At 40.8% G+C, this 72,089-nt stretch overlaps 2 protein-coding genes across 2 annotated transcripts; one reads left to right on the top strand and one right to left on the bottom strand.

Annotated features, from left to right (window-relative positions):
• Positions 1 to 27,328: 27,328 nt before the first annotated feature.
• Positions 27,329 to 29,429, top strand: LOC104087905 (7-deoxyloganetin glucosyltransferase-like). Its single transcript, XM_009592483.3, has 2 exons — positions 27,329 to 27,923; positions 28,332 to 29,429. Exons 1-2 carry the CDS (start codon positions 27,404 to 27,406, stop codon positions 29,267 to 29,269), a joined length of 1,458 nt encoding a protein of 485 aa, XP_009590778.1. The 5' UTR covers positions 27,329 to 27,403; the 3' UTR covers positions 29,270 to 29,429.
• A 23,027-nt stretch (positions 29,430 to 52,456) lies between these two features.
• LOC138904517 (uncharacterized) lies at positions 52,457 to 55,446 on the bottom strand. The gene is made up of 2 exons (XM_070193022.1): positions 55,441 to 55,446; positions 52,457 to 53,116 (listed from the first exon to the last, which is right to left on the bottom strand). The coding sequence occupies exons 1-2, from the start codon at positions 55,444 to 55,446 to the stop codon at positions 52,457 to 52,459; spliced, it is 666 nt and encodes a 221-aa protein (XP_070049123.1).
• Between the last annotated feature and the right edge of the window lie 16,643 nt (positions 55,447 to 72,089).

The raw sequence follows: 72,089 nt of genomic DNA, 5'->3' as shown, positions 1-72,089 counted from the left end.
ACAAAACGGAAATAAAATAAATACATAGTCTGTCTGAATAGTACATAAACAGAGCTTTTATAAAATTTAAGGCTACCCTGAACAAGGGGCAGCTACAGCAGGAACGCAGGTACATCTTCAACTCCCGCAACCATCGAGCACATCAACAACAACGGCCAACATTTGCACGCAATGTGCAGAAGTGTAATATCAGTACAACCGACCCCATGTACTGAGTAAGTAACAAACCTAACCATAGGTTGAAAGTAGTGACGGGCTTCTACCAAGGTCGGGTCCAAAACCAATAGTCCACAACAATCCATAACAACATAAAGCAAATAATACCAGAAGTAACTCAGGGATAAAATACTCAGCCAAATAATGATTTAAAAAAAATAGTAGTTCTTTCTTTCAAATACATCAGTGAAAACCCAAATCGTTTGCCGAAGTTGCCAATAATATGAATAGTTTGAAAACAATAAATTTCTCAAAACAAATCTTCTAAATAATAAATAATATGTTTCATTTTCCTTCTGGATAACCCGTATAAAACAAATGCATCACTATGCCCATCTGTCAAAATGTGTGAGAAATCATGAATGGTGTGATGTTGTACAGCATGAGGAAAAATACATCTCTATGCATGTATGTCATGTGTGCATGCCAATACGATGCAATTAAGTGATAAAATCATAAACAGCCTCTCGGGCAGAACATCACTCATATACAGCCCCTCGGGCAAACCTCACAGTCACTCGTGCCACTCGGGCATACCTCACAATCACTCTTGCCACTCGGGCATACCTCACCATCACTCTTGCCACTCGGGCATACCTCACAATCACTCTTGCCACTCGAGCATATCTCACAATCACTCATGCCTCCCAGTCACTCAGCACTCGCACTCAGTAGGTACCTGCGCTCACTAGGGGTGTGTACAGACTCCGGAGGGGCTCCTTCAGCCCAAGTGCTATAATCTGCACGGACAACTCACGTGCTGTACGGACAACTCACGTGCTATAATAATAAAGTATGCTGCAGGCGGGCAGCGCCGATCCACGCTCATCCTCACAATCAGGCCCTCGGCCGAAATCAAACATGCTGCGGCGTGCAGCCCGATCCCATAAATATGTAACATAAATCAGGCCCTCGGCCTCACTCAGTCATAAACCTCTCAAACCACTCGGGCATTTAAGTAAAACAGGGCATTTGACCCAAAATATTTATATGCATCAAAATAGAGTCATAAAACTGAGTTATGATATGCAATGAAATGAATATGACTGAGTATGAATTTTTAATTTAACACAATAATTCACAGCAATATGACCTCTGAGGGTCCCAATAATATTGGCACATAGCTTCAACATAATTTTTAATATGCTTTTCAGCTCAATTTCTTTAACACATAAAACCGCATGGAAAATGCCAAGATTATTTAACTATAAAATTCCACAGAAATAATTCTGTCACAATTTCTATAGTGCACGCCCACACGCCCGTCACCTAGCATGTGCGTCACCTCCCAAAATTCACAAAATACATATATTCAAGGTTCATACCCTCAACTCCAAGATTAGAAGAGTTACTTACCTCGAACAAGCTAAATCCAATGCGAGCAAGCTAAACAATGCTCCAGAAATCCCATTATGCGCGTATCAATTTCCAAACGGCTCGAATCTAGTCAAAATAATTTGATTCAGCCCACAAAAATTATAGAAATTAATTCCATATCAAAATACTAATATTTTCCAAAAATCCGAAATTGAGCCCCAAAAATCACCCGTGGGGCCCACCTCTCGGAATCCGATAAAAATCACAAAATTCGAACCCCCATTCAATAACGAGTCCAACCATACCAAAATTACTCAAATCTAACCACAACTCGGCCTTCAAATCCTCAATTTAAACTAAGAGGGTTTTCAAACATTTCCAACTTAATTTACCAATTAAATTATAAAAATAACCATGTATTCGGGTAATTTTATCAATATTGAGTTAAGAACACTTACCCCGTTGTTTTCTCTAAAAATCGCCCAAACATCGCCTCAATCCGAGCTCCAAATCGTTAAAAACGGAAAATGGGTCCCATTTTCTGAACTTAAACTTTCTGTCCAGGCCTCTCTTCTTCGCGAACGCGACAGGTCCCTCGCGTTCGCGAAGCACAAAATGTGCTTCCCAACATTTGTTCTTCGCGAACGCGAGACACTGCTCACGAACGCGATGCTTTACGGAGCCCTTCTTCGCAAACGTGAGCTCCCATTCGCGAACGCGATGCACAACCCAGCTCCTCTTCGCGAACGCGAGACCACCTCGCGAACACGAAGAGTAAATCCTTCCTGCCTGAAATTCCTCTTCGCAAACGCAAGGCTCCACTCGCGAACGCGATGAAGGAAACCATACGGTGCATCAAAAAAATTCCAACAGAGTTCCAAGTCCAAAATCCAACCCGTTAACCATCCGAAACTCACCCGAGCCCCTCAGGACCTCAACCAAATATACCAACAAGTCCTAAAACATCATACGAACCCTCAAATCACCTAAAACAACGCTAAAACCATGAATTACACCCCAATTCAAGCCTAATGAACTTTAAAAATTTTAATTTCTACAAACGACTCAGGAACCTATCAAATCACGTCCGATTGACCTCAAAATTTGCACACAAGTCACATTTCACATTACGGACCTATTCCAATTTCTAGAATTGAATTCCGACCTCGATATCAAAAAGTCACCCCCCCGGTCAAACTTCCCAAAAAATCAACTTTCGGCAATTCAAACTAAGTGTTCTAATTCCTTCAAAAACCTCACTGGACCCGAACCAATTACCCCGGCAATTCACACAATAACTGTAAAGTACAGTTTGAGAAGTAAATGGGGAAACGAGGTTGTAATACTCAAAACGACCGGTCGGGTCGTTACAATACTATGTCTCAAATTTTTTCTATAATTGCTATATGCTTATTTGACTTATGTGTCTTAATTGCTACTTGACATTTAGAATATTAAATATTAAATTGCCTATTTTCTCCCTAATTTCTATAATTAATTGCTACTTGTCATTACTTGTTTCCTAAATAAATTATAATTATTGTATGCTTTGTTGCCTAATAATTTCTTATTAAATGTGATATTTATTGGAGTATTTTTATATTTAAGAGTTGTTAAATTATATTGTTGGATTGGGTTGCACGCCGCAACGGATTTTATTTTAAGTTTATTTGATTGGAGCTGGTTGCACGCCGCAACGAAATTTAATTCAAAGATTATATTGTTGGATCGGGTTGCACGCCACAACGGATTTTATTCTAAGTTATATTGTTGGAGCGGGTTGCACGCCGCAACGGAAATCAATTGAAGGATTATATTGTGGGAACGGGTTGCACGCCGCAACAGAATAATAAAAGAGATAATTGGTTATGACTGCTGGATTAACTTCAATTATCGATATGATTTACCTGTCTTACCTCTATTCCTGTTATTATTATTGCGTACAGGTTAATGTAAGCGACCTGCCTTAGCCTCGTCACTACTTTATCGAGGTTAGACTCGGCACTTACAAAGTACATGGGGTCGGTTGTACTCATACTACACTCTGCACTTCTTGTGCAGATATCGGAGTTGGTCCTAGCGGCGTAGTGTAGATTTGCTAGGATCCAAGTATCATAGGAGACTTCAGGTATAGCTGCACGACGTTCGCAGCTCTGAAGTCACCTTCTACTTTATTTTAGTTGTGTGCTTTCTTTCATACAACTTTATTTTTATTCAGACCCTTGTTTGTATTATTCTAGAAGCTCGTGCACTTGTGACTCCAGTTCTGGGATGGTATTTAGACATCATTATTATTTTGGTTTGTTCATATAAATTCAGATATTATTCCAGTTATTGATTTCTTTACTATTTAATTAAGATGAATTGTTAAAAATGGTTAAAATTATTCTAATGTTGGCTTGCCTAGCAAGTGTAATGTTAGGCGCCATCACGATCCTGAACGTGAGAATTTCAGGTCGTGACACATGCAAACCTGGAGACATCTAATACACTTCGGATTTTAGTTTGTATATGATTTATATTTCTTTCATGAGTTCATGTAGAATAAGGATAAGACGAATTTTTCTATAAAAGAAGCAATTATTTCATCATAGATATTTAGGGAATATTACACAAAAATTATTCTTGGGCAAAGTTTTCGAAAGGTACGATTATTAACGGTAACAATTTTATTATTATATGACATTAGACTAATCACATCAATGTTTTAGGAATTAATGAGTTCTTATGTCTCTTGGGGTGATATGAATTATTAGAAATTCCTTCTTTATATCTTTTTTTTTTTGCTGTTAACTAGATAAATAATGATGATGTTATAGGTTTATCTTATCGTTATTGTATGACATTAACACACTGTATTATCTATGACTAGCTAGATCCAGATATTTGCTTATGTTATATATATTTATGGTGCAAATATATCCCAATATATATATTTATGTTACTGGAATATGAAGAGGATAGACTAGACAAAGGTATGCTAAAAATGCATTCTCGAAATTCTCTTACAAGTGAATCCTCTTCTATTACATGTTCTGACTTCTTTGAATCTTTCATTTGTCTTGAGTATAATTTTTATTTTTCACCTTTTCTAGTGCTTAGAACTTTACTTTAGAGTATAAGTTTTTCTGAAAATTAAGAAAAATAATCTTTTCACCCCGTTTAAATTATTTGCTTCATGAATATCAATAGGTGTTCAAACTTTTTGTTAACCCTCATCTCATGTTCTTCTTATTTCTTAGACTTTTTTGCTTGGTTTTTTATTACTAATTTTTTAACCCTTGAATCCCAATGATATAGGTCTAATTTTTCGATTTACCTTGTTCAAGCCTACGGTGACAAAAATTAACTTCAAATTTTATCATCTTCTTCTAAGAAAATAACACGAGGGTTAGACTCTAAATTCGTATGAAAACTAAAGTTCAGAACCATTACTAAAGTAAATCAACTTTATTGGGTACATTCATCTCATAAAGTTTAAAAGTTTTGTAGAGTAAATTTGTATGTGTAAGCTCGTTTACTTATTAGATGAAAGTAAAATGAGGATTCAACTACGTAGAGATATAGGCATTAACCAACCAGGGAATCTTGGAAATTGAGAGGACATTGGCTTAGTAGAATGATAAGTATTGATTTTAGGATTCTAATTTCAGTTAAAGTTCTATCAAGTATTATCCCTTTTCAAGATGATTTATTGTCACAACTCACTTTGGCCTAGGGGAAAGTTTAGTGTATTTAGCTTTAAAATTCCAATTACACAATTGTGGTCAAATAATAAATTTTAGCTGAAGTCGACGTCCTAAATATTGAACAAAATGTTAAATATCACATACAATTTTATCCAGCTTTGAATTATTATCTTTTTTTGTTGAAATATCGTAGCTTTCAAACCTTCCAATTTCTTCTTTGCTTGTGATAATAGTTTAACCAACTAAAGATGGATGATTCTCTAATATTGTTCAAACTTGAAAGAAGTAAGAAAAAATATTTCGGCAAAGGATGTTCAATATATATATATATATATGTTATATACCTCTAAAATCTAATATTTTACTTATATATACAATATAATTGTTTGATGAAGAGTAGTCAATTGACCATCCTTAGGACGGTGTAGCTTCACCCCTGCGAGCTACACTACCTTAGTGATATCAATAAAAGTGCAACAAAAATATACACACAAAAAAAGGACCAATAACATGTTTGTATCTTTTAATAAATAAAGGTAATGTAGCTAAAAGTTACATGACTTCAAATATTACTCCCTCCGTTCAATTAAATGAGTACGAAATGTCAATATATGAATAGTTTAGTTGTCCACAATGGACCTCACACACCCCTTAAAAAATAATAAATGAAGTATATGTTTTACCATAATAACCTTAATAATAACAGAATTTTAAAAAGTCTTGGGAAATGATTTGGGAAGGAGTAGTTAATGATAAAGATAAACGGATTTGTTTTGTTGATTTTATCTTGATTTGCTAAAATGGACAAGTAAAAGTGAAAAAATATTTTTTGTATAGTACACAAGTAAAAGTGAATGGAGGGAGTAGTTCACTAATTATGGTAATTTATTATATACATTTTTAAAAGAATCCATTTTATTACTCTCACAAATGTTATTACTTAAAAACATATGCGATTACAGGTTTGATTTAAATTTTCGTGCAACGCACGAGTATAGAGACTAGTTATTATAAAAGCACGAAAATCAAAACACTAAGTGTTAGATAACAAAAATATCCTAAAAATATTGATCGACTTTTATGCCCTTTAAAATAAATATAATTTCTTGATAATACAATTTCATATTGGATAAAGTAGTAATTAAACTTGACCTAATATTAATTTGTGTAATTCTAAGCACAATAAGTTTCCTACTTTTTAGATATTAAAATCTGACATATATCCTTTAACATTTCGAACATTGAAGTAAAACTTTAAATGATTACGACTTGAAGTCGGAGAAAGCTTACAATTATAGGAGAAGATTAATCCTACTTATGTTGGCTTAAAGACTAATTTAATTGTTTATTATATTCCTATAACCAATATGGTCATGGCTACTGGTAGAGGGTCGAAGGTTTTACATTTTGTAAATATTATTTCCTAAAAGAGATGTACACGGTCGAAATCGAGCTCGTGGTGCACCCTAACCTTCGACATGATAAGCCAGGTTTAAGACATGACAATAAAGGACTGAAGATCGAGCCCAAGTCCCACCGGGCTAGAACCCGGAGACACGATACCTGCCTTCGAGATTATCGAGGCCATGATCCCGGAATCGGTCCTAGCCCCAAACGATTTTGAAGAAACATTGTCAGCATAACCAACGAATGACCGAAATAATCCATAACGGACGTGGTAACACGCATTCCAAGATAAATATACCTTTATTTTTTCTGTTATTAGTTCTTCTGCTTTCGGTCGTCAGTGTTTGTTGTTATGAGCCCAGATCGAGGGCAAATACCTCACTAAGGCTTAAATAGTCTTCCACGTGTGGTTTGATCTTACTTCATCCTTACTTATTTAATTTGTCTTTATTTATGCGGATTGCGTATCCTTAAAACCACATACAAATTTAATTGTTATCCGATTTTGAGGGTAAACTGTAACGACCCGACCGGTCGTTTTGAGCATTTATGCTCCTTTCAACTATTTAAAATCTTTAATAACTTCCTACGAGGTATTATGACCTGTGTGAATTGTTGGTTTTGGTTTTAAGGTATTTCGGAGTTAGCTTGGAAGAATGAATTTCATGTTGGAAGCTTAAGTTGAAATAGTTGATCGGATATTGACATATGTGTAAACAACCCCGGAATAGAGTTTTGATGATTCCAATAGCTCCGTATGGTAATTTTGGACTTAGGAGCGTGCTCGAAAAATTATTTGGAGGTCGGTAGATGAATTAGGCTTGAAATGGCAAAAGTTGAATTTTTGAAAAGTTTGATCGGGGAGTTGACTTTTTGATATCGAAGTCAGAATTCAGTTCTGAAATTTTTTATAGATTCGTTATGTCATTTATGACTTGTGTGTAAACTTTGAGGTCAATCGGACTTGATTTGATATGTTTCAGCACAAGATATAGAATTTGAAAGTTCAAAATTCATAGATTTTGATTTGAGGTGCGATTCGACATTTTGATATTGTTTGATGTGATTTGAGGCCTCGAGTAGGTCCGTGTTATGTTATGGAACTTGTTGGTATATTTGAACGGGATCCCGAGTGTCTCGGTGAGTTTCGGGATGAGTTTTGACCGATATCCGGGCATTTCGGCACTCAAATGTTATTCTCGAACTGTTGGAAAAGTGCGAACCGCACAATTTTGAGTGCAGCCGCACTTTAGAGGAAAAGTGCGGATCGCACAATTTTGTGTGCAGCCGCACTTCTGGTGATTTTCGCAGGTTCACTAGTTCGACTTCAGAAGCTTATATCTTTTGATCTACAAGAAATATGGAGATGATTCAACAATAAAATTTATAGCTCTTCGTGTCTAGTTTTTAGAAAGTTAAAAAAATCATCATTCGGACATTTGTAGAGAAAGTTATGGCTAATGTACTGAAGACTGGTAGTGGAGAGGCTGCGAAGTGCGGACCGCACAATTTTTGTGCGACCGCAGAAGCTAGGATGTGCGACCGCACTTGGAAATATGCAGGCCGCACCTTGGGAGGTAAGAGGGTGTACTATATAACCGAGGCCTAGGGTATTATGTCATTTTTGGGACCTAGAGAGCTCGGTTTGTGACGATTTCTCGTGGATTTTTCAAGAAATTCATCGGGGTAAGTGATTCTAACTCATATTTTGTTAACATACATGAATATATCATTATTTTCATCATGTAATCAGTATTTTGAGATGGAAATTTGGGAAAAATATTAGAAATTTCATAAAACGAATTTTTGAGAATTGAACATCGATTCGGAGTCGGATTTGAGTGAAATTAGTATGGTTGAACTCGTAATTGAATGGGTTGTCGGATTTTATAACTTTTGTCGGGTTCCAGGACATGGACCCCACGAGCGATTTTTGAGTTAAATTTCGGATTTTTATGGAAAATTTGTATTTTTCTTATGGAATTAATTCCAATAAATATTATCGACTGAATCGAATTATTTGTGGCTAGATTCGAGACGTTTGGAGGCCAATTCACGAGGCAAAGGCTTAGCGGAATAAGAATTTCACGGTTTGAGGTAAGTAACAGTTTTAAATCTGGTCCTGAGGGTATGAAACCCCAGATTATTGTATTATGTGAGTATTTTGGAGGTGACGCACATGCTAGTGACGGGCGTGTGGGCGTGCACCGTGGGAATTGGGACTTGGTCCATTTCGTAAAACTGAAAAGTTGAATAAGCTTGTCGTTAGCTATGTGCCCTTTCTGTGCTATAAATATTTGACAATGAAGACCACAAAGGTCTTGTACATGTTGAATTATCTACTAAATTATTATTTTGTACTCAATCACAGTTTACTTGTTTATTTTATCTCAGTCTCTATTGTTCATTATTGATGCATCATATTATTGTTATTTGGGATGAGTATCATAACTATTGAGATACCGAGATACTGGAGAGATTTATGGCTGAGTGAGGCCGAGGGCCTGATTGTGAGATATTATACTATAGCACGTGAGTTATCCGTGCAGCACGTGAGTTGTTCGTGCAGATCCTTATATTATACTATAGCACGTGAGTTGTTTGTGCAATACGTGAGTTGTCCGTGTGGATCCTTATATTATACTGTAGCACGTGAGTTGTCCGTGCAGCACGTGAGTTGTCCGTACGGATCCAAATATTTACACTATGGCAGGTGAGTTGTCTGTGCAACACGTGAGTTGTCCGTGTAGATTATAGCGCTTGGGCTGTAGGAGCCCCTCCGGAGTCTGTACACCCCTAGTGAGCGCGGATACCCACTGAGTGTGAGTGCTGAGGGCTGAGAGCCGAGTGGTTGAGCTGTTGTGACGAGTTGAGTAACTGTTGCCCTGAGAGGCTGTACTTGCTTTTCATTTGTTGTTGCATTTAGTTGCTATTTGTCATTGTTGTGAAATTCTCTAAAAGATTTTACATCCGGATTACATGAACTTGAACTGTATAAAACTGATTTGACTTAAACTGCTGGAATTGATAACATGTCTACTCTCTGCTGGAAGTATTGAAAATGAACTGTAACTGTGTAGCTCGTCATTATTTTCAGTTCCTTATTTATTATTGTTACTTGCTGAGTTGGTTGTACTCATACTACACCCCGCACTTCATGTGCAGATCCAGGTGTTTCCGGACATAGCGGGTATTGATTCTTTCGCACAGTTGATTTTCCGTAGATTCTGAGGTAGCTGCCGTGTTTCACAGACCTTGCCTCTCCTTCCCTATCTCCTTATTTACTGTATTTGGTCTCAGACTGTTATGGACCGTATTTTCCAAACTTGTATTCATATTAAATACTCATGTACTCAGTGACACCAAGTTTTGGGAGTGTTTATATCGGTATTTGCGAGATTGTGGATTGTGTTTAAATATTATATTTTCAAACTTAAAAGAAATTGTGGTTTATTGAGATTGTCGGCTTGCCTAGTATCGAGATAGACGCCATCATGACAGGTTAGAATTTTGGATCGTGACAAGTTGGTATCAGAGCCTAGGTTACATAGGTCTCACGAGTCATGAGCAAGTCTAGTAGAGTCTTGCGGATCGGTACAGAGACGTCTGTACTTATTTTCGAGAGGCTACAGGGCTGTTAGGAGCATTTCCCTTCTTGATTTCCTCATCATGCGATTTGATTCTATTGAGGCTTGTGCCTTTATTTCCTTCCTACTCAATCTTATGCGACGCGGAGAGCTTGTTATCAATTGGGCGTCGAGGAGTTGTAGTGGTATTGCAAACGTGGTGCAGGATGTTTTTTCCCTACGTATTCGGGCAGGCTATTATCGTCGCCTTGTAGAAGAATATTCTTTTATTCCAGGCAAGTATCTGTATTTTCTATGATTTTGAGACTGTGCACGGGTTGCTACGATGGCTATGCATTGTTATCGCACAATATTGGTGTAATGGTAAGGTGCTCGTTATGTGTTGAGGCAGTGAATGGCTCGAAGAGAGGATTTCTCAGTGCATGATTAAGGGGTTCAACAATTAATTCCAGCGGAGGAAAGGCAATCAGACTATAGATGTCCAAGTTTGGTTGTTAAAGTAACAAGACTTGGTATTTGCGAGCATGGTCGAATTTTCATTGTGATGCGGCGACGTTGTCCTTGTTTGAATGCATTATGGTCCGCCGGTGTTACGGTCTTCTTGGATTTAACCTTCGGGGCAGGGTGTTATGAAATGGTGCATGAGGGGTGGTTTCCAGAGATAGCTGTGTGCAGCGGTTCAAAATCGAATAGGTATTTTTAATGTTGATGGCTCGAGAAAGATGATCTTCGAAGAGGCTTAGAGTCGGTAACAATTTATTAGTTCAGGTGCTACAGAGATGCATTTTGATTTGATGCAATAGTTGGGCAGCAAAGTATGAGGGAAGACATGACGGGAAGTGTTTCGTGGTGGTTGAAGTACTAGCAGGTCAAGTAGGAGAAGTAGAGGTTGAGAGGTTTCTTAAAGGAGATGGTTTAACCGAAGTAAGAGTGACAGATTAGCATATGGATTCTGTGGTAGGGTGGTCGCGCTCCTTGAGAAAGTGTAGAACGGTTTGGAATCGCGATAGAATGTGATTTGGCCTACAGACTTTATTTGGAGTGATGGTTACTGTACGAAGAAAGATTGAATATGGCAGAAAGGAGTTTGTTTGAAATGAATAGGGATATGAAGATCTGATTATCGTTTAAGGCGCAATATGACTTGAATTCGGAAGGTATTGTTGAACTTTCAGTTGATGTCAATAGGGAAAGTGCAGACTTATACAAAATGGTGGGCGAGCATCAGCTCAGGAGAATTTACTGATTATGTGGTCGTTGCACCCAGTGCAGCGTCGTTGGAATATGTCGGTAAGGAATTCCACAAGTGGGTTATCTCTTGTGAGCAGTTAGCAGTGGCGTGATGTTGATGAAACTTCTGCGAGGAATATTACTTGCTACCCGGTAAGAGGTCGAGTGTGTGACTGTAGCTGGTGATTCAGAATGTTCATGAAAAGCTTAACAAAAGACTTCGAGAAGTCTGGCGGGTTAACGGTGCGAGATCATGGTAATTGAGAAGGAGAAATCCTTGCACGTTCTAAGTTTATATAATTGCAACTTAAAGCTAAGTGGGGGAGCCTGCTATTGACAATTTGATTTCATGGTTATGTGTTAAATTTTAGTTTTGCTTGGAAACATACTTGTTGATCAGTTATGACTTGCAGAGATGGAGATCGAGGATGAATCGAGTAAGGAAATTCCTGAATATGGGTTATATGGCACTTTATAGAAAAACGGAAATCATGGAATGATTAAATTGTTATTTTGAAGAACGTAGTACGCATGAAGTATTAATTTGATTAGTGGTGTTAAGGCATGGTTACTTCTTTGGGGATTGTTGTGCTAATGGGGCTTGTGCCTTTCGGCCCGTTTGGGCGGTGCAATTTAGATTTGAACAAAGTGGGTGACTCCCGAGAAAATTCTAATGGGTTTGAGAATTATATATAGCAATTGAGAATATTTTCGGACTTGTGTAAGGATAAAATCTGAAATTTGCATTTGAAGGTATCGGGACTTGCGGTAATTTTGTACGACTATGGATTCTACATTTCAGTATAAGAAAGGAATGAGGAACAATTTTAAATTCGTATAAGGTATTTTCAGAGTGAGTGTTACGGTTGTGGTATTTATAGGGTAATTATGATGTTGTGAGACTTTATAGAAATTGTGGTGGCAATATTCTTGGGTGTGGTGACCTGCGTGGCTTGGTCGAGTTAGAGGGATTCAGTTCTGATAGCTTAGTTATGTGCAAATGGATTTCAAAGTGTTCGTAATGGTTTCTACCATGGGTTGAACCGGATATATTCTACCGTTGTGGGGAACGTGTTGTGTATTATGAATTCCTCCTGGAAGGAAGCAAGATGAAGGTTACTGAATGACCGGGTATGTAATTTGCTGGTTACCCAAAGTTGATAATGAGATTCTCGTGCTTGTCACATGATGGCATGATAGATGTGGTGTGTGACGCGAGATTAAGATTTACATGTACAAGGTGGCAGTTCATTCTTGAAAGGAAGATCACGAATTTTGGACAAAATGGTCAATTTTAGATAATTAGATAAATGCTATAACTGCTTGGTAATCCCTGAGAAGGGTGCGCATTTCAAAAGGCGCATTGTGTTTTGACTTACGGATGTTCATTGGTATTGAAGTACTCAGCTGGTTGATAGACTGCTATATTCAAATTATTGCTATGTGGAACAAAAGAATTATGAAAGTATTCCTTATGGGAAGATCGTGAATGGAAGATGTATTAGTCATTCTAGTGCTGGAGTTGGCATCAGTTACGATGATTCATGTGTTTGATGAATTTGGAGACTGGAGTTCTCAGAAGTATATTGTTTCAGGTTGCGGCCTATTTGAGGTGAGTATTTTATTTTAACTCAGTGGAGGCACTAGTTGCGTTAATTATTTGTGATAGCTACGCGCTATAAGTGTGCATATATGTGAGGTTTGAGCCAATGTGCGGGCATCGAGGCAAGTATTCATACTCGAAAGAATGCTTAGGCTATGATATGCCTAGATTTGACTGTTAAGCGTAAAGTTATAATGTTTCTCATGTTTGTACCTTTGTTGAGAACTATCTGGGCTACATTTGAGGTTACAAAGAGGCTAATTCCCCTGAATAAATGGGGTAGTTACTATTTATGCGTTAACTTGCCGATTTGAACTTTGATAGCAGACTTTGCACATGCTTATGCTATGGTGTGTTATTTATACCAATCCAAGAGCATGAGAGTCTTATTTTATTATCATATACATGTGTACTTATTTAATTTCTCCTGTATGATATGCTGGGACTGGAGGCCTATGACCATGCCGGGCGATTTATATTATTGGCACATGAGTTGTCCGTGTCGTGTGTGGGAATTCTATTTCTATGATAGTTTATCTAATTTATTAATTTCCTTCCTCTACAATTGTGCATATGCGCCTACGGTTATCCTCTTCATGAAATTTGAGGAGTTGATTGTAACATTGCGGATGTGGTGGTGCTTGTTGAACTTGCAATACGGTTCTCTTCCTTGAGACATCTCCCATATTTGGGTACACAGATTGCGCAGTTGTGGCTTGAGTTATATTGATGTGGTGTGTCTGTGGGATAGTTGTGTTTAATAATATAAGGTCATTGGACCTAGAATGGATACTATCAGGTTTGATTACGGTATATTCAGGAAGATAATATTGAAAGTCGGCTTAGAAAGTGATTATGATTCTGATTGGGGCAAGAGAGCTCCATGACTTGTTGCTCTGATAAGGGGTCATGAGATTTTTTCATGTTTCTTTTATTATCAGTAATGTACGAAGGTTTTGGAATGAGGTTTGGCTTGATATGAGATTTAATACTTGTACTTGGTTGGTTTGGAGTAATTACTGTAATCGGGAATGGTGCTGCGAGCATGTGAGTTGTGTAGTATGCAATGTGATTATATCTGGGGTTATGGCTATGGCTTGATACAGCTTGTTCAGACTTATACGGTGTGTTAGATTTAGATCTTGGAAAGAATTCTAGGTGTTAGAAATTAGGCTCCAAGTTTTGGGCTAAGTTTAAATTAATAATTTTCAGTTGTGTTATATTGTCAGGCCTATATAGAATTGGGTGACGTGAGATCACCCCCAAGTATGTGCATGGTAAGGAGGAACAGTGATTTAAAGGCTTAGGTATAACTCTTGACACGTTCGAGGACAGACGTATGTTTAAGTGGGAGAGATTGTAACAACCCGACCAGTTGTTTTGAGCATTTACACTCCTTTCAACTATTTGAAGTCTTGAATAACTTCCTACGAGGTATTATGACTTGTGTGAATTGTCGGTTTTGGTTTTAAGGTATTTCGGAGTTAGCTTGGAAGAATGAATTTCATGTTGGAAGCTTAAGTTGAAATAGTTGATCGGATATTGACATATGTGTAAACGACCCCGGGATAGAGTTTTGATGATTCCAATAGCTCCGTATGGTGATTTTGGACATAGGAGAGTGTCCGGAAAATTATTTGGAGGTCGGTAGAGGAATTAGGCTTGAAATGACGAAAGTTGCATTTTTGGAAAGTTTGACCGGGGAGTTGACTTTTTGATATCAGAGTCGGAATTCAGTTCTGAAAATTTTCATAGATCCTTTATATCATTTATGACTTGTGTGCAAAATTTGAGGTCAATCAGACTTGATTTGATGTGTTTCGGCACAAGATATAGCATTTGAATGTTCAAAGTTCATAGATTTTGATTTGAGGTGCGATTCAACGTTTTGATGTTGTTTGATGTGATTTGAGGCCTCGAGTAGGTCCGTATTATGTTATGAAACTTGTTGGTATATTTGAACGGGATCCCGAGTGGCTCAGTGAGTTTCAGGGTGAGTTTTGAGCGATGTCTGGGCATTTCGGCACTCAAATATTGTTCTCGAACCGTTGGAAAAGTAAGGACCGCACAATTTTGAGTGCGGCTGCACTTCAGAGGAAAAGTGCATACTGCAGAGGACAAGTGCGGACCGCACAATTTTGTGTGCGGACCGCACTCCACCTAGTGCGGACCACACAATTTTGTGTGCGGCCGCACTTCTAGAGATTTTCGCAAGTTCACTAGTCCGATTTCGGAAGCTTATATCTTTTGATCTACAAGGAATGTGGATATGATTCAAAAATTAAAGTTGTAGTTCTTCGTGTCTAGTTTCCAGAAAGCTAAAGAAATCATCATTCAGACATCTGTAGAGAAGGTTATAGCTAATTTACTGAAGCCTAGTAGTAGAGAGGCTACGAAGTGCGGACCGCATAATATTTGTGCAACCGCAGAAGCTAGGATGTGCGACCGCACTTGGAAATGTGCGAGCCGCACATTGGGAGGTCAGAAGGTATACTATATAACTGAGGCCTAGGGTATTATGTCATTTTCGGGACCTAGAGAGCTCGATTTGTGACGATTTCTAGTTGGTTTTCAAGAAATTCATCGGGGTAAGTGATTCTAACTCAGATTTGGTTAACATACATGAATATATCATTGTTTTCATCATGTAATCAGTATTTTGAGATGGAAATTTGGGGAAAATTGTAAAAATTTCATAAAATAAATTTTTGGGATTTGAACACCGATTTAGAGTCGGATTTTAGTGAAATTAATATGGTTGAACTCGTAATTGAATGAGTTGTCGGATTTTGTAACTTTTGTCGAGTTCCGGGACGTGGGTCCCACGGGCAATTTTTGAGTTAAATTTTGGATTTTTATGGAAAATTTTCCTTCTTCTTATGGAATTAATTCCAATAAATTTTATCGACTGAATCGAATTATTTGTGGCTAGATTCGAGGCATTTGGAGGCCAATTCACGAGGCAAAGGCTTAGCGGAATAAGAATTTCATGGTTTGAGGTAAGTAACAGTTTTACATATGGTCCTGAGGGTATGAAGCCCAGATTATTGTATTATGTGAGTATTTTGGAGGTGACACACATGCTAGGTGACGGGCGTGTAGGCGTGCACCGTGGGAATTGGGACTTGGTCCATTCCGTGAAACTAGAAAGTTGAATAAGATTGTCGTTAGCTATGTGCCCTTTCTGTGCTATAAAAATTTGACAGTGAAGCATGCTTCGGCTATGTGATGGTGCTATAAAGACCACAGAGGTCTTGTACATGTTGAATTATCTGCTAAATTGTTGTTTTGTACTCAGTCACAATTTACTTGTTTATTTTATCTCAATCTCTATTGTTCATTATTGATGCGTTGTATTATTTTTATTTGGGCTGTGTATCATGACTATTGAGAGCCCGAGAGACTGGAGAGATTTACGATTGAGTGAGGTCGAGGGCCTGATTGTGAGATATTATATAGCACGTGAGTTGTCCGTACAACACGTGAGTTGTCCGTTCGAATCCTTATATTATACTATAGCACGTGAGTTGTCCATGTAGCACGTGAGTTATCCGTGCGGATACTTATATTATACTATAGCACGTGAGTTGTCCGTGCAACACGTGAGTTATCCGTGCAAATTTAGATATTTACACCATGGCACATGAGTTGTCCGTGTAGCACGTGAGTTGTCCGTGAAGATTATAGCGCTTGGGCTGTAGGAGCCCCTCCGGAGTCTATACACCCCCAGTGAGTGCGGGTACTCATTGAGTGTGAGTGCTAAGGGCTGAGAGCCGAGTGGTTGAGCTGTTGTGACAAGTTGAGTAACTGTTGCCCTGAGAGGCTGTACTTGCTTTTCATTTGTTGTTGCACTTAGTTGCTATATGTCATTATTGTAAAATTCTCTGAAAGATTTTACATCCGGATTATATGAACTTGAACTGTATAAAACTGATTTGTCTTAACCTGCTGGAATTGATAGCATGTCTACTCTCTCCTGGAATTATTGAAAATGAACTGTAACTGTGTAGCTCGTCATTATCTTCAGTTACTTATTTATTATTGTTACTTACTGAGTTGGTTGTAGTCATACTATACCCTGCACTTCGTGTGCAGATCCAGGTGTTTTCGGACATAAAAGGTGTTGATTCTTTCGCACAGTTGATTTTTCGGAGATTCTGAGGTAGCTGTCATATTTCGCAGACCTTGCCTCTCCTTTTCCTATCTCCTTATTTACTGTATTTGGTCTCAAACTATTATGGACCGTATTTTCCAAACTTGTATTCATATTAGATGCTCATGCACTCGGTGACACCAGGTTTTGGGAGTGTTTGTATCAGTATTTGTGAGATTGTGGATTGTGTTTAAATATTATGTTTTCAAACTTAAAAGAAATTATGGTTTATTGAGATTGTCGGCTTGCCTAGTATCGAGATAGGCGCCATCACGATAGGTTAGAATTTTGGGTCGTGACATAAACAGTTTGGCACCCACCATGGGGCTAAGGATAATAATGGCTATTTGATACTAATCTCTATATCACACACTACTTTACGCTTGTTCTTTGAAGTGTCTCTAATTTCAGGTAAAAGCTCAAAATGTCAAACTCCCAGTCAGCACTTCTACATGTTGGCGATGAGTTTAGTCATCACGGCGAAAATAACAACATAGTGCCCAGTGGCGAGGTACCACCTGTTGATCCTATCAGAATTCCGGTCGCTGATCCGATTGACGCCCACTCGCATGTGGTCATCGACGTAAATCTGCCTACTAAATCCGAGAATAGCATCTGTGGTGAAGCCCGATCAGCATCTCGAAATACACAAGACATTGGAGGGGACGAGATCAATTTGCAGGTGATCTTCGAAATGTTGCAGGCTCAACAAGCGGCGATAGCACAGTTACAGAACCAAAGCCACACGTCGAGCAGAATTGAACTCAATCCATCATGGGAAATCATCCGCATAAATGAACCGGTCGCAGAGAGGCCAACTGAAAATGAATCGGGGACCAACCCCGAGATAATAAAGATGCTTTAGGAAGTGACAAAACGGGTAGAATCGGGAGAGAGGAAAATCGAAGCTAATGATAAAAAGGTAAAAACCTACAATTCCAGGGTCGACCAAATCCCAGGAGCACCGCCGATATTAAAAGTCCTGGATTCAAAGAAGTTCATTCATAAACCTTTTCCTCCGAGCGCGGCTCCAAAGACGATCCCTAAGAAGTTCCGCATGCCCGAGATTCCTAAGTACAACGGAACGACCGACCCAAATGAACATGTGACCTCCTATACATATGCCATTAAAGGGAATGACTTGGAGTATGATGAGATCGAGTCTGTCTTGTTGAAAACGTTCGGGGAGACCCTGTCAAAAGGATCTATGATATGGTATCATAACTTACCTCCTAATTTCATTGACTCGTTTGCTATGCTTGCAGATTCCTTTGTAAAAGCACATGCCAGGTCTATCAAGTTTGAGACCAGGGAGTCAGACCTTTTAAAAGTAAAACAGAAGGATAATGAGATGCTGAGAGAGTTTGTGTCCCGGTTTCAAATGGAACGAATGGACCTACCTCCGGTTGCTGATGATTGGGCCGTTCAGGCTTTCACCCAAGGACTCAACATTCGAAGCTCGTTGGCTTCACAACAGTTGAAACAAAACTTGGTAGAATATCCGGCTGCCACTTGGGCTGATGTCCATAACCGGTATCAATCAAAAATTAGGGTAAAAAATGATCAGCTTGGGGCCCCTTCCGGGTCCGTGTATCTCGTCAGAACCATCGATAGAGTCAAGAGAGACATAGATCGTGAACCGAGATCAAACAGGGATCGGTATCAGCAGTACAATGGAGACCGAAAAAGCAATGGGTCTGGGCGGAACCCTATGAGAAATGATAGGAGAAATGACCGAGGTCAAAACAATAGGGGACTCATGAGAAAAAATAGCTTCAACAGGCCCGTCAGGCCTAAAGAGGCACTAAGATTATCAGAGTACAACTTAAACGTCGATGCCGCCGCTATCGTATCTGCCATCGGACGCATCAAAGATACTAGATGGCCTCGACCTCTACAGTCTGATCCAGCCCAAAGGGATCCTAACCTAATGTGCAAATATCACAGCACTCATGGCCATAACAGAAGAGTGCCGACAATTAAGAGAGGAGGTGGCCCGGCTGTTCAACGACGGACATCTCCGAGAGTTCCTAAGTGATTGGGCCAAGAACCACTTCAGGAATAGGGATTCTAATAAACAGACCAAGTAAGAGGAACCTTAGCACGTCATTAACATGATCATCGGTAGGGTCGACATTCCCTAGAGGCCGATGCTGAAGATCACCAAAGTATCCATCACAAGGGAAAAATAGACTCGGGATTACGTACCAGAAGGAACCTTGTCTTTCAATGACAAAGAAGCTGAGGGGATCGTGCAGCCCCACAAAGATGCACTGGTAATATCGGTACTCATAAATAAATCTTGGGTTAAGCGTGTGTTAATTGATCCAGGTAGCTCAGCCAACATCATCAGATCGAGGGTCGTCGAACAACTCGGCCTACAAGATCATATCGTACCTGCGGTCCGATTCCTGAACGGGTTCAACATGGCATGTGAGACCACTAAAAGGGAGATAACATTACTAGTGAACGTCGCCGGAATCATTCAAAAGGCCAAGTTCTATGTAATCAAAGGATATATGAGATACAATGCTTTGTTCGGAGGCCATGGATTCATAATATGAGAGCAATACCCTCAACACTGCAACATGTGCTGAAATTCCTGACACCCGGAGAAATCAAAATAGTTTACGGAGAATAACCAGCTGCCAAGGAAATATTCGCGATCGATGAGGTGATCCCCGCATCCACACTCTCTACATCGAAGGGTCCGAATCCGGTGGCCAAAGACGAGGCCAAATAGCAATTATCGGTACCAACCTCGATAGAACCAGAGATATAAGCGGTAGAAGAGGACGACGACTGTGGATTTCCCAGATCTTTCATAGCCCCCGACGATTCCGATGCTACTAAATCAACGGTCGAGGAACTGGAGCAAGTCGTACTAATTAAACACTTGCCCGATCGAAAGGTATACCTGGGCACGGGGTTAAGCCTCGAGCTGAGGAAAAACCATCAATTTCTTATAGGTAACAAAGATTGTTTCGCTTGGTCTCACCTTGATATGACAGGGATCCCGCCGGAAATAACCACTCACAAGCTAAGCCAGGACCCGAAATTCCACCCAGTCAATCAGAAGAGGGGACCCCAGTCTGAGGCCAAACATGTTTTCATCAAGGATGAGGTATCTAAACTCCTTAAAATAGGGTCCATTCAGGAGGTTAAATACCCGGATTGGTTAGCAAACGTAGTGGTAGTCCCTAAAAAAAGGAATAAATTAAGAATGTGTGTAGACTATAAAGACTTGAATAACGCATATCCCAAGGACTCCTTCCCTCTGCCCAACATCGATCGCATGATAGATGCAATGTTCGGCCACGAGATTTACAGTTTTCTCGACGCCTATTTCGGGTACAACCAAATATGGATGAACCTGGGCGACCAGGAATAAACCTCTTTCATCACTAAGTACGGTACCTACTGCTATAACGTGAGGCCATTCAGACTAAAAAATGCCGATGTCTCTTACCAACGCCTAGTAAACCGTATGTTCGGGGAACAAATAGAAAAATCAATGGAGGTTTACATTGATGATATGTTAGTTAGGTCCCTGCGAGCAGAGGACCATTTGAAACATTTGTAGGAAACCGTCAGCATATTGAAGAAATACAATATGAAGCTGAATCCGGAGAAGTGTGCATTTGGATTCGGATCCGGTAAATTCCTCGAATTCATGGTATCCAATCGGGGAATTGAGATCAACCCCGATAAGATCAAAGCCATCGAGGATATCACTGTTGTGGACAATGTGAAGGACGTACAAAGATTAATCGGACGCATATCCACTATATGGTGATTCATCTCGAGGTCTTCCGTCAAGAGTCACCGGTTCTTCTCATTATTGAAAAATAAGAATAATTTATCGTGGACTCCGGAGTGCCAATGGGCCTTGGAGGAGCTCAAGCGGTATTTATCGAGCCCACCACTGATCCACACGCCAAAGACAGACGAGCAGTTATACCTGTACCTGGCAGTATCAGAGATAGTGGTAAGTGGAGTCCTAGTCCGGGAAGATAAAGGTATGCAATTTCCAATTTACTATGTTAGCAAGACTTTAGACGAGGCCGAAACTAAATACCCTTACCTAGAGAAATTGGCACTCGCTTTGCTTAGCGCTTCTAGGAAGCTGAAACCATATTTTCAATATCACCCCATATGTGTTGCGATTACTTACCTATTGAGGAATGTAATGCATAAACCCGAGCTCTCGGGACAGTTGGCCAAATGGCCGTGGAGATCAGCAGGTACGATATTGAATATCGGCCTTGGACCGCCATTAAATCTCAAATTTTGGCAGACTTTGTGGCCGACTTTAAGCCGACCCTAATATCCGAGGTCTAAAGAGAGTTATTGTTGAAATCGGGGACTTCTTTGGGGATCTGGATCCTCTTTACGGATGGTGCCTCGAACGCAAAAGGGTCCGGACTTGGAATCGTATTGAAGCCACTAACATGCAATGTAGTTAGACAATCTATTAGGACTGTAAAATTGACTAACATCGAGGCCGATTTGAGGCCATGGTTGCTGGTCTCGAACTAGCCAAAAGCTTGGGGGTGGAGGTGATCGAAGCTAAGTGCGACTCCCTCCTTGTGGTAAACCAAGTTAATGGGATGTTCGAGGTTAGAGAGGAACGAATGCAAAGGTACCTAGATAAGTTGCAGGTAACATTACACCGGTTCAAGGAGTGGACTCTACAACACATACCTCGGGATCAAAACAGTGAGGTCGATGCCCATGCTAACTTGGGGTCATCGGTCGAAGACGATGAGTTCAACTCTGGGGCAGTCGTACAACTCATGAGATCGGTGGCGGAAGAAGGCCACACCGAGATAAACTCAACGAGCCTAACTTGGGACTGTAGAAACAAATATATAGAATATCTGAAGACCGAAAAACTTCCCTCGGATCCAAAGGAATTGAGAGCCCTACGTACTAAGGCAGCCCGGTTTAGTCTGTCCGAAGATGGAATCCTGTTCAGAAGAATATTCGATGGCCCGCTCGAGATATGTCTAGGACCGGGAGATATCGAGTACGTTATGAGGGAAATTCATGAAGGCACCTGCGGAAATCATTCAGGCGCAAAATCATTGGTTCAAAAAATAATTAGAGCCGGCTACTACTAGATAGACATGGAAAAGGATGCGAAAGAGTTCGTATGAAAATGTGATGAATGTCAAAGACATGCTCCAATGATTCATCGAGCCGAGGAGATACTGCACTCGATCTTGTCGCCTTGGCCGTTCATGAAATGGGGGATGGACATCGTTGTCCCCCTTCCATGGGTACCCTGTAAGGATCAATTTATATTATTTATGACTGATTATTTTTCTAAGTGGGTGGAAGCCCAGGCATATGAGAAGGTCAGGGAGAAGGAAGTCATCGATTTCATTTGGGACCACATCATTTGTCGGATCGGAATGCCGGCCGATATCGTGTGCGATAATGGGAAATAGTTCATTGGCAACAAAGTAAGCAAGTTTCTCGAAGACCATAAGATCAAAAGGATCCTATCAACACCCTACCGCCCTAGTGGGAACGGATAAGCAGAGTCCACCAACAAAACCATACTCCAAAACCTCAAAAAGAGGTTGACCGACGCCAAAGTAAAATGGAAGGAAATCTTACCTGAAGTCCTATGGGCATACCGTACGACCTCGAAGTCCAGTATAGGGGCCACCCCGTTCTCACTGGTTTACGGCACTGAAGCTCTAATACCGGTCAAAGTTAGAGAACAGAGTCTCAGGTTCCGATATGCAACAAAAGAATCTGTAACAACCTGGTCAGTCATTTCGAGAGTTATAGCCCTGTTTCCCCCCATTTCTGCTTATTTGTGTGTTGTTCAGCTGTGTTGAGTTATTTTGAATTGGTAGTTTGGGTTCGGGGTAGTTTTGGAGTGAAATGAGGCGCTTAGACTCTTAGTTAGAAAGCTAAGTTAGAAAAAGTCAACGTGAAGTTGACCTATGAGTAAACGAATTCGGATTAAGATTTTTATGATTCGATTAGCTTCGTTGGGTGATTTTAGACTTAGGAGTGTGTCCAGAATATAATTTGGAGGTCCGTGGTAGAATTAGGTTTGAATTAGCGAAAGTTAGAAATCTGGCAATTTTGGTCGGCAGTGAAAAATTAGGTATTGGGGTCGGAATGGAATTCCGGAAGTTGGAGTAGGTTCGTAGTGTCATTTGTGACGTGTGTGAAAAATTTGAGTTAATTCCGATTTGATTTGATATGTTTCGGCGCGAGTTTTTGGAAGTCGAAAGTTCGAAAGTTCATTTAGTTTGATTTGAGGCGCGTTTCATCGTTTAAATATTGTTATGCATGATTTGAGTCCTTGAGTTGGTCTGTGTTATATTATGGGACTTGTTAGTATGTTCGTACGGGGTCCCGAGGAGCTCGAGTGAGTTTCGGATAGGTTTGGGCTGCGTTGTGCTTGTTTTTCTTATGTTTCGATGTCGTTTCTTCCAACATAAATGGTACCATATTAAGTAAATGAGCTCCGATTTCTGTTTTGATTGAAGCATTAGATCCGTATCGTAATTACAGAGCCATATAAAAAAGAATCGTCGAATTTGGGCATCGTATTAGGAATTTATGGTCATTTTACTAAAATATTGGGTTGCTAGATTTTTTTCAAATTAATTACGAAATTGCCACTGTATTCGTATTTAAAAATCTGCACTATTTGAAAATATTAAAACCTAGGTCAAATTGAGTGATTCAAAAGCCTAACTTGACTAAAATTTCACAAGGATTCCATTGGAAGCATAAAAAGCGAGTTTCGGGATCATTAGGCATGAGAAACGAGGCAGAATAGCTGGCAGAAAAATATATAAAACGAGAGTTTGTTCATTCAGTCATATTTTGAGTTGGGGAGCTCGGATTTGGGCGATTTTGGGGGTGATGTTCACCATAAGGATTGTGGTAAGTGTTCTCTACTCAGTTTTGGTTATATTTCATGAATCCATCTTCGTTTTTGGGATTTGATTGATGATTTTAAAGTGAAATTGAGGGAGTTAGGGTTTGAGTTTTGGAGAGTTTAAATGAGGATTTGAGGGACCAAACGGAGTCCGATTTTGATAAATTTTATATGGTTAGACTCGGTAGAGGACGAGGTTTATTATTTTACCATTTTTGACTGATTTTGAGATGTGTGCCCGGGGGCCGGGTTTTGACCAATTTCGGATATTTGGCATATTTATGTAGTTTTTATTGTGGAATTCGATTCTTTAGACTATGTTGATAGTAGTATTCTGATTTTTGGTTAGATTCGGAACTTTTGGAGACCGAGTCCAGAGACGAGGGCATCCCGGAGTAGGATTTTACGCTGTTAAGGTAAGTAACAGTTTTAACTCTAGCTTTGAGGGTATAAAATCGGAGAATTTGATATCGTGTAACTGTTTAGAGGTGATACCCACGCTAGATGATGGGCGTGTGGGTGTATACCTCGAGGGATTGAGACTTGGTCCGTCCCGTGAGGCCTCATGGCCATCATCTGTGTTTACGTAGTTACTTGTTGTTGAACTTGTCTGCCTTCATGTTAGAGATCATGCTTAGGCTTTATTCATGCTCACATTATTTGTACTCAGTCATAGAAATTATTGTACATGTTTACCTCAGTCTCTATTATTTGCTAATATGCTGTGATACTTGATGTGGGTTGTATTTCCTTATTTGTTGATGATGGTGAGGCTAGTGAGGTACATGATTAAGTGAGGCCGAGGGCCTAGTTGTGAGGATATTAATACCATAGCGCTTGAGTTGTCCGCGTAGCACGTGAGTTGACCGTGCGGGTCCAGGTATTGATACCATAGCGTGTGAGTTGTCCGCGTAGCACGTGAGTTGACCGTGCAGATCCAGGTATTGATATGATGGAACGTGAGTTATCCGTGCTTAGCGCTTGGGCTTTGGGAGCCCCTTCGGAGTCTGTACACACCCCAGTGAGCGCAGAATGTTGAGCGTTGAGTGCTGAGTGCGAGTGCTGAGTGGTGGAGTGACACTGCTGTGAGGTTGCATTTACTTTTGCTGTTGCTGCATTTACCTGTTAATTTTTCTTATAGTCTTACTGATTTATAAAATTACGTGTCTACTCCTGTTTGTACTTAATTGTGAAAATAATAATTGGATTATTCTACTTAGCTCGTCACTACTGCTCAGTTCCTTAGTTATTTCTATTACTACCTAGTCGGTTGTAATCATACTACACCCTGCACTTTATGCAGATCCAGGTGAGTTAGAAGGCGGCGATCGTTGAGTTCAGGCCGGCTATCTTTGAAAACTGCAAGGTAGCTGTTAGCGTCCGCGGGACCTTGTTACTCCTCTTGTCATTTCTTCTTTTGGACAGTTAGACAACTTATATATCTTAGTTCATAGTTTTAGATGCTCATGACTTAGTGACACCCCGATATTTGGGGCTCGTTTTCGTATTTTCTATATTATATTTAGAGTTGATTTAGTTTATGAGAAATTCAAATGTTGGTATTGTTTTATTAACTTCTTATAATAGATTTAGTAGTAATATTTTGGGAAATAGGCTTGCCTTGTAACACGATAGGTGCCATCACGACTATGGTTAGATTTTGGATCGTGACAGAATCAAACGACGAAGCCATGAATACGAGCCTGGATCTGATAGATAAAAGGCGCGAAGCCACCCTTGTTCAGTTGGCCGCCCAAAAATATCGGATCGAGAGGTATTACAATCGAAGAGCCAACCTTCGATATTTCTATATCGGGGACTTAGTGTTAAGGAAGGTCACACTAAGTACCCAGAACCCAAACGAAGGAAAGTTGGGGCCGAACTGGGAAGATCCTTATATATATCTTAAGATGCACGTATAGTATAGTATAGTATAAGATAGGATATATATATATATATTACTATACTATACTATACGTGCATCTTAAGATATATATATTGAATATAGCTTATAGCTTATATACCAATTACTTAACCAATGTACGATATATTTAATTCTGGTTGGTTAATATATTTTTTTATATCAAACAATTAATGTGTTATTTCAGGATTATAAATGAAATTTTAGAAAAAATAACTAAGCATATTTTTACATTAAAATGTAATCATAATTTTATTCACGTGAAATAATTTTTTATTGATTTATGGAATCCTTATTTAATGCACTCTTTTTTTTTCATAAAAAAGAAAGAAACAAACAAATAATAAAATGGATAGATTAGTAAATAAATATTCCATGGGAAGAGAAGTAGTGGGTTTTTCCATGGGAAAATAATTTTTTATTAAAATTTTTCAAAAATTTCGACCGATTTCGGTCGAAAATTGAAAAATACTCTTGTCCCATATCGGCTGAAAGATGTGAGCTTTTTCATCTTATAAGTTGAGCTTTGATGCATAGAGTCCAACCGTTGTGGACTAACAAAAAATAAGTAAATATAGGAAGGATTGTAGTTAGTGCTTAGTAATAAGATTTAATATTCTATATTTAGAATTAGAATTCAATAAAATAATAATGATAATATATACTAGTACTAATTAGTAATATAGTAATAAGATATAATATTGTGGTGCTATGATATCTCGAGATGGGGAGTATACATGCGATACAAAAATGTATATATCTGGAATATTTCTAAAATTATTATATATTTAAAATTCCGACCGATTTCGGTAGGTATTTTGAAATATAAATAATTTTTTTTAATTACTACTGACCGATTTCGGTCGGTATTTTGAAAAATAAATTAAAAAAAATTTAATTAATTCCGACCGATTTCGGTCGGTATTTTGAAAATTAAATAATTTTTTTAAAAATTAATACCGATCAATTTCGTTCGATAAATGTAGTTTGACTGTCAGTCAACGCATTAAAATTTCCGACCGATTTCGGTCGAAACATCTTAGCGACCATCAATTTTCCGACTAACTAAAAACGGTTGGAAATCGGACAGTTTTCGTGGAGAAATTGGACTAAAAATGAATTGGACTAGTATAATATACCGCAGTAAGTCATTTTTGACCTCGAAATCGGCGTTCCAGCCAACACAAATCAACTTGCAGGTTTTACCCATTTTGTAACAGTCTGGCGTGCTCTCTTTTTGGCACTTTCTTTGATGTTTTTGACTTCTTTTTTCCATCTATAAATATCTGCATTTCTTCAATCCTTCTTGCCAAAATCATCAAGATCCTTTCGAGACATTTAGAGAGAGAGAGAGAAAGAAATTCAGAATGGGTTCCATTGGTGCTGAATTTACAAAGCCACATGCAGTTTGCATACCATATCCCGCCCAAGGCCATATTAACCCCATGTTAAAGCTAGCCAAAATCCTTCATCACAAAGGCTTTCACATCACTTTTGTCAATACTGAATTTAACCACAGACGTCTGCTTAAATCTCGTGGCCCTGATTCTCTCAAGGGTCTTTCTTCTTTCCGTTTTGAGACAATTCCTGATGGACTTCCGCCATGTGATGCAGATGCCACACAAGATATACCTTCTTTGTGTGAATCTACAACCAATACTTGCTTGGGTCCTTTTAGGGATCTTCTTGCGAAACTCAATGATACTAACACATCTAACGTGCCACCCGTTTCGTGCATCATCTCAGATGGTGTCATGAGCTTCACCTTAGCCGCTGCACAAGAATTGGGAGTCCCTGAAGTTCTGTTTTGGACCACTAGTGCTTGTGGTTTCTTAGGTTACATGCATTATTACAAGGTTATTGAAAAAGGATACGCTCCACTTAAAGGTACAAATACTTTCTCCTACATAAGCGGCTCCTTTAGGTTGGGTTTAGTAACCAATTCCTTTTTACTTGAACTGCGTACACACACAAAAAGAATTTAAAAATGTATAGTATATTAAGATTACAATATTACTTTTAATTTATTAATTTTAGATCTTGGATTCACAGGAGTTATGCTTTAATTAATGATGATGTATTTAGTTATTATATCGTGTATCTTGTATATGCTACTTTGTATATCTTGTATATGCTACTTTCATCCAATACCGATATCAAATAATTTTGTCTATAATATTTTAGGCAGATGGAAAGATTTTAGAGACTTTTTTGTTACTCTTGATGTCTATAGCTAATTCCCATTATATTGGATGTGCACGTGTTTTAACCTTTTCTCTTTTTGGGAAATTGTAGATGCGAGTGACTTGACAAATGGATACCTAGAGACAACATTGGATTTTATACCATGCATGAAAGACGTACGTTTAAGGGATCTTCCAAGTTTCTTGAGAACTACAAATCCAGATGAATTCATGATCAAATTTGTCCTCCAAGAAACAGAGAGAGCAAGAAAGGCTTCTGCAATTATCCTCAACACATATGAAACACTAGAGGCTGAAGTTCTTGAATCGCTCCGAAATCTTCTTCCTCCAGTCTACCCCATTGGGCCCTTGCATTTTCTAGTGAAACATGTTGATGATGAGAATTTGAAGGGACTTAGATCCAGCCTTTGGAAAGAGGAACCAGAGTGTATACAATGGCTTGATACCAAAGAACCAAATTCTGTTGTTTATGTTAACTTTGGAAGCATTACTGTTATGACTCCTAGTCAACTTATTGAATTTGCTTGGGGACTTGCAAACAGCCAACAATCATTCTTATGGATCATAAGACCTGATATTGTTTCAGGTGATGCATCGATTCTTCCCCCCGAATTCGTGGAAGAAACGAAGAAGAGAGGTATGCTTGCTAGTTGGTGTTCACAAGAAGAAGTACTTAGTCACCCTGCAATAGGAGGATTCTTGACTCACAGTGGATGGAATTCGACACTCGAAAGTATAAGCAGTGGGGTGCCTATGATTTGCTGGCCATTTTTCGCTGAACAGCAAACAAATTGTTGGTTTTCCGTCACTAAATGGGATGTTGGAATGGAGATTGACTGTGATGTGAAGAGGGATGAAGTGGAAAGCCTTGTAAGGGAATTGATGGTTGGGGGAAAAGGCAAAAAGATGAAGAAAAAGACAATGGAATGGAAGGAATTGGCTGAAGCATCTGCTAAAGAACATTCAGGGTCATCTTATGTGAACATTGAGAAGGTGGTCAATGATATTCTTCTTTCGTCCAAACATTAAGTTAAATAAGTTACTACATCATTTAATCTTCCTTAAATTTCATTCTTGTGTTCTTGTAAGTCTTTTTCATACTTATTTCCCTTCTTACTTTCGTTTTGCATTGTCACAGTGTAAGGTTGGAAGCAAATAATATATCCTGCTTAATGTCGTTTGGTCGCCAGTCGCCTGTCAATAATATTTTACAAAAGTGAGAAATACCATTAAATTTATTATTCTTTCGTAATAATACGTGCAAAGTAGGACTTTTTAAATTATTACATAGACTTTTCAAATTATTATACGGTAGGTGCATCAGCATTCATAGCATACAATTTGGATCATGGCACCATTCCCAGCAAATACAACGCCCATGCTAATATTTAATTGGTTACAACACTATACTAGTCAATCGTATACGTACATTCTTGATTCTTCTTAAATAAATAAAACATAAAAATTATTCAAGGATTTGGTCTCATGAATAATTAAATTGATAATGATAAATAGTTACGTAACCATGGGATAATATTTCATGTGCCTCGAACATATCAACTCTTTCGTAAGTCCAATTAGTATTTGTGACTTCATATTTATTATCCCTTTATCTATTTTATTGCTGGAGACAAACAACTTGTTCTTTGGCAGATAGGAATGGTCTTATCTGAGTACTATTATTTCAATAAAAATTTAGGGTACACCAGAGAACCTGATTTTCTATGGATCCCCACAGAATACACATAATAGGAGATAAGTAAATGATACAACAGAGTTTGAAAAACTCCCAATTCACGGAATTAAAAACCACGACCTACACTCGTATGATTTCAACTTCACTAATCGAGCAACTTTTAGATTACAACATATTGTAACCTAGGTTACATATCAACTCTTTCGTAAGTCCAATTAGTATTTGTGACTTCATATTTATTATCCCTTTATCTATTTTATTGCTGGAGACAAACAACTTGTTCTTTGGCAGATAGGAATGGTCTTATCTGAGTACTATTATTTCAATAAAAATTTAGGGTACACCAGAGAACCTGATTTTCTATGGATCCCCACAGAATACACATAATAGGAGATAAGTAAATGACACAACAGAGTTTTACGTGAAAAACTCTCAATTCACGGAATTAAAAACCACGACCTACACTCGTATGATTTCAACTTCACTAATCGAGCAACTTTTAGATTACAACATATTATAACCTAGGTTAGATATCAACTCTTTCGTAAGTCCAATTAGTATTTGTGACTTCATATTTATTATCCCTTTATCTATTTTATTGCTGGAGACAAACAACTTGTTCTTTGGCAGATAGGAATGGTCTTATCTGAGTACTATTATTTCAATAAAAATTTAGGGTACACCAGAGAACCTGATTTTCTATGGATCCCCACAGAATACACATAATAGGAGATAAGTAAATGACACAACAGAGTTTTACGTGAAAAACTCCCAATTCACGGGATTAAAAACCACGACCTACACTCGTATGATTTCAACTTCACTAATCGAGCAACTTTTAGATTACAACATATTGTAACCTAGGAATTAAACTCTTAATCCGCCACTCACTTGTAATAACTCTATTACAAAGCTCACAGACTAACTCTAGCCAAGACACAAACACAAAATTTATGATTTTACAAATGGTTTCCTACACAATGCTTCTAGATAAGCTAAGTAGGAATTACAAGTAAATCACTCTAACAAAGGTGCAACACAATTAAGGACATATAATAACACAATACTGAAAACTGGTCATTCGTTGTATTGTTCTTGAAGCCCGAAAGTTACTTGCAAGATGACAACACACTTGAGAAGAAACTTAATTAATTCTCGGATGTGCAAGTGTGTATTTTCTTCGTTGCTTCATGTTAATAATATCCAAGTGATGTCACTTGAATAATGCAAGCCAATATCCGGTACAAGGCATTCCCCATAAAGTAGATATTGCACTGTTCACACTGTTGTGTGGAGGAGAACATTTGCATCGACTTTACAGCTGTGAGCAGTAACTTGAGATTTGTTGTGCTTTGACACCTTGAGAATATATAACAGGTTCCCGATCTGATTCGTATCATTAAATTTGTTAGATTATCAAAACAATAACACGACAGGTAACTTATCAATTTCCTAATAGTAAGTGCATTGATCTACGTATACATGTTTTTAAAGTGTTTTCAACTATTTATAAAGAATAGTTTTCAACAGAATATGGTAGGTGCATCGGCATTTGTCGCACACAATCAGCAAACACCCACACCCATGCGAATACTTGATTGGCTATAAAATTATACAAGTCATACTCTTTTTAAATATTGCTGACACATTCGAATAAATAATCCAAAAGTAATAAAACTATCAAAGGTAAAACGTTTACAAGTCAGTGATAATATATCGATACTATTCATACAAAATTGCGGGTGCTTCATTGTTTTCACCTATGTTTCTTAGATAGGAATGGTTTCTTAATGTTTACTTGTTTGTTATTACCGGAAACAAGTTGGCAAATGGGAGCCGAGATCGAAATGGAGTCCATTTCTGTCGTATAGAATGATTTGCCGTCATTTATACGATACAATTGACACCAAGAAAAAGGAATAGGGACCAAAGCATTAAACAAATATTTTTTCCGTTTCAAATATTAGTCTGTTTGATAAAATATACATATTTCTATATTTAGAAACAATTTAACTTTAAAGTTTTTCTTTTCACACAAATATCTTCTAGGCTTTCACCCTCTGTCAGTCCATTGCATTACGATCCCATAAAGCTTTTGACCTTAAGTTTTTAGGACCACATATTTCAAAAGTTTTCTTCTTTTTTTCTTAAACTTTGTGTCAAGTTAAATTAAATCATCTAAATTGTAATAATTAAAAAAGAATAGTTTTTTGTGATTTTATTTTTTATTTAAGGAAATAATTACACTGTTTCAGCGGTGGCTTTAATAGGATTGCACTAATAAGCAACTTCGTGGTTCAATGCCTGCCCAGAGTTTTGGAGTTTGACATTTTTAGCATAATGATTGTAATATCCAATTAGGTTATCTCTTACCATTATATTCTTTCATTTTTTCCCCAAGAAAGTCTTTTCATTTTTAATATTTATGTTTCTTCCCTTACTATCCACTTGCCCATTTACATTCGGAAAAAGCAAAATAAAAAATTTAAAATATTAAGCTGGGGTAAGTTTACTATCAAAACAAACTTTTTTTGTCCTAACCAAACAGACTTTGGTTACTCTGTCATTTTCCTTTACATTATCGAAGAGAGAAAGAATTTTTTATTTTGCATTATTGGTTACTACACTGGTGAAAGTATTAAAATACTATGTTATTTTCAATCACCAAGTTATGAATAAACACATTTGAAGTCAAGAGGACAACGTAACTATCATTAGTAAAGACGGAAAGTAATTATTTTCGTGTACGTCTCTTATATTTTTAGTAAAAGTATTATTATCTCTAATTTGAGAGAGACAGGGTCATATCTTCAGTGGAGATTATATTTTTGATTAGGCTAGTTTATTTAATTTGAGTTGGTTTATAAACAACAAAAATTTGAAATTAACAAAGAACTGATGAATATATCTCTAATAATCCATTGTCTTAATAGGCTACGTTCGCTCATTGCCTACTTACATTCCATTTTTCTTGTTATTGAAATTAGAAAGTAAACTATTGAAGTTCATTGGTAATCTTCAGGACAACTTTTGAAATTAACAAATAACGGGAGAATATATCTGTATTGGGCAAAATATGTTACGGGACGTGGCCACCAAAGAAGGGGACACGTGGAACCAAAGTTGGGAGGACGAAAAATTGGGCGCAGCTACCCCGCGTGTCACCGAGAAAGGCAGGTTCATAAAGGTATTAAGCACGCTGCGCCCGGTGACATTTAATGAAGAATATTCCACAGCATTAAAGAGTAACGACTCGTTACAGAGTTTTGAGCATTTATGTTTACCGTTAGATTTCCATTATCGCACTTCAATAATTGTCATTAGTGGTGGGCCCAACCATTACGCCCACTGAGCTATAAATAATAGGCTCAATGATCATTGTAAAGACACAGTTTTCTGGACATCAAAGAATATATTCTAACACAGCATCTTGATACTATTTTTCTCTCTCTAACTTGTTGGTCTAATCATCATTGTGCCCGGAGACTCTGTCCTTGGGCTCATCAGATCTATAGTTCCATCTGCATTTTGAGCTAAGTAGTTTGCATCCAAATTGATTAATTCATCACTTCTTTGGACCAGATTAATCTATCTGTCTAGAAACTACGAACAAATTCAACTGTACCAATTTTCGGGTAAATAGTTTGGCACCCACCGTGGGGCCTAGACAACCGTGCGATTAAATTGGTCCTTATTTTTTCACCATTCACAAGCTTTGATCGTTTTTTATCTTAGCAAAAAATCACAAAAAATGGCAATCAATATCGTTAACAATGCCCATAATCCTGAAATTCAAGGGGGGACATCCTCATTTTGAGGACTCAATCAGCGACACTCGCAATTAGGGGGATGACGCCACACCGGTATATGACGGGAGGTACCCTAGACGAGTGCGAGAGGCGACTCCTGACGATGCTGACGAAGAACACGTGGCAGATGCAGTGAGGATCCTTCAAGAGCAACAAACAATCATCCTAAGCCATCTCACGCGACGGGATCAGGTTATGATGGAACTAAAGCAGGCACTGTCAAGTGCTTCAAATAATGCGAACAGGCGAGATCTAATTCCTCCCATCGCTCTTGCAAATCAAACAGCACAGAGAATTGACAACAACACTCCAGGGGCGAAGTTGGCTCCGACGGGGTTGGGGGAGTAGATCTAGCCTCAACAACGATAGCGACCCATTCAAGGAAGAACTATATATTGCGGTCCATGAAGGAAGTAAATGCCCGTATGGATTAGATCCCGGGAGCACCACCGGTATTGAAAGGTCCGAACTCGAAGAAATATATTCAATTACCGTACAAGCCGAGTGCGGCCTCGGAACTAATCCCTAAGCGGTTTAGAATGCCTGAAGTGCCGAAATATGATGGAACTTCAAATCCACATGAGCACATTACCACCTACACAACGGCGGTGAAAGAAAATAATTTGGCTCCTCACGAAATTGAGTCTGTGTTGTTAAAGAAATTTGGTGAGACCCTCACGAGGGAAGCTTTGACATGGTATTCATTATTTCCCGAGCCCTCCATAGCTTCCTTCGAAATGCTTGCAGATTCATTCATCAAGGACCATGCCAGTGCCAGAAAGGTACAAGCCCAAAAGGTCGACATATTCAGAATCGTGCAGGGAGAATCCGAGTTATTACGGAGATTCGTTTCCCGGTTCAAAAAGGAGAGGATGTTGTTACCGGCAATCCCGGATGAGTGGGCGGCTGAAGCATTCACCAAAGGTATAAATTCGAGAAGTTCGGACGCTTCCCGAAAGCTGAAGGAAAGCCTATCCGAGTTTCAAGTGACGACTTGGGCGGATGTCCACAACCGGTACGAGTCCAAAATAAGGATCGAAGACAATCAGGTTGGCTTTACATCATCGGCCAAAAGAAGGGAGAAGAACAGGGAAAAAATGAAAGATGATATTGACTCGGATAGACGGACTTCTAGGGGCCGATTTCTGCCCTACAAGCGGACGGAAGGTCGTGACAGGAGCTTCCGAACGTCAAACAAGTTCACCGTTGACAGGAGGATCGATCGTGGGCGGAACAACAAATCACTATAGGATAGAGAAATCTCGGGACTACGAGGTTCTCCTTATCCAAAGTTATTAGAGTATAACTTCAACGTCAGCGTGGTGGAGTTAGTGTCGGCCGTGAGAGATATCAAAGAGGTACACTTCCCGAGACCAATGAGGTCTGATCCCAGCCATAGGGACCCAAATTTATGGTGTGAATACCATGGCACTAATGGCTATCGGACTGGGGACTGCCGGCACCTTTGGAAAAGAAGTGGCAACGCTGTTAAAGAATTATTGAGTGACCGAGCCAAAAACAACTATGGCCGAGACAGGGGCGACATGCAAACCTCAAAAGCAGGAGAGGAACCTCTACGACAAACGATCAACATGATCTTCGGAGGGGATGAAATCAATGGGATCACCTTCTCGTCCGTAAAGAAGATAAAAATTTCAACATCCCATAGTAAGAGGCTCCGGGAAGATGATATCACATTCACAGATGAAGATGTGAACGGATTACTACTGCCGCACAATGACGCACTGATAATCTCTTTAAATGTGTAAAATTTTAAAATTAAACGTATTTTAGTGGATCCATGAAGTTCCGCTAATATCATATAATGGAGAGTTCTGAATCAAGCTAAACTCACTGGGAGCATCGTCCCGACAATAAAGCTCCTTGTTGGATTCAACCTTGCAAGCGTGACAACCCGAGGGGAAATTTTACTGCTCACGGAGGCCGAGGGCATAACAAAGACAACTCTCTTCGAAGTAGTAGATGGAGGCATGGGATATAATATCATCTTGGGAAGGCTGTGGCTGCACGAGACGAAAGCTGTGTCTTTGACGTACCACCAATTGCTGAAATTTCCCACACTAAATGGGATCAAATAGAAAATAGGTGACCTACCATCCGCAAGAGAGATGAATGCGATATCGGTCTCCCATAGCAAAGTAAAGGAACGTGCGGCATAGCAGTTACCGGAATCGGCTTCCACCCCCCAAACCAGAGGGAATTTCCCTGGAGACAGAGGAGTCAGAACAATATTAGGTACCAAGGTACTACCAAGTACCGGAAGAAACGAATGCAACGAAGTCCACGACAGAAGAACTGCAGCAAGTTGCATTGTTCGAAGAAATCCTAGAAAGGAAATTCCATTTGGGAACAAAACTACACCCGGAGCTCAGGTATGGTTTTATCGAATTCCTTAAAATTAACATTGATTGTTTTGTATGGTCGCATGAGGATATGAAAGGAATCCTGACAGATATAGTTGTGCATAAGTTAAGCTTGGATCCAAGAACACCTCTGGTAAGACAAAAGAAATGCCCTATTGTAGAAGCAAGGAATAAATTTGTTAGAAAAGAGGTAACCCGTCTACTTGAGATTAGTTCAATCCGAGAGCTACGATATCTAGATTGGCTAGCTAATGTAGTAGTGGTTCCTAAGAAAAATAATAAATTTTGCATGTGCGTAGATTATAAGGATCTTAATAAGGCATGTCCAAAGGACTCATTCCCATTGCCGAATATCGATAAATGATTGATGCCACGGCCGGGCACGAGTTAATGAGTTTCATCGATGCCTATTCTGGGTACAATCAAATCAAAATGAACCTAGAAGACTGGGAGAAGACTTCGTTTATAACGAATTTTGGCACATATTGTTATAACGTAATGCCCTTCGGGCTAAAAAATGCCGAAGCCACTTACCAACGGCTCGTGAATAAAATGTTCGAAAAATAAATAGGAAAGACTATGGAAGTATATATAGACGATGTACTCGTTAAGTCTTTGAATGCAGGTGATCACATGAAGCATCTGCAAGAAACATTTGACACACTGAGGGAGCATAATATGAAGCTTAACCCCGAGAAGTGTGCATTCAAGGTGAGGTCGTGTAGGTTCTTAGGATTCCTGGTCTCACAAAGGGGAATAGAGGTAAACCCCGACAAAATCAAAGCCACAGAAAATATCCCGGATCAACTGTTCAACGTAAAGGAAGTCTAGAGATTCACAGGCAGATTGGCAGCTTTAAGAAGGTTCATTTCCCGATCGTCGAAAAAATGTCATCGCTTCTTCGTACTACTCAAAAAGAAAAACAATTTCGAGTGGACACTGGAGTGTCGACAAGACTTGAAGGAATACTTGTCAAGTCCTTCATGGTCTCGAAATTGAAAGAGGGTGAAACTTTGCTGGTTTACCTGGCGGTCTCGGAAGTTGCGGTATGCACAGTTTTAGTCCAAGAGAATAAAGGTACGTAATTTCCCACTTATTACATTAGCAAAATTTTAACGGGAGTGGAAACTCGCTACCCGCATCTGGAAAAACTGGCCTTAGCTCTTGTAGTCGCCGCTCAAAAGCTGAGGCCCTACTTCCAATGCCACCTGATAGCCATGGTAACTACATTTCCTTTAAAGAATATACTCCATAAACCCGAGCTCTAGGGTAGATTGGCCAAATGGGTCGTTCAAATGAGTGAGTTTGACATAGAGTATAAGCCGAGGACAACGATTAAATTACAAGTCTTGGCAGACTTCGTGGCCGATTTCAGCCCGGGACTATTGTCTCTGGTTGCCAAAGAGGCAATAATGGTGTCAAAACTGGCACTGGGAGTCTGGACCTTATTCATGGACGGAGCTTCAAATGTGAAAAGGTCCGGGCTCAAAATAGTCTTGATCACCCTTCAGGGGAAACCTTAAGGCAAGCCATCAGAACGATCCCTCTAACTAACAATGAAGCAGAGTACAAATCTTTGATTGCAGGGCTTGAATTAGCTCGGGGGCTTGACTCCGAAGCCATCAAAATCAAATGTGATTCACAGTTGATGGTAAATCAGGTATACAAAATTTTTGACACCAAAAATGAGCGTATGCAACAATACGTAGTAAAGGTTCAGGCTTTATTGTCACGATTCTGAGATTGGTCAATAACCCACATCCCAGGGGAAGAAAACGAGGAAGCAGATGCATTAGCAAATCTGGGCTCATCAACAGAAATCTGAGGACCGGAATTAGGTACGGTAGTACAACTGATGAACTCAGCCTTGGACACAGATTGTTACTACGAGGTAAATTCGACTAGTCTGGTCTGGGACTGGAAAGATGAAATAATCAATTATCTCGAGCACGGAAAGTTGCCCGAGGACCCTAAAGCGTCAAGAGCATTGCACACCAAAGTTGCGCGGTATAGATTTAGGAAAGGCCAATTGTACAGAAAATCCTTTCAAGGCATGTTGGCTCGATGCCTAGGAGCATCAGAAGCCAACTATGTCATGAGATAAGTCCATGATGGATATTAGTGGCCCCGTATGGAACAAGATGCCAATAACTTTATACGAGAATGCTATAAGTGCCAATACCAAGCACCACTAGTACATCAACCGGCAAAAGCCCTGCATTCATATTTGTCCCCGTGGTTGTTCATGAAATAGGGTATGGACATCGTCAGAATACTACCACCGGCTCTCGAAAAGGTACTATTCCTTTTAATTTTGACTGACTATTTTTCCAAATTGGTGGAAGCAGGTCCTTATCAAAAGATCAGAGAACACGAAGTGGTCGACTTCCTATGGAAAAATATAATTTGCAGGTTTGGAATCCCGAAAGAGATCACATGCGACAACGAGCCACAGTTTATCGGCTCAAAAGTTACAAAATTCCTTGAAGATTTGAAGATAAAAAGGATTGCCTCTTTACCTTCCCATCCGAGCGCAAACGGCCAAGCGGAGTCAACAAACAAAACAATTGTGCAAAACCTAAAGAAAAGGTTAGAAGCAGCAAAAAGCCATTGTCCCGAAGAATTATCTGGGGTACTATGGGCCTACCGAACAACGCACAGGAGAAACCCTTTTTTCCCTTATGTACGACGCCGAAGCTTTGATACCGGTGGAAGTAGGGGAGCCAACCTTAAGATATTTCTTGGCAGACTAACAATGAGGCAATGCTAATCAACTTGGAACTGCTCGAGGAACGCATGGTATTAACGCATGTCAGACTGGCGGTTCAAAAGCAGAGAATGAAGCGATATTATTATCAAAGAACTAACCTCTGTTATTTCAAAGTAGGAGACCTGGTCTTGAGCAAGGTGACTCAAAACACCCGGGAACTCAACACAAGCAAGTTAGACCTGACATGGGAAGGCCCTTACCGGGTTTCAACTATCACTGGTAAAGGGTCATACGAGTTGGAAAACTGCAATGGAGACAAGATGCCCCGCAACTGGAACGTGGCTCATCTAAAAAAATATTACTGCTGACAAACAACAGTCAAATGGAAAGTATGTGCTCCACTCGTTTACCCTTCATTCTATTTTTATCCAAATTGGGTTTTTTCAGGTAAGGTTTTTAACGAGGTAGCGACGACAAGCATACTACAAAAACAATAGTAATAATACCTTAGATTGAAAGGTAACACTGAATGCCATGCATTATCGGTACTAGGACTGCACAGACTGCCCCGTAGAAACAAGTTGTACAAGATAGCCACAAGTCATGGCAACTTCTTTTCTGCATAGCAAAATTCCTATGTAAACTATGAAAACAGAAGGAATGAAATGAAATACTTTTGCTTTTATCTTGTTTCTTGTCTGAACATGAGCTAATTTTGTCATTTGAAATTTAAACAAGTATTTCAAATATTAGTGCCGTAATGAACAGGAGACGTCATCTTCAAGAGTACCGTAAACATAAGAGGGTCCTCTCTTATAAAAACCCTCCCGTAAAAGGGTTGGTTCCGGAAGAATATATGCCCGAAGCCAAAAATGCTATCGGAGAAAAATACACCCGAAGCCGCATACGAAAAAGACGCAAAAACCAAACTTGTGAAAAAGGGATAATTCTCGGAGATAGAAGTGCATCGAAGAAAATACATCTGAGGCCACATACAGGAAAATATGCACAAATATTCAAGCAAAAGTAAGACTCGATCAAACATTTGAGCAAAAATATGGCTTCATTTACAAGAATGTGCCAAAAGAAATACAAAACAGGTAAAGAAAAAGCTAAGCTACAGCATCATCGGAATCAGGAGGAAGAGAAGTATCCATATCCCCGGGAGCAGTAGACAATTCAACCGATGGCTCAGCAACTTCCCCAGCTTGATCTTCGGCATCAACGCCTTCTGATTCCTCTTTAGTGTCCAAAATCTCGGAACCAGAATCAAAAGAACTTAGATCATCAGACCGCGCTGGGAGTTTTTTCTTTGCAGCCAACTCAAGCTCGCATGCCTTAGCAATTTCGGCATCAATATCAATAACACCAGCTTTGGCTCCTTCCAAGGTTTTTCTCCTCATGTTGTACATGGCGTAAATGCTTACAATAACGAGGGAAGCCTCTCGGCGCCTAAGTTCTTCTTTGGGTTGAGTGATCTCGGCAGAAAGGTTATCCCGGGCGGACCTAACAGATCGGAGACTAACATCGAGATCATGGGCAGTTGAACTATAGAGCCTGTTGTGCTCGATAGTTTTCTTATACTTCTCCTCCAACGGGGCATGTCTCTCCCCCATAGCAGCAAGCTCTTCGGCCTTAGAATTCAAGGCTACTTCTAAATTAGTTACCCTTTTAGCAGCAGAAGCCTCACAATCATTGGCAGCAAGAATGGCATTCTGGACCTCAGCCCATTTAGCCTTGACTTCATCAAAATCGGCCCTCAGCGGCCCAACTTCTTGGCTAAGGGTTACCACTTCCTGCTCACTTTGTTGCAAACGGGCTTCCAAAATAACGGCCTCAGTGGCCCTGGTTACCAGTTCCGAGAGGCAAAGAACAATCTGGTCACGTTCCACCAAAAGCTGATCCCGTTCAGAAGAGAGTTCCTGCCTCGAATGGAATGGATGGACCTGCCTCCGGTCACTGATAATTGGGCCGTTCAGGCTTTCACCCAAGGACTCAACATCCGAAGCTCATTGGCTTCACAACAGTTAAAACAAAACTAGGTAGAATATCCGGCCATCACTTGGGCTGATGTCCATAACCGGTATTAATAAAATATTATGGCAAAAAATAATTAGCTTGGGGCCCCTTCCAGGTCCGTGTATCCTGTCAGAACCACCGACAGAGTCAAGAGAGACATCGATGGTGAACCGAGATCAAACAGGGATCGGTATCAGCAGTACAATGGAGACCGAAGAAGTAGTGGGTCTGGGAAGAACCCTATGAGAAATGAAAGGATAAATGACCGAGGTCAAAACAACCGGGGACTCATGAGAAAAAACAGCTTCGACAGGCCCGTCGGGCCTAAAGAGGCACCGAGATTATCAGAGAACAACTTCAACGTGGACGTCGCCACGATCGTATCTACAATCGGACGCATCAAATATACCAGATGGACTCGACCTCTACAGTCTGATCCAGCCCAAAGGGATCCTAACCTAATGTTCAAATATCACAGCACTCATGGTCACGGAACAGAAGACTGCCGACAATTAAGAGAGGAGGTGGCCCGACTGTTCAACGACGGACATCTCCGAGGGTTCCTGAGTGATTGGGCCAAGAAACACTTCAAGAATAGGGATACTAATAAACAGACCGAGCAAGAGGAACCTTAGCACGTAATTAACATGATCATCGGTAGGGTCGACATTCCCCAGGGGCCGATGCTGAAGATCACCAAAGTATCCATCACAAGGGAAAAACAGACTCGGGATTACGTACTGTAAGGAACCTTGTCTTTCAACGACGAAGACGCTGAGGGGATCATGCATCCCCACAAATATGCACTGGTAATATCGGTACTCATAAATAAATCCTGGGTTAAGCGTGTGTTAATTTTTCCAGGTAGCTCAGCCAACATCATTAGATCGTGGGTCGTGGAACAACTTGGCCTACAAGATCAGATCGTACCTGTGGTCCGATTCCTGAATGGGTTCAATATGGCATGTGAGACCACTAAAAAGGAGATAACATTACTAGTGAACGTTGCCGGAATCATTCAAAAAGCCAAGTTCTATGTAATCGAAGGATATATGAGATACAATGCTTTGTTCGGGAGGCCATGGATTCAAAAGATGAGAGCAATACCCTCAACACTGCAACATGTGCTGAAATTCCCGACACCCGGAGAAATCAAAATAGTTTACGGGGAACAACCGGTCGCCAAGGAAATGTTCATGATCGATGAGGTGATCCCCGTATCCACACTCTCTACACCGAAGGGTCCGAATCTGGTGGCCAAAGACGAGGCCAAATAGCAGTTAACGGTACCAGCCTCGATAGAACTAGAGAAACAAGCGGTAGACGAGGACGATGACTACGGAGTTCCCAGTTCTTTCATAGACCCCAATGATTCCGATGCTACCAAATCAACGGTCGAGGAACTAGAGCAAGTCGTACTAATCGAACACTTGCCCGATCGAAAGGTATACCTGGGCACGGGATTAAGCCTCGAGCTAAGGAAAAAACTCATTCAATTTCTTATAGCTAACGAAGATTGTTTCGCTTGGTCTCACCTTGATATGATAGGTATCCCTCTGGAAATAACCACTCACAATCTAAGCCTGGACCCGAAATTCCACCCAGTCAATAAGAAGAGGGGACCCCAATCCGAGGCCAAACATGCTTTCATCAAGGATGAGGTATCTAAACTCCTTAAAATAGGGTCCATTCGGGAGGTTAATTACCTGGATTGGTTAGCAAACATAGTGGTAGTCCCTAAAAAAAGGAATAAATTAAGAATGTGTGTAGACTATAAAGACTTGAATAAGGCATTTCCCAAGGAATCCTTCCCTCTGCTCAACATCGATCGCATGATCGATGCAATGTCCGGCCACGAGATCCACAATTTTCTCGATGCCTATTCTGGGTACAACCAAATATGGATGAACCCGGTCGACCAGGAAAAAACCTCCTTTATCACTAAGTACGGTACCTACTGCTATAACGTGAGGCCATTCAGACTAAAAAATGCCGGTGCCACTTACCAACGCCTAGTAAACTGTATGTTCGAGGAACAAATAGGAAAATCAATGGAGGTTTACATTGATGATATGTTAGTTAGGTCCCTGCGAGTAGAGGACCATTTGAAATATTTGTAGGATACCTTTAGCATATTGCAGAAATATAATATGAAGCTGAATCCGGAGAAGTGTGCATTTGGATTCGGATTCGGTAAATTCCTCGGATTCATGGTATCCAACCGGGGAATCGAGATCAACCCCGATAAGATCAAAGCCATCGACGATATCACTATTGTGGACAACGTGAAAGACGTACAAAGATTAATCGGACGCATAGCCGCCCTATAGCGATTCATCTCGAGGTCTTCCGACAAGAGTCACCGGTTCTTCTCACTATTGAAAAATAAGAATAATTTCTCGTGCACTCCGGAGTGCCAACGGGCCTTGGAGGAGCTCAAGCGGTATTTATCGAGCCTACCACTGATTCACACGCCAAAGATAGACGAGCAGCTATACCTGTACCTGGCAGTATCGGAGATAGCGGTAAGTGGATCCTAGTCCGGGAAGAGAAAGGTACGTAATTTTCAATTTACTATGTTAGCAGGACTTTAGGTGAGGCCGAAACTAGATACCCTCACCTATAAAAATTGGCACTCGCTTTGCTTAAAGCGTCTAGGAAGCTGAAATCATATTTTCAATGTCACCCCATATGTGTTGTGAATACTTACCCATTGAGAAATGTAATGCATAAACCCAAGCTCTCGGGACAGTTGGCCAAATGGCCGTGCAGATTAGTGGGTACGATATTGAATATCGGACTTGGACTGCCATTAAATCTCAAATTTTGGCAGACTTTGTGGCAGACTTTATGCCGGCCCTAATATCCGAGGTCTAAAGAGATTTATTGTTGAACTGGGGGACTTCTTTGGGGATCTGGACCCTCTTTACAGACGGCGCCTCGAACGCAAAAGGGTCCGGACTTGGAATCGTATTGAAGCCACTAACATGCAATGTAGTTAGACAATCTATTAGGACTGTAAAATTGACTAACAATGAGGCCAATTTGAGGCCATGGTTGCTGGTCTCGAACGAGCTATAAGCTTGGGGCGGAGGTGATCAAAGATAAGTACGACTCCCTCCTTGTGGTAAACCAAGTTAATGGGATGTTCGAGGTTAGAGAGGAACGAATGCAAAGGTACCTGGATAAGTTACAGGTAACATTACACCGGTTCAAGGAGTGGACTCTACAACACATACCTCAGGATCAAAACAGTGAGGTCGATGCCCATGCTAACTTGGGGTCATCGGTCGAAGACAATGAGTTCAACTCGGGGGCAGTCGTACAACTCATGAGATCGGTGGTGGAAGAAGGCCACACCGAGATAAACTCAACGAGCCTAACTTGGGACTGGAGAAACAAATATATAGAATATCTGAAGACCGGAAAACTTCCCTCGGATCCAAAGGAATCGAGGGCCAGGTAGCCCGGTTTACTCTATCTGAAGACGGAACCCTGTTCAGAAGAATATTCGATGGCCAGCTCGAGATATGTCTAGGACCAGGAGATACCGAGTGCGTTCTGAGGGAAATTCACAAAGGCACCTGCGGAAATCATTCAGGCGTAGAATCATTAGTTCAAAAAATAATTAGAGCCGGCTACTACTAGATCGACATGGAAAATGATGCGAAAGAGTTCGTATGAAAATGTGATGAGTGTCAAAGACATGCTCCAATGATTCATCGAGCCGAGGAGCTGCTGCATTCTATCTTGTCGCCTTGGCCGTTCATGAAATGGGGGATGGACATCGTTGGCCCCCTTCCATGGGCACCCTGTAAGGCTCAATTTATATTATTTACGACTGATTATTTTTCTAAGTGGGTGGAAGCCTAGGCATATGAGAAGGTCAGGGAAAAGGAAGTCATCGATTTTATTTGGGACCACATCATTTGTCGGTTCGGAATGCCGGCCGAGATCGTGTGCGATAATGGGAAATAATTTATCGGCAACAAAGTAAGAAAGTTTCTCGAAGACCATAAGATCAAAAGGATCCTATCAACACCCTACCGCCCTAGTGGGAATAGACAAGTAGAGTCCAGTAACAAAACCATACTCCAAAACCTTAAAAAGAGGTTTACCGACGCCAAAGTAAAATGGAAGGAAATTTTGCCTGAAGTCCTATGGGCATACTGTATGACCTCGAAATCCAGTATCGGGGCCACCCCATTCTCAAGGGTTTACGGCACTGAAGATCTAATACCGGTCGAAGTCAAAGAACCGAGTCTCCGGTTCTGATATGCAACAAAAGAATCAAACGACGAAGCCATGAATACGAGCCTGGATCTGATAGATGAAAGGCGCGAAGCCGCCCTTGTTCAGTTAGCCGCCCAAAAATATCAGATTGAGAGGTATTACAATCGAAGAGCCAACCTTCGACATTTCAATGTCGGGGACTTAGTGTTAAGGAAGGTCACGCTAAGTACCCAGAACCCAAACGAAGGAAAGTTGGGGCCGAATTGGGAAGGTCCTTATCAAATTATCGAGATCACCGGAAAGGGATCATACAAACTTGGAACAATGAACGGTGGGCAACTACCGATCAACTGGAACATAACTCACTTGAAGCTATAGTACTGCTAAGGTACGACCCCATTCATTCATTTTACTTATTTGCATTTTGAACTAACACCCGCAAGCGACTGTCGAAGAACAACGCAAATTTTTAGGCCTGAAAGCACACGTTGCACTCTTTTTTCCTTGAACCGGTTTTGTCCCAAATGGGTTTTCTGGCAAGGTTTTTAACGAGGCAACAGTAAGTCACGACAACAATATTCGAGGCTTCTCTATGATTGGCCCCGAACACTGGGGGCATCACCCTCGGATAATGACTTTAGCAAGGAAAGAAACTTTATGATCGAATGGTCTCGGCTCGATCGATAGGATTTACTATAAGGGCCAAACGGTCAAATGAACCGTTCCCACATAGACTGCTCGAACCCTGACACAAAGCTTATACACATGTGTAACCATATATATTACGCACAGAAATAAAAAGAAGTTTCTACCTTGCGGATAAATATCTTGTCCCTTAAAAAATTTCTTTTCTTTCTTTTCTCTTAAGAAATTTCCTACATTTGATCCCCTAAAGATATCGAGCCCAAGGGGCACCTTTATCCGGGTTCAAAGGATCGCTCTCACTCGGGTCCTGCCGTCCAAAGATAAACTCGGACGTCCCGGGCTATCAAAATCTGGGGGCACAAGATCTATTAAGAAGTGCCCGAACCTTAAAGGCTACGGCCATCCCCATTCGGGGACTGTTATCTTGGGCAAGCCCGGATAACTCAGGGTAACAATCCCACTAGGCAATACCTGAACTAAAAAGGCTACGGCCATACTAAAATGGCTCGGAGACGTCCGAGACCCGTAACAAAAAAACAAGGCCTTCAAAATTTCTAAACCGGTTCAAAAGGCTACCCTCAGCAAAATTATCATCTAAAAAGTTCTAAGTGTTTTGGGGAAAGCTTATGGTCATACCAAGCCCCCACAAATAGTAAACAAAATAATATCGAAAGAAAGGCTTGTTCGAACCTCCGGGCTAGACCTAAATATTACATGCTAAGGCATTTCGATATCTTCACAATCATAAAGAAAAAAGTGAAAAGAAGCAAGCTTAGAAACTGTCGGAGGGAAAAAGATCCTTATATATATATATATATAAATATCTTTACAAAGGCCAAACGGCCTCAACAAAAAAAAAGTACAAAAATAAAGAAAAGTACACAAAGTACTTAAACGGCTTGGCCTCCACCGGAGCCCGCCTCGACATCAGGACCGACGGAGTCTCCTCCGTCCTCAGATCTGCTCGATCCCTCGGAGTCTTCTTCACCCTCGGGGTATGCCAACTTTTAGCCCTCGGCCTCAAACCCCTTAGAGGTCACGATCTCGGCTGACATATCAAAACCCCGAGCTTGAACCTCTTAGAGGGCCTATCTTCGAGACTGCCACTTCGTGTATTCGATCATGTCACTTAAGCGGTCCTGGGCTACCTTGACGTCGGTCTTATACTGGGCCTCCATATCGTCGACATCATTTTTGGTCACTTCAACCATCGACTTCGGCATCATCTAGCTCATCATCACTAACTTCAAATATTTTTACCTGTTAAACCAGGTCGGCGTGTTCTTTTCGAGTTGCCTCCAACTCAGCTCGGAGACTCTTAGCCTCTCCTTCACCTTGCTCGCTGAGGATTTTGTAGGTTTCTCTCTTCTCACTGAGCCCAGACTTCGGCTTCTAGCTGGTTCAACTTAATCCGATATCGAAGGAAAGTTTCATAATGAAGCACCGAGGCCTAAAAATACAAAAAAAAATGTTAGGATTATATATGGATTAGTCTGAGTACAAAAAGAGAAATTGAAGTCATCAAGAGATATCTGAAGTTACCCAGTTTAGCACCTCTTGTGCTTCGTTGAACAGGCAAGGCGCGTCTACCTTGTTCATATTGGCTTGGTCTTCCTCGGTCACTAGGCACTGAAGGTAGCTGGCTACCCCTACGGGGGCGGAGAGGACCCGAACATCCTCTGGAATAGAGATGATGATGGATCGCTTCCGGTCAAGATCCATACTCGGAGCTGGGAACCGGTTGATCACTTTCAGTCTCAAGGAAGAGTAGCTTGCTCCCGAAGATGGACTCTTCTTCGATACCTCTAAGTCACCTAATCCGGTGACGTTCTCCGTGGCGGTGGAGTCCACGCCATCAAAAAAGCCGCGGAAGGGGTCGTACGTGTCACAAGCCCTCTCGTTGGAATGCTCTTTCACCATTTGGGCCTCATTATACATGGACTCAGTAAACGAGGGTGATTCGGTGATGTCTATCACACCGAATGCTTCCTTCGGGGCACTGCCCGCATCCCGGGAAGCCTAGGCCCCACCCTCCTCATCGACCTCCTTAGCTTGAGGCAGGTCGGTCTCGAGATTCTCTGGTTCGGAGGCCCCTTGCCCTTCAATCTATGAAGGCACGTAGGCCATAAGGACAAAGGCTTCTTCTTCTTCTTTGGACTCGTCTCTTATCCTGTAGAGCGAATTCGAAGGTGGTGCTCGGGCACTGGCGTTGTCTTTTGGCTTACGCCCCAACCTTCTTCTTGTTTTCTTTTTCTCCGAGCTCGAGGAACTCAGAGCCCTCTTTCGTTTCTTGCCTTTGCCTGTCTTAGAGCAGGGGACTCGGCAGGTAAGTCCTCGCTACCGGCTAGATGTCATGACCAATTTCTCTCCGTGGGATGTCGTGATGGCACCTAGTCTCTAAGACTAGGTAAGCATAACAATTTGCATTATAACTGAATAATAAACTGAACTCCATTCTCAACACATGATAAATAAATATAAAGCTGCAATCCATAATTACAACTCCCAAAATCCGGTAGAGATAAGTCACAAGCTTCTAAGAGAAAAACACTGAATGTTTCTATACATCAAAGTATAAAGGGAATAATAAAAACAACATAATAATGATAGAGGGGGACTCCGAGATTTGCGGACGCTGGCAGATATACCTTGAAGTCTCCATATATAGTCCAACTCACTAGTATCTGGCCTGGTAGGAAGAATCTGGGTCTGCACAAAAGGATGTGCAGAATGTAGTATGAGTACACCACAACAGTACCCAATAAGTGCCAAGCCTAACCTCGGTAGAGTAGTGACGAGGTCAGGTCAGGGCCCTACTGGTTTAAAATAAAAGTAAGGCGGAAGATATAATAATATTTAGAAATGACTAAGATTTTAAACAACAAGAAGTTTTAGAAAGATAACAGCTCAGCAATTAGAGGTAAACAACAAGGGCACTCCCGAGGTACCGCCTTGTAGTCCCAAATGTAAATATACAAGACAAGGGGGGATCTCTCGAGTAAACGCCTCGTAGTCCCAAAGTAAATATGCAGTACAGGAGGATCTCCCAAGAAACCGCCTCATAGTCCCAAAGTAAATATGCAGTACAGGGGGATCTCCCGAGTAAACACCGCGTAGTCTCAAAGTAAATATGCAGTATAGGAGGATTTCCCGAGTAAACGCCTCGTAGTCCCAAAGTAAATATATAGGGGGATATCCCGAGGAACCGCCTCGTAGTCCCAAAGTAAATATGCAACAGATAACCGAACCGAAAGAACAACGAATTTACAACAAGAAATATTACAGTTAAAGATTTAATTCAAATCAAGGGAAGCGGGTAATTCAACTAAGCACGTGGCACAATTTGCAAGTAGGAGTTAAGGCATGTAGACATGCGATACTAGGCTAAACAAGATCACTACATAAGCTAAGGTAACTCAGTTAAGGAATTTAAAATAAGACAAATCAGCAAGAACCAAAATTTCCACAATTAGCTCGTGTACGCACTCGTCACATTGCGTACACGGTGCTCAGATATCACAAAGTGTTACAACAATACCAAATCCTAAGAGAATTTTTCCCATACAAGGTTAGACAAGTCACTTACCTCAAATCTCGCTCAATCAATCAATAAGGATGCCTTTACCTCGATTTTCCGACTCCGGATGGCCCAAATCTAGCCAAAAGAAATTACATATCATGAATACAACTACGAGAAACTAATTTAAATAATAAATCTACGAATTTAGCAAAGAATCAAAAATTCAACCCCAAATGTCGACCCGGGCCCACGTCTCGGAATCGGGTAAAAGTCACAAAATACCAATGCCCACTCGACCATGAGTTCACCCTTACCAAAATTACCAAAATCCGACACCAAATCGCCACTCAATTCGTCAAATCAAACTCTCCAAATCCCTAGCCTCAAACTCCCAAATTCCACCTTATATACACACAAATTAGGTGGGAAAATCAATGGGGAAACAATATTATTGAATGAAAATATTCACAAGTGGCTTACCTCAAGAAATCCCTCAAAAGTGCTCTCAAACATCGCCCTATAACGAGTTCAAAATATTTAAAATGAGCAATAATCGCGAACCCTTGCATTTAAGTGTTCTGTCCAGCATTTCCGCTTCCGCAGATTCATAGTCGCATCTGCGGTGTCGCAGAAGCGAAAACTTACCCGTATTTATGGTTCCCTCGCTCTTTTGGTCGACCCTTCCTCACCTACGGAACTTCCGCTTCTGTGGTCCAAATCCCTCTTCTAAGGGTGCGCATTTGCGCCAATATGTCCGCTTCTGCGGACAGGCCTCCCCAAGCACTCGTCCGCTTCTGCGATCATTCTTCCGCAGAAGCGACTCCGTTTCTGCGGCCTTCACACCGCACCTACGACCACTGGCCAATTCCCCTAGCCCCGCATCTATGTCCCATTGCTCTCTTCTGCGGACTCGCACCTGCGGTCAATCTTGCGCAAGTGCAATTACACCAGAACTGGTGCCATTAGCCATTCTCACAAGTCCAAATTTGATCTGTTAACCATCTGAAACTCACCCAAGGCCCCCTGGACCTCAACCAAACATACCAACAAGTCCTAAAACATCACACAAACTTAGTCGAGCCTTTAAATCACATCAAACAACGCTAAAAACACGAATTACACATCGATTCAAGCCTAACGAACTTCAAGTTTCAAACTTCTACATCTGACGCAGAAACCTATCAAATTGATTGACCTCAAATTTTGCACACAAGTCATAATTGACATTACATACCTATTCTAACTTCTATAATTGGAATTCGACCTCGATATCAAAAAGTCCACTCCCGGTCAAACTTTCCAAAAATCATCCTATTTTCCAACTTTTGCCAATTGTCGCTAAAATGACCTACGGACCTCGAATTTGACATCCGAACACGCTACTAAGACCAAAATCACCCTACGAAGCTATTGGAACTGTCATAACTCCATTGCGGAGTCATACTCACATAGTTCAAACTACGATCAAATCCTACAACTTAAACTCCCCTTTAAGGACTATGTGTCCCATTTCACTCCCAAACCAAAGACAAATCATGCAGGCAAGTCACAAAACCCAAAAATAAAATTGAGGGAGCAATAAATAAGGGTTCGAGATTCTCTCAAAATGACCAGCCGAATCGTTACATCCTCCCCCTCTTAAAACAAACGTTCGTCCTTGAACGAGTATAAAGATATACCTGAAGTGGTGAACAGATGAGGATAACTGCTGCGCATATCATGCTAGGTCTCCCAAGTTGCCTCCTCGACCGGATGACCCCTCCACTATACCTTCACTGACCCGATGTTCTTCGACCTCAACTTTCGAACCTGCTTGTTCAAAATGGTTGCTGGCTCCTCAACATAAGATAGATCCTTGTCCAATTTTACTGAGCTGAAGTCTAACACATGAGATGGGTCGTTGTGATACTTCCGGAGCATGGAAACATGGAATACTGGATGAACTACAGAGAGACTAGGTGGTAGTGCAAGTCTATAAGCCACCTCTCCAGCCCCCTCAAGGATCTCAAAATGCCCAATATACCTAGGGCTCAACTTGCCCTTCATCTCGAACCTCATAACACCCTTTGTGGGCGAAACCCGGAGCAAGACCCGCTCTCTAACCATGAATGCAACATCACGAACCTTCCGATCCGTATAAATTTTCTGCCTGGACTGGGCTGAGTGCCCGGTAACAAATCAATACCAAAGTCAATATCTTTGTCGGGCGGCATGCTCAGAAGATCTGCCAGAATTACGTCTGCAAAATCCCTCACTACCGGAACTGACTCGATGGTAGGAGTATCAACACTAACATCTCTCATATAGGCCAGATACGCATCACACCCCTTCTCAACTATTCGCTGAGATTTAAGAAATGAAACAACCCTGCTAGGAACATGATCCAAGGTACCTCTCCATTCTAGCCGCGGTAGACTTGGCATAGCCAACGTCACCATCTTAGAATGACAATCAAGGATAGAGTGATAGGGAGACAACCAGTCCATGCCCAAAATAACATTGAAATCCACCATACTAAGCAATAATAAATCGGCTCTGGTCTCAAAACCACTAAGAACAATCAAACACGACCGATACACACGATCAACAATAATGGAATCACCCACGGGTGTAGATACATAAAGAAGTGAGCTCAGAGAATCACGGGATACACCCAAATTCGAAGCAAAATAAGATGACACATAGGAATAAGTGGAGCCTGGATCAAATAAGACTGATGCATCTATATGACAGACCGGAACGGTACCTGTGATAACAAAATCTGATGCGATTGCCTCTGTCCTTGCAGGAATGGAATAATATCTGGCTTGACCTCCCCTTCTAGGGCGACCTCTACCTATCCGGCCTCCATCTCTAGCTGGCTGTGCAGGTGGGGTGGTAGCTGGTGTTGTAACTATAGCTTGAGGACCCGATGGACCACGCAGTGCCTAAGATATCTGTAGAGGTGCACCCTTCCTAAATCTGAAGCAATCCCTCACTAAATGACGAGTGCCTCCACACTCAAAACAAGATCTTGGAGAATGTGGCTGTTGCGAATAGCTCGGGCCTGATCGACTGGACTGACCACTGGAAGCACCCCACGCAGGAGGCACACTAGACACCGGTGGTGCATAATAAGGATCTTGGGGCCTAGTAGTGGCCGAAGCACCGCTGACGACTGGAAATGCTGAATGAACATGGTGACCCATATAACCTCTGCCCTAACGAGCTGTAGCTGGGGCACGAGTACCACTGAAAGTGCCAGAATCTCGAGACCTCTTGACCTCTCTCTCCTCTCTATCCCGAGTCAGCATACCCTCTAACCTCCTAGCAATTCCTACTATGTGCTGGTACGTAATATCCATCTTTAACTCTCGGGCCATGCTCAATCTGATACTGGGGTTGAGCCCTTCAATAAACCAACAAACCCGCTCTCGAACAGTAGCAACCAAGGCTGGTGCATGCCTAACCAAATCACTGAATCTGACTGCAAACTCTGACACGGTCATAGCACCCTGGCGCAACTGCTCAAACTCTGCGCGCCAAGCATCTCTGAGACTCTGAGGAACATACTTTCTTAGCAACATATTTGAGAACTGAGTCCAAGTGAGTGAAGCTGCCTCAGCCAGACTATCCAACTCGTATACGCGCCACCAATAATAGGCCGCTCCTTTAAGATAGAACGTAGTGAAAGAAACCCCACTAGTCTCTACAACACCTATAGTACGGAGGATACGGTGGCATTCCTCAAGAAAACCCTGGCCATCCTCTGATTCCAAGCCACTGAAAGTAGGAGGGTGGTACTTCTTGTAACTCTCGAGCCTAAGCTGCTTTACCTCAGAAGTTGATGCCCTAACCTCGGGCTGAATTGGAGCTACTAGCTGTATCGGTATAATGTCTGGATCCTGGTCTACCTGAACTTGCTACTCTGGGGTACCGGCGATGAGAGTCTGTGCTCCTTCCCCAGCCTGAGATGTGGTAGGAGCAAGTGGTATCAATCCTGCCTGAGCCAAGGTACTGAAAATGCTCAGGAACTGGGCTAGAGTCTCTTGAAGGGTTGGTACACTAACAGGCGTCTCAGGTGCATGTCCTCCAATTGGAGATACTGGTGGCTCCTCTATAGAACCTCATGCGGGTTCTCTGGCTACACCATGTGGACATCCTTGACCTCTACCCCGGCCTCTCATGGCTCTAGCAGGGGGCACGGGTGTCTGATTATCCAATCTAGCTATACGTGTCCTCACCATCTGTGAGAGAATATTAAGACATAAGTTTAGAGTCCGAAGTCAAAATCTCGTAAGATAAGGAATCAAAAAAAGTGAAACTTTTCCAAACAGTTTCATAGCCTCCCGAAGATAAGTATAGATGTCTCCATACCAATCTGCGAGACTCTACCAAACCGGCTTGTGACTCATAACACCTATGAACCTAGAGCTCTGATACCAACTTGTCACGACCCCAATTTCCGGATGTCGTGATGGCACCTAGTCTCTAAGACTAGGAAAGTCTAATAATTTGCGAATAACTAAATAATAAACTTAACGACAATTTGAACACATGATAAATAAATATAAAACTACAATCCATAATTACAACTCCCAAAACCCAGTAGAGATAAGTCACAAGCTTCTAAGAGAAAAACATTGAATGTTTCAATACATCAAAGTCTAAAGGGAATAAGAGAAACAACATAATAATGATAGAGGGGGACCCCGAGGTCTGCGGACGCTGGCAGATATACCTTAAAGTCTCCACGTACAGTCCAGCTCACTAGTATCTGGCCTGGTAGGAAACACCTGGATCTACACAAAAAGATGTGCAGAGTGTAGTATGAGTACACCACAACAGTACCCAGTAAGTGCCAAGCCTAACCTCGAAAGAGTAGTGACGAGGTCAGGTCAGGGCCCTACTGGTTTAAAATAAAGTAAGGCAGAAGATATAATAATATTTAGAAATGACTGAGATTTTAAACAACAAGAAGTTTCAGAAAGATAACAGCTCAGAACCTAGAGGTAAAGAACAGGGGCACTCCCGAGGTACCGCCTCGTAGTCCCAAATGTAAATATGCAAGACATGGTAGGATATCCCGAGTAAACGCCTCGTAGTCCCAAAGTAAATATGCAGTATAAGGGGATCTCCCGAGTAAATGCCTCGTAGTCCCAAAGTAAATATGCAGTACAAGGGGATCTCCCGAGTAAACGCCTCATAGTCCATAAGTAAATATGTAGTACAGGGGGATCTCCCGAGGAACAACCTACTAGTCCCAAAGTAAATATGTAGCACATAACCGAACCGAAAGAATAATGAATTTACAGCAATAAATCTTACAGTTAAAGATTTAATTCAAATCAAGGGAAGCAGGTAGTTCAATTAAGCATGTGGCACAATTTGCAAGTAGGAGTTAAGGCACGTAGACATGCGATACTACGCTAAACATGACTACATAAGCCAAGGCAACTCGGTTAAGGAATTTAAAATAAGACAACTCAGCAAGAATCGAAATTTCCACAATTAGCCCGTGTACACACTCATCACACCGCGCACACGGCGCTCACATATTACAAAGTGTTACAACAGTACCAAATCCTAAGGGGATTTCCCCCACACAAAGTTAGACAAGTCACTTACCTTAGATCTCGCTCAATCAATCGATAAGGATGCCTTTCCCTCAAATTTTTGACTTCGTATGGCCTAAATCTAGCCAAAAGCAATCACATATCATGAATACAACTACGAGAAACTAATTTAAATAATAAATCTATGACCTTAGCTAAGAATCAAAAATTCGGCCCAAAAGGTCGACCCGGGCCCACATCTCAAAATCGGGTAAAAGTCCCAAAATATGAACGCCCACTCGACCACGAGTTCACCCATACAAAAATTACCAAAATCTGACACCAAATTGCCACTCAATTCCCCGAATCAAACTCTCCAAATCCCTAGCCTCAAACTCCCAATTTTCACCTTAAATACATACTAACTAGGTTGAAACATCAATGGGGAAACAAGATTATTGAATAAAAAATCTCACAAGTGGCTTACCTCAAGAAATTCCTCGAAAGTGCTCTTAAAACTTGCCCTATACAGAGTTCAAAATGTTTAAAATGCGCAAAAATCAAACCCTTGCATTTAAGTGTTCTGTCCAGCATTTCCGCTTCTACGGATACATAGCCGCATCTGTGGCGTCACAGAAGTGACAACTTACCTGCATATGGGATTCCCTCGCTCCTGCGGTCATCCCTTCCACACCTGCGGAACTTCCGCTTCTGCAGTCCAAATCCCTCTTTCGTGGGTGCGCATCTGCGCCAATACGTCCGCTTCTGCGGATAGGCCTCCCCAAGCACTCGTCCGCTTCTGCGATCATTCTTCCGCAGAAGCGACTCCGTTTCTGCGGCCTTCACACCGCACCGACGACCACTGGCCAATTCCCCTAGCCCCGCATCTACATCTCATTGCTCTCTTCTGCAGGCTCTCACCTGCGGTCAATCTTGCGCAGGTGCGATTACACCAGAACTGATTCCATCATCCATTCTCACTAGTCCTAATTTGATCCGTTAACCATCCGAAACTCACTCGAGGCTCCTAGGACCTTAACTAAACATACCAACAAGTTCTAAAATATCACACGAACTTAGTCAAGCCTTTAAATCACATCAAATAATGCTAAAAATACGAATTACACATCGATTCAAGCCTAACGAACTTCAAGTTTCAAACTTCTACATCCGATGCTGAAACCTATCAAATCAAGTCCAATTGACCTCAAATATTACGCACAATTCATAATTGACATTACAGACCTATTCCAACTTTCGGAGTGGGAATCCGACCCCGATATCAAAAAGTTTACTCCCGGTCATACTTCCCAAAAATCATCCCATTTTCCAACTTTCGCCAATTGTCGCTAAAATGACCTACGGACCTCCAATTCGACATTCGAACACACTCCTAAAACCAAAATACTCTACGGAGCTATTGGAACCGTCATAACTCTATTTTGGAGTCGTCTTCACATAGTTTGAACTAAGGTCAAATCCTACGACTTAAACTCTCCTTTTAAGGACTATGTGTCACATTTCACTCTGAAACCAAAGACAAATCCTCCCGGCAAGTCACAAAACCCAAAAATGAAATAGAGGGAGCAATAAATAGGGGATCAGGGCTAATTCTCTCAAAACAATCGGTCGGGTCATTACATTAGAGGCCTCAGTTCGGCATCATTGGATAAACCTGCAAAAAGAAGTAAACGGAGTGAGGACTTAATGATAAAAGAGGAATCCAAATATTACCTACTCAGGAAAGGAGTTTCACCATGGGAATGTGCCTCCCAACGACCCTTCGAGAGATTGCACCATGAGCACTTGGAGTAGAGAATATGTGATACGATACCCTCAACCCACTCCTTGAGTTGAGGGATGGCATTCATGACTCGAGCAATGGTTGCACTGCCACAAAGCACCAATAAGAAAGAAGGGAATAAGTATAAAATCGACTTTCGAAAATAAAATTATACTTACGTGATGTATTCCACTTCTTGGGAGATGGCATGCGCTTAGCTGAGATCAGGTCCGAAGTACTCACTCGGACAAAACGGCCTTGCCAGTCCCGATCCTGATCCTCATTAATACTTGAGAATGGGGCTTTGATGGCCCGGCGTGCGAGCTTTATCAGTCCCCCCTTCCCCACCTCCTCCCCGTCCGAAGATTCGGGGACTGTACAAGCATAGAAGATGGTTGACGGTGAACGAGCACCCATCGATTTTGCTCACGAAGAACCGGAGGAGGATTACGATCCTCTAGAGAAAAAGATGAATCTGACCAAGGCATACCTCGTACCTCTTACAGAAATCTATGATGACCGGGTCCATCAGGCCCAATGTAAAGGGATAAGTGTAAACACTTTGGTATCCCTCGACATGGGTGGTAATGGCTTCATCGGGGTCAAGGATTACTATGTCCTTATCGGTCCAGTTGCAGTCTTTTCGGACTGTAGGGAGGACTTCTTTAGTGATCGAACAGATGTATCTCGAGACCTCCTCACACCGGCCTTGTACGGAGGAAGGTTTTTCAACCTTGAAATCGGCGTTGACCAAGCATCCTCCGGGGATGAATATTTTCAAAGGGGGTTCCGGTACTAGTTCATCGATGACAGTACGTGAAATACTCTGCTCAACCTCAACATCCGGCCGCGAAGTAAAAGGGGTTTCTTTCTATGGAACGGTTTTGGAAGTCTTTGCCATTTCTTTAAAATGGAAGAAGAACGGAGAAAGAAAGGAAGTTGAAGGATTGTACTTGTTGGCTTGAGATGAAGATAAACAAGAGTTCTTGTAAAGGATCTCAGATAACCGGAGTGAAAGCGCTAGAAAGTATTGAAATCTTAAGGATACGAGGGTAGAAGGTTTAGATGTAAAGTTAAAATGAACAAAGGAAGATATATTTATAGTATTTCAGTGACGGTTCACATCCAGGAATGGTCGACCGGTGGCTGACATGCATTTAATGCCATCAATACTTGACTGACGAGACATTTCGGTTATTTTGTCGTTTATGTCACGATGTATCGAAGTAAGAATCGGAAGCTCATGTCATTTCTCATCGTCTACTCTCCGAAAAACGAGGATACTATCTGTATACGATCGAAATCGAGCTCATGGTGAACCCTAGCCTCCGGCATGGTAAGCCAGGCTAGATACATGACAATAAAGGACTGAAGATCGACCCCAAGTCCCACCAGGCTAGAACCTAGAGACAGGACGCCTGCCTTCAAGAATATCGAGGCCATGATCCCGGAATCGGTCCTAGCCCCAAACGATTTTGAAGAAACATTGTCAGCATAGCCAACGGAAGACCGAAATATTCGTGACCGACCGGATATTACGGCGGGAATCTCGGCATGTACCGATAAAGAACCGGTAGTCAGTGAATCAAGAGATTTTTTTACCTTTTATAGAATTGTACCTAATGTAGGACTTCTATAGTATATAAATGGGGTATGATAATCCATAAAGTATATGGTAATACGCATTCCAAGGCAATATACCTTTATTTTTTCTGTTATTAGTTCTTCTGCTTTCGTTCGTCAGTGTTTGTTGTTACGAGCCCAGATCGAGGGCAAATACCTCACTAAGACTTAAATTGTCTTCCTCGTGTGATTTTATCTTACTTCATCCTTACTTATTTAATTTGTCTTTATTTACTGCTTTGTGTCAAATAAATTCGCATATCCTTAAAACCACTTACAAATTTAATTGTTATCCAATTTTGAGGGTTAACGAGAGATATATTCTGTGGTTGATAAAATTATAATGTAAATCAACTAATAACGGATTGTTTAAAATTCGAATGCATCCTTCTATTATTAGAACAAGAGTCCAATTTCAACTTTTTAGCTATTTGAAATGTTATGTGATATGTGTTTGATGTTTCAAATCTAATACTAATTCTACACGGATAAGAACACTTTAAATGGTTCTTACCTTAAGTTATATACAAACGTTTTCATTGGCATATTACATTCTTACAAAGTTGCCACACAAAACATATTAAAATTTCTATATTTTTTCTTTTATGTCTTTTTTTCGTTTTTTTCTTCTTCTTTTCATTATGTGATTTATTAGATATATGTTGGATGCTTCTCCACTTATATGCATATTGCAGTATTCTATCTTTTTGGAAGTTTTGGTTACATTTTTTTTTGGTAAGGCTAATCTGATTTAGTAAAGGTTTTAACTTTGTGTTGCAGATAATCCTATTAAAATGTTTGCTATCTTTGCTTGAAGAACAATGATCGTACTTTCAATTCTCTCTATCTCACACAAGCTCCGTGGTAAGCATGAATAAATTTAAACTTGCATGGTAATCATGAGTAGTTTTACAATTTGACTGTCAGTATCATACACTATATTTAATTAATTAGTAATACCGAGTCAACAGTGAAAAATGTCGATGATATTCTTTTGAGGATAAGTCTACTAAATTTATAGTTATATTGGTAAAATAAATAGAATAGATCTCTAATTATATTCTACATCTGCATTTGGTGTTTCTCCCAATTGTAATCGCGCCATTCATGACAAACGCTCGATGGACTTAAATCTACTTTAAATATGTGTGTTTTAATGAATTAAAGTTACTATTTTGCAATTTGATGGTTTATTTGGTGCTGAGGAGTAGTAGTTATTCTTGAAGCTAAGATCATTTTTCAAATTGATTTAGTTAAGTTTAATGAAAAATCGACTTTGGTTCAAGTTAGATATTTGGTTTCTTAATTTTAATGAATAGACGTGCTTTCTTTTCTTTTATGTTTGGTTTATGATACTAGAAAAAGCTAATAATATACCAATACTCAATAATCTTTTGGATAGTACTATGTACAAACTATAAACAATACTACCGTAGGTTTTGGGCTTTGCATGCTAAATACGTATATTCCTATGTTCGTTGTAATAAGAAGTGATGACATAGAAAAGATTAAAATAGGACATGTCATTAGTTGCATGAGATTAACACTTTTCTAGTAACAAATATATTTATATATCTTATATTAATCATTAGACGTGCTTATGGTTATATGTGCAAGACACGTACATACAGACTAGTTATTATAAAATCACGAATATAATATTAGTTGACCAAAATATTCTTAAAATATTTTTGGATAAAAACTCTATGTAGGATAAAATTGTAAATGCACTTTGTCTAATGAGCGAGTCATCATCAACTAAAGTTGTAAACTTTTAACAATTAGGACTTCAAATCAACTAAAATTCTGTCAACTTTAAGGGTGTGTTTGGTATAACGGAAATATTTTCCGTGAAAAATATTTTCCAAGAAAATATTTTCTTGGAAAACAAGTAGTAATCTTACTTATTTTCTAGTGCTTGATACGCAAATTAAGGGAAATAACTTCTTAAGAGTATTCATAAATAATTTAGATACAATAAACATGAAGCCATAAACTTTCAAACTAACAACCTTCCGAACCCACAAATTTTATAAACTTCTGAACCGCTAAACTTTCGAGCCTGTAAACTCTATAATTTCTAAACCCGCAAACTTCCAAACACATAAGCCTCTGAACTCATAACTTTGGAACTCGTAAAATTTCGAACCTGTAAACTGAAAAATAAAAAAACTAGAGCTGAAAATATTAAAAAAATATATTTTTTGCTGCGGGAGGGGAGGGGGTAGCAAGGTGGGTGGTGACGGAAAAGAAAAACTGAAATCTAAAAAAAAACCTTTTTGGAGAGAGGGGCGGGAGAGGTGGGGTAGAGGAGAGAAGGGGGGGTTGGGGTTAGATGTGAGGGTAGGTGGAGTTTTTGGAAAATATTTTCATAACTTTTTCTAGGGAAGCCATTTTTCTCCAATTTCAGGAAAATATGTGTAACGTCCCGGTCAGTTATTTTGAGAGTTTTAGCATTGTTCCCCCCATTTACTGCTCATTTTATACTTTATAGCTGTTATGTAACTTGCCAGGGTAGTCAGTTCAGGTCCGGAGAGATTTCGGAACGAATTGAGGCACTTAGTCTCCAAGATGAAAACTTAAGTTGAAATGGTTCACTAGATATTGACTTATGTGAAAACATCCTCAGAATAAAATTTTGATAATTTCAATAGTTTCGTATGGTGATTTTGGACTTAGGAGCATGTCCGGATTGTTAATTGGAACTCTGTAGTTAGATTAGGCTTGAAATGGCTAAAATGGAAATTTAAGCTTGGAAGTTTGACCGGGGAGTTGACTTTTTGATATCGGGGTCGGAATCCAATTCTGAAAATTTGAATAGGTCTGTTATGTCATTTATGACTTGTGTCCAAAATTTGAGGTCAATTTGACTTGATTTGATAGGTTTCGGCATCGAATGTAGAAGTTTGAATTTCTAAGTTTCATTAATCTTGAATTGGAGCATGATTCGTGGTTTTAGCATTGTTTGATGTGATTTGAGGTTTCAACTAAGTTCGTATGATGTTTTAGGACTTGTTGGTATATTTGGTTGAGGTCCCGGGGGCCCTCGGGTGAGTTTCGGATGGTCAACAGAACAATTTTTTTTGGACTTAGAACAAAGCTAGAAACTTTCTGTCATTTGATGCAATCGCACCTGCGGAATTTGGCTCGCAGGTGCTAGCTCGCAGAAGCGGATGAAAGCGCGACCGCAAAAACGACGCAATGGTCACAGATGCGGCCTGGGCTAAGGGGGTCTTGGACAACATAAGTGGACGCTTCATCGTAGAAGCGAGTCCGCAGAAGCGAAAGTTATCGCAGAAGTGGGAGATTTACTGCAAAAGTAGAACCGCATATGCGGTTAAGAGTTCCGCAGAAGCAGAACCTCTGGGCAGTGTACAAAAACAGAGGGTTCCGAGTTTTTGTCATTTTTTGACATTTCCAACACGGTTTTGGGGCGATTTTCATAGAGAATTCAGCGAAAAACTTGAGGTAAGTCATGTATGATCATTGTGAGGTAAAAATATTGGATTATCATTGAGTATTTCGACTAGATTACATGTTTTTGAGGTGAAATTAGCGGATTTGGGCCTAGGGATTTCAATTTGAGATTTGGAGGTCGAGTTGATGTCGGAATTTGGTAAATTTGGTATGGTTGGACTCGTGGTTGAATGGGCAATTATATTTTGTAACTTTTATCAGGTTCCAAGACATGGGTCCCACAGATAATTTTTGAGTTAAATTTTGGGTTTTTATTGAAAAATCTGTATTTTTATATGGAATTAATTTCTATAATTTGTATTAACTGAATCGAATTAATGGTGACTAGATTCGAGCCCATCGGAGTCAGAAAATTAAGGGAAAGGCATTCCTATTGACTGATTGAGCTTGGCTTGAGGTAAGTGGCTTGTCTAACCTAGTGTGGGAGAGATCCCCTTAGGATTTGATACTGTTGTAATCTTTTTGTGATATGTGAGCGCCGTGTACGCGAGGTGACGAGTGCGTACACGGGCTAAATTTAGAAATATCAGTTTTTGCTGAGTAGTCTTCTTTTAAATTCTTTAACTGAGTTGCTTTAGTATTTGTAGTGATCATGTTTAGTCTAGTATCACATGTCTACGTGCCCTAACTCTTACTTGAAATATGTGCAACATGCTTAGCTGAATTACCTACTTATTTGATTTGATTTAAATCTCTAACTCTGAGATTCTTGCTATAAATTCGTTGTTTCCTTCAGATATTTGTACTTCATATTTACTTTTGGGACTACGAGGCGGTTTCTCGGGAGATTCTCCTGTACTGCATATTTACTTTTGGGACTATGAGGCGGTTCCTCGGGAGATCCCCATGTACTGCATATTTACTTTTGGGACTATGAGGTGGTTCCTCGGAAGATCCCCCTGTACTGCATATTTACTTTTGGGACTACGAGACAGTTCCTCGGAAGATCCCCCTGCACTACATATTTACTTTTGGGAATACGAGGCGGTACCACGGGAGAGTAGTGACCTCATCACTACTCTACCAAGGTTAGGCTTGGCACTTACTGGGTACCGCTGTGGTGTACTCATATTACGCTTCTGCACATCATTTTGTGCAGATCCAGGTACTTCTTATGAGCCCATATATCAGTGAGCTACCTGTGTGCAGAGACTTCAAGGTACATCTGTCAGCGTCCGCAGACCTCGGAGTCCCCCTCTATCCTTATCATGTTGTTTTCCTTATTTTAGTAGACTCTGATGTATAGAGACATTAGTATTTCTCTTAGAAGCTTGTGACTTATTTCTACTGGGTTTTGGGAGATTGTAGTTCTTTGATTTGCAGTTTTCATTTATTACAACTATTGAGATTTGAGTTTCAAACTCTTATTATGTTATTCCGTAATTTGTTAGGCTTACCTAGCCTTAGAGACTAGGTTCCATCACGACATCTTACGAGGGTGAATTGGGGTCGTGACAAGTTGGTATCAGAGCTCTAGGTTCATAGATGTTATGAGTCACAAGCAGGCTTAGTAGAGTCTCGCTGATCGGTACGGAGACGTCTGTACTTATCTTCGGAAGGCTATGGAACTGTTAGGAAAATGTTCACTTCTTTGATTCCTTATCGTGCGCATTTGTTGACTTCGAAATTCTAAACCCATGTCTTTCTATTCTCTCACAGATTGTGAGGACACGCACAACTGGATCCGATGATTAGACACCCATACCCCCTATTGGAGCCACAAGAGGCCAGGGCTGGGGCAGAGGCCGAGGAAGACCATGTGGTGCAGCCAGAGCACCTACACGAGCTGCTGCAGAGGAACCACCAGTAGTTCCAGTTGGAGTTCAGGCACCTAAGACACCTGTTACTACTCCTACACTTCAGGAGACTCTTGCCCAGTTTTTGAGCATGTTTGGCACTCTAGCTCAGGCAGGGTTAATTCCACTTGCTCCTTCCACATCTTAGGCCGAGGGAAGAGCACAGACTCCCGCCGCCCGTACCCCAGAGCCACGGGCCCAGGTTGACCATGCTCCAGAGGTTATACAGTGCATCCAGTTGTCCTAGTTCGGCCAGAGGTTAGGGCAATAGTTTCGGAGGGGGAGCAGCTTAGGCTCGAGAGGTACAAGAAGTACCACCCTCCCACTTTCAGGGGTTTGGCTTCAGAAGATGCTCAGGGTTTTCTTGAGAAATGTCATTGTATCCTCCGAACTATGGGTATTGTGGATTCTAGTGGGGTTTCTTTCACGGCATTCCAGCTTAGAGGAGCGGCCTACTAGTGGTGGCGAGCATATGAGTTGGATAGTCCGGTTGAGGCAGCTTCACTCACTTGGACTTAGTTTTCAGATATGATCTTGAGAGAATATGTTCCTTAGAGTCTTAGAGATGCATGGCACACAGAGTTTGAACAGTTGCACCAGGATTCTATGACCATGTCAGAGTATACAGTCCGATTCAGTGATTTGGCTAAGCATGCACCAGCCTTGGTTGCTACCGTTTGAGAGCGGGTTCGCTGATATATTGAGGGGATCCACCCCGGTATCAGATTCAGTATGGTCCAAGAGTTAGAGATGGACATCGCATACCAGCAGGTGGTGTCAATTGCTAGGAGATTGGAGGGTATGCGGATCTGGGAGAGAAAATAGAGGGAAGCTAAGAGACCCCGAGATTCTAGCATGTATAACAGTTCTCGTTCCCCATCTACAGCTCGTCAGGGTAGGGGTTATAGGAGTCATCCTGTTCATTCAGCACTTCCAGCCGCTAGTGGTACTCCGGCCATTCTTATGTCCCAGGATCCCTATTATACACCATTAGTGTCTAGTGTACCTCCTGTTCGGGGTGCTTCCAGCGGTCAGTCCAGTCGATTAGGCCCGAGCCAGTCATAGCAGACACGTCCTCCGAGAGCTTGTTTTGAGGGTGGTGACACTCGTCATATAGTGAGCGACTGTCCAAGATTCAGGAGGGGTGAACCTCTACAGATTTCGCAGGTTCCACCTATTCTATAAGGCCCTCAGGCTTCTTAGGCCATGATTACTGCACCAGTTGCCACTCCACCTGCACAGCCAGCTAGAGGTGGAGTTCAGACAAGTAGAGGTCGCCCTAGAAGGGGAAGCCAGGCCAGATATTATGCCCTTCCTGCTAGGACGGAGGCATTTGCATCCGATTCTGTTATCACAGGTATTGTTCCGGTATGTCATAGGGATGCATCCATCTTATTTGATCCAGACTCCACTTATTCTTATATGTCATATTATTTGCCCCGTATTTGGGCGTATCCCGTGATTCTTTGAGTTCTTCTGTTTATGTATCTACACCCGTGGGTGAATCTATTATTGTTGACCACATGTATCAGTTGTGTTTGATTGTTACCAGTGGTTTTGAGACCAGAGATGATTTATTATTGATTAATATGGTGGATTTCAATATTATTTTGGGCATGGACTGGTTGTCGCCCTATCACGCTATCCATGATTATTACGCCAAGACGGTGACGTTGGTTATGCCAAATCTACCGTGGCTAGAGTGGATAGGTACCTTGGATTATATTCCTAGCAAGGTTGTTTCATTTATTAAGGCTCAACTAATGGTTGAGAAGGGGTGTGATGCGTATCTAGCCTATGTGAAAGATATCAGTGTTGATACTCTTACCGTGGAGTCAGTTCCAGTAGTAAGGGATTTTTCCGATGTATTTCCAGCGGATCTTCTGGGTATGCCACCCGATAGGTATATTGACTTTGGCATTGATTTGTTACCAGACACTCAGCCCATTTCTATTCCACCATATCGTATGGCCTCATCAGAATTGAGGGAATTAAAAGAGCAGTTACAGGAGCTGCTTAATAAGTGTTTTGTTCGGCCCAGTGTATCGCCTTGGGGTGCTCCTGTCTTATTTGTGAAGAAGAATAATGGTTCTATACGGATGTGTATTGATTACCACCAGTTGAACAAGGTTACAGTAAAGAACAAGTACCCATTGCCATGTATTGATGACCTATTTGATCAGCTTCAGGGTACCAGAGTGTTCTCTAAAATTGACTTCCATTCAGGCTATCATCAGTTGAAGATTCGGGAGCCTGATATCCCGAAGACTACTTTTAGGACTCGATATGGTCATTATGAGTTTCTTGTAATGTTATTTGGGCTGACCAACGCTCTAGCAACATTTATGCATTTGATGAATAGTGTATTTCAGCCCTATCTTGAATACTTCATCATTGTGTTTATTGACGACATTCTGGTGTATTCCCGAAGTCGGGAGGATCATGAACAACACCTGAGGACTGTGCTTCAAAATTTGAGAGAAAAGAAGTTATATGCAAAATTTTCAAAGTGTGAATTCTAGCTTGATTCAGTGGAATTTTTGGGTCATATAGTTTCGTGCGAGGGGATCAAGGTAGATCCGAAGAATATTGAGGCAGTGCAGAGTTGGTCTAGACCATCCTTAACTACGGAGATCCAGATTTGTCTTGGCTTGGCGGGGTATTATCACCGATTTGTAGAGGGTTTCTCTTCTATTGCCGCACCTATGACCAGATTGACCCAAAAAGGTGCTCTGTTCACGTGGACCGAGGAGTGTGAGGAGAGCTTTCAAAAGCTCAAGACTGCTTTGACTACAACCCTAGTATTGGTGTTGCCTACAGGTTCAAGATCATATACTCTGTATTATGATGTGTCATGTATTGGTCTCGGCGCAGTGTTGATGCAAGACAGTGGGGTGATTGCCTATGCGTCCAGACAGTTAAAGGTACATGAGAAGAATTATCTTGTCCACGACCTTGAGTTAGCAGCTATTGTTCATGCCTTGAAGATTTGGCGGCATTATTTGTATGGTGTCTATTATGAGGTCTATACCGATCACTAGAGTCTACAACATCTGTTTAAACAAAAGGATCTTAATTTGCGGCAGTGGAGATGGTTGGAGTTGCTTAAGGATTATGATATCACCATTCTCTATCATCCCGGAAAGGCCAATATGGTGGTTGATGCCTTAAGTCGTAAGGCGAAGAGATTGGGCAGCTTAGCAAACTTACCAGTAACAGAGAGGCCTTTAGCCTTGGATGTTCAGGCCTTGGCCAACTAGTTTATCAGATTGGATATTTCTGAGCCTAGATGAGTTTAGGCTTGTGTGCTTTCTCAGTCTTCTCTTTATGATTGTTTTAGAGAATATCAGTATGATGATCCCCATCTGCTTGTCCTTAAGGACACAATTCAGCACGGTGATGCCAAGGAAGTCACTATTGGAGATGACGGTGTATTACGGATGTAGGGCAGGCTATGTGTGCCCAATGTAGATGGTTTACGTGAGTTTATTCTCCAGGAGACTCACAATCCGCGGTACTCCATTCATTCGGGTGCTGCAAAGATGTATCAAGACTTGAGACAACACTATTGGTGGAGGCGGATGAAGAAAGACATAGTGAAATATGTAGCCTGGTCCCTAAATTGTCAACAGGTAAAGTATGAGCATCAACCGGGTGGATTACTTCAGAAGTTAGAGATTCTAGAATGGAAATGGGAACGGATCACTATGGATTTTGTTGTTAGACTCCCACAGACTTAGAGGAAGTTTGATGTAGTTTGGGTGATTGCGAATAGATTGACCAAGTCAGCTTCGGAGCAGCTGGCTCAGGTTTACATTCGCGAGATTTTCAGGCTTCATGGCATACCGGTATCTATCATCTCTGACCGGGGTACGCAGTTTACATCACGGTTCTGGAGGGCCGTACAACGTGAGTTGGGTACTCGGGTAGAGTTGAGTACAGCATTTCACCCTCAGACGAACGGACATTCCGAGCGCACTATTCAGATATTGAAGGATATGCTTCGTGCGTGTGTGATAGATTTTGGGATCAGTTCTTGCCACTTTCGGAGTTTGCCTACAATAACAGTTATCAGTCGAGCATTCAAATGGCACGCGTATGAGGATTTGTATGGTAGACGATGCCGATCTCCAGTGGGTTTGTTCGAGCCGGGTGAGGCTAGGCTATTGGGTATAGACTTGGTTTATTATGCCTTGGAAAAAGTTAAATTGATTTAGGATCGACTTCATACAGCCCAGTCTAGACAGAAGAGTTATGCGGATCAGAAGGTCCGAGACGTTGCATTCATGGTTGGGGAGCGGGTCTTGATCCGGGTTTTGCCTATGAAGGGTGTTATGAGGTTCAGAAAGAAGGGCAAGTTGAGCCCTAGGTATATCAGACCTTTTAAGATCCTTGAGAGGGTTGGAGAGGTGGCTTACGGACTTGCACTATCACCTAGTCTCTCTGCAGTTCATCCAGTATTCCATGTTTCCATGCTCCAGAGGTATCACGGCAATCCGTCTCATGTGTTAGACTTCATCTCAGTCCAGTGGGACAAGGATCTATCTTACGTTGAGGAGCTAGTGGCCATTTTGGACAGGCAGGTTCGAAAGTTGAGGTCGAAGAACATCGCTTCGATGAAGGTTCAGTGGAGGGGTCATCCGGTCAAGGAGGTGACTTGGGAGATCGAGCATGATGTGCGTAGCTGTTATCCTCATCTTTTCACCACTCCAGGTATAATTCTAAACCCGTTCGAGGAAGAACATTTATTTAAGACGGGGGATGTAACGACCCGGCCGATCGTTTTAAGAGTTGTAGCCATGTTCCCTCATTTACTACTCATTCTGTACTTTATAGCTGTTATGTAACTTGCTGGGGTAGTCAGTTCGGGTCCGGAGCAATTTCGGAACGAATTGAGACACTTATTATCCATGATGAAAACTTAAGTTGAAATGGTTGACTAGATGTTGACTTATGTGAAAACGACCTCGGAATAAAATTTTGATGATTCCAATAGCTCCATATGGTGATTTTAGACTTAGGAGCATTCCTGGATTGTTAATTGGAAGTCGGTAGTTAAATTAGGTTTGAAATGGCTAAAATAGAAATTTAAGCTTGGAAGTTTAACCAGGTTGTTGACTTTTTGATATCAGGATCGGAATCCGATTCTGAAATTTTGAATAGGTATGTTATGTCATTTATGATTGTGTGCAAAATTTAAGGTCAATTGGACTTGATTTGATAGGCTTCGGCATCGAATGTAGAAGTTGGAATTTCTAAGTCTCATTAAGCTTGAATTGGAGCATGATTCGTGGTTTTAGCGTTGTTTGATGTGATTTGAGGTTTTGACTAAGTTCGTATGATGTTTTAGGACTTGTTGGTATATTTGGTAGAGGTCCCGGGGGGCCTCGGGTGAGTTTTTGATGGTTAACAGATCAAAATTTGGACTTAGAACAAAGTTTTAAACTTTCTATCATCTGATACAATCGCACCTGCGGAATTTGGCTCGCACGTGCTAGCTAGTATAAGTGGATTGTCCGCAGAAGCACGACCGCAGAAGCAACGTAATGGTCGCAGATGCGGCCTGGGCTAAGGGGGTCTTGGACCGCAGAAGTGGACGCTTCATCGTAGAAGCGAGTACGCAGAAGCGGACTCCTTGTCCGCAGAAGCAGAAGCAGAAGCGGGAGATTTACCGCAAAAGCGGAACCGCATAAGCGGTTAAAAATTCCGCATAAGCAGAACCTCTAGGCAATGTAGAAAAATAGAAGGTTCCGAGTTTTTGTCATTTTTGGACATTTCCAACACGGTTTTGGGGCGATTTTCAGAGAGAATTCACGGGAAAACTTGAGGTAAGTCACTTGTGATCATTATTAGTCAATAATATTAGATTATCATTGAGTATTTCAACTAGATTACATATTTTTGAGCTGAAATTAGCGGATTTGGGCCTAGGGATCTCAAAATAAGAATTTGAGATTTGGAGGTCGAGTTGATGTCGGAATTTGGTAAATTTGGTATGGTTGGACTCGTGGTTGAATGGGCATTCATATTTTGTAACTTTTGTCGGGTTCCGAGATGTTGGCCCCACGGGCGATATTTGTATTAAATTTTGGGTTCTTATTGAAAAATCTGTATTTTCTTATAGAATTTTTTAAGGAAAGGCATTCTTATTGACTGATTGAACTTGGCTTGAGGTAAGTGGCTTGTCTAACCATGTGTGGGGAAAATCCCCTTAGGATTTGATACTGTTGTAACCTTTTTGTGATATGTGAGCGTCGTGTACGTGAGGTGACGAGTGCGTACATGGGCTAAATTTGGATATATCAATTTTTGCTGAGTAGTCTTCTTTTAAATTCTTTAGTTGAGTTACTTTAGTATATGTAGTGATCATGTTTAGTCTAGTATCACATGTCTACGTGCCCTAACTCTTACTTGAAATATGTGCAACATGCTTAGCTGAATTACCTGCTTATTTGATTAGATTTAAATCTTTAACTGTGAGATTCTTGCTGTAAATTCGTTGTTTCCTTCGGATATCTGTACTGCATATTTACTTTTAGGACTATGAGGCAGTTCCTTGGGAGATCCCCCTGTACTGCATATTTACTTTTGGGACTACGAGGTGGTTCCTCGGGAGATCCCCTTATATATTTACTTTTGGGACTACGAGGCGGTTCCTCGAGAGATCCCCCTGTACTGCATATTTACTTTTGGGACTACGAGGCGGTACCTCGGGAGCGTCCCTGTTGTTTACCTCTATTTGTTGTGTTGTTCACTTCTCAGTCATTTTGTTATATTATTATATCCTCTGTCTTACTTTTCTATTATTTTCAGTAGGGCCTGACATGACCTCGTCATTACTTTACTGGGGTTAGGCTTGGCACTTACTGGGTACCGCTGTGGTGTACTCATATTATGCTTCTGCACATCTTTTTGTGTAGATCTAGGTACTTCTTACGAGCCTATATATTAGTGAGTTACTTATGTGCGGAGACTTCAAGGTATATCTGCCAGCGTCCGTAGACCTCGGAGTCCCCCTCTATCCTTATCATGTTGTTTTCCTTATTTTAGTAGACTCTGATGTATAGAGACATTAGTATTTCTCTTAGAAGCTTGTGACTTATTTCTACCAGGTTTTGGGAGATTATAGTTCTTTGACTTGCAGTTTTTATTTGTGAGAAAGCACGGGAGAAAATATATTATTGATATAAGGTACTTAATATAATACAAGAGGTCCTATTTATAGCTATAGTCTACAAAGTACATATTACTCTCATTCCAATATGGGACTACACATAACTAACACTCCCCTTCAAGCCGGTGCATACACATCATATATACCGAGCTTGTTACACATGTAACTAATACGAGAACCAGGAAGAGACTTAGTGAAAATATCAGCTAGTTGACCATTCGACTTTACAAACTCTGTAACAATATCTCCTGAAAGTATTTTTTCTCTGAAAAAGTGACAGTCGATCTCAATGTGTTTAGTCCTCTCATGGAACATCGGATTTGACGCAATATGAAGAGCAGCTTGGTTATCACACACCAGCTCCATTGTAACGACCCGACCGGTCGTTTTGAATATTATAACCCTGTTTCCCCATTTACTGCTCAATTTATGCTTTACAGTTGATTTATGACTTTATCGGATTAGTTGGTTCGGGTTCAGAAGGAATTCAGAGTGAAATAAGACACTTAGTCTCATAATTAAAATTTTCTAAATTGTGATAGCATAATAAATCTCCAAATAGAGGAATTTTTCTTGGATATAAGATATCGGTAAAGAGGAGGACTTTTTTTTGCAAGTCATTATACATGTGTTCATGTTTCGCGTCTGGGTTCGGGCCAACCACATGAGCATGGTTTGTTTTGACCATTTTGGCTCTTACAACTTTTCCTACTGGAACCCCGTTGTTGCGAAATAACTTTCTTGTATCAGAACTTGATATATTTGAGGGCTAATGCCCCCCAGTATTCGAGGTCGATTGTACGGAGGCCTCGGATACTTATTGTAAGTGCAGCACGATCATTGGTTGCCTCATTAAAAACCTTGCCGAATAACCCATTTGGGATAAAACCGGTCTAAGAAAAAAAGAGTGCAACGCGTGCTTTCAAGTGATGGGTCCATCTTAGCTCTTGTTCGGACTTCTGCAGGGGTCAGTTTTGAAATATAAATGAATATGGAAGGGTCGTACCTTAGCAGTAGTATCGTTTTATATGTGACACATTCCAACTGTTTGATAGTTGTTTGCGGTTTATAATGCCGAACCTGTACCATCCCTTTCCGACGTTCTTGAGAACCTGATATGGTCCTTCCCAATTTGGTCTTAGTTTTCCTTCGTTCGAATTTCGGGTATTGATGGTGACTTTTCTTAACACTAAGTCCCCAGGCTTGAAATGGTGGAGCTTGGTTCTTCGATTATAATATCTTTCGATTCGCTGCTTTTGGGCGGCCAATCGGATGAGAGTAGCTTCTCATCTTTTTTCTGATAATCTGAGGCTGGTATTCATAGCCTCGTTATTTGATTCTTCCATCGTGAATCGAAATCTGGTACTGGGTTCACCGACTTCGACTGGTATCAATGCTTCGGACCCATATACTAAGGAGAATGGGAAGTTAGAAAAGGCGATAGGA

This window comes from Nicotiana tomentosiformis, chromosome 2 (assembly GCF_000390325.3).
Source record: "Nicotiana tomentosiformis chromosome 2, ASM39032v3, whole genome shotgun sequence".
In the NCBI taxonomy this organism is placed as follows: domain Eukaryota; kingdom Viridiplantae; phylum Streptophyta; class Magnoliopsida; order Solanales; family Solanaceae; genus Nicotiana; species Nicotiana tomentosiformis.
The sequence above is the reverse complement of the archived record's forward strand: the minus strand, read 5'-3'. Positions and strand labels throughout refer to the sequence as shown.

What these genes read in the sequence shown, in the direction of transcription:
- LOC104087905 (XM_009592483.3), top strand. Translation starts at nt 27,404, where the DNA reads ATGGGTTCCATTGGTGCTGAATTTACAAAGCCACATGCAGTTTGCATA. An exon ending in AGGATACGCTCCACTTAAAG is followed by an intron (nt 27,924 to 28,331) that starts GTACAAATACTT and finishes GGGAAATTGTAG; the next exon opens with ATGCGAGTGACTTGACAAAT.